General features: G+C 47.5%; 3 protein-coding genes across 5 annotated transcripts; all 3 read left to right on the top strand.

Moving 5' to 3' along the window:
* The first annotated feature begins 54,421 nt into the window (after window positions 1-54,421).
* LOC100279784 (uncharacterized) lies at window positions 54,422-58,488 on the top strand. Of its 2 annotated transcripts, none has more exons than XM_008645259.4 (4): window positions 54,422-54,605; window positions 54,881-55,315; window positions 56,184-57,501; window positions 57,594-58,488. In XM_008645259.4, the coding sequence occupies exons 2-4, from the start codon at window positions 54,912-54,914 to the stop codon at window positions 57,888-57,890; spliced, it is 2,019 nt and encodes a 672-aa protein (XP_008643481.1). In that variant the 5' UTR covers window positions 54,422-54,605; window positions 54,881-54,911; the 3' UTR covers window positions 57,891-58,488. The 2 variants fall into 2 exon arrangements, with proteins under 2 accessions (XP_008643481.1, NP_001146214.1); NM_001152742.1 differs by lacking the exon at window positions 54,422-54,605 and adding an exon at window positions 54,637-54,795 and having other exon boundaries at window positions 57,594-58,237.
* Window positions 58,489-61,483: 2,995 nt separating this feature from the next.
* LOC100283188 (protein kinase APK1A) lies at window positions 61,484-63,068 on the top strand. Its single transcript, NM_001156090.2, has 2 exons — window positions 61,484-61,992; window positions 62,147-63,068. The coding sequence occupies exons 1-2, from the start codon at window positions 61,626-61,628 to the stop codon at window positions 62,851-62,853; spliced, it is 1,074 nt and encodes a 357-aa protein (NP_001149562.1). The 5' UTR covers window positions 61,484-61,625; the 3' UTR covers window positions 62,854-63,068.
* A 3,806-nt stretch (window positions 63,069-66,874) lies between these two features.
* On the top strand, window positions 66,875-71,052 carry LOC100280692 (uncharacterized). 2 transcript variants are annotated; one of them, XM_008645350.2, is made up of 10 exons: window positions 66,875-67,230; window positions 67,308-67,376; window positions 67,502-67,598; window positions 68,559-68,765; window positions 69,495-69,619; window positions 69,699-69,803; window positions 69,879-70,039; window positions 70,138-70,228; window positions 70,315-70,464; window positions 70,542-71,052. In XM_008645350.2, exons 1-10 carry the CDS (start codon window positions 67,015-67,017, stop codon window positions 71,028-71,030), a joined length of 1,710 nt encoding a protein of 569 aa, XP_008643572.1. In that variant the 5' UTR covers window positions 66,875-67,014; the 3' UTR covers window positions 71,031-71,052.
* The last annotated feature ends 512 nt before the right edge of the window (window positions 71,053-71,564 follow it).

Genomic DNA, 71,564 nt, shown 5'->3' with positions numbered 1-71,564 from the left:
AAAGGTCTTCTCATCTAGAGGCTTGGTAAAAATATCGGCTAGCTGGTTCTCGGTGCTAACATGAAACACTTCGATATCTCCCTTTTGCTGGTGGTCTCTCAAAAAGTGATGCCGGATGTCTATGTGCTTTGTGCGGCTGTGTTCAACAGGATTTTCCGCCATGCGGATAGCACTCTCATTATCACATAGGAGTGGGACTTTGCTCAAATTGTAGCCAAAGTCCTTGAGGGTTTGCCTCATCCAAAGTAGTTGCGCGCAACACTGTCCTGCGGCAACATACTCGGCCTCAGCGGTGGATAGGGCAACGGAGGTTTGTTTCTTAGAATTCCATGACACCAGGGACCTTCCTAAGAATTGGCACGTCCCCGATGTACTCTTCCTATCGACCTTACATCCAGCATAGTCGGAATCTGAATATCCGATTAAGTCAAAGGTAGACCCTTTTGGATACCAGATCCCGAAACAGGGTGTAGCAACTAAATATCTAAGGATTCGCTTCACCGCCACTAAGTGACACTCCTTAGGATCGGATTGAAATCTAGCACACATGCATACGCTAAGCATAATATCCGGTCTACTAGCACATAAGTAAAGTAACGATCCTATCATTGACCGGTATGCTTTTTGATCAACGGACTTACCTCCTTTGTTGAGGTCGGTGTGTCCGTCGGTTCCCATCGGAGTCTTTGCGGGTTTGGCGTCCTTCATCCCAAACCGCTTTAGCAAGTCTTGCGTGTACTTCGTTTGAGAGATGAAGGTGCCATCCTTGAGTTGCTTCACTTGGAACCCAAGGAAGTAGTTCAACTCGCCCATCATTGACATCTCGAATTTCTGCGTCATCACCCTGCTAAACTCTTCACAAGACTTTTTATTAGTAGAGCCAAATATTATGTCATCGACATAAATTTGGCACACAAACAAATCTCCATCACAAGTCTTAGTAAAAAGAGTTGGATCGGCTTTCCCAACCTTGAAAGCATTAGCAATTAAGAAGTCTCTAAGGCATTCATACAATGCTCTTGGGGCTTGCTTAAGTCCATAGAGCGCCTTAGAGAGCTTACACACATGGTCGGGGTACCGTTCATCCTCGAAGCCAGGGGGTTGCTCCACGTACACCTCCTCCTTGATTGGCCCGTTGAGGAAAGCGCTCTTCACATCCATTTGGTACAACCTGAAAGAATGGTGAGCGGCATATGCTAGCAAGATACGAATTGATTCTAGCCTAGCCACAGGAGCAAAAGTCTCCTCAAAGTCCAAACCTGCAACTTGGGCATAACCTTTTGCCACAAGTCGAGCCTTGTTCCTCGTCACCACTCCGTGCTCGTCTTGTTTGTTGCGGAACACCCACTTGGTTCCCACAACATTTTGCTTAGGACGAGGCACCAGCGTCCAAACTTCATTTCGCTTGAAGTTGTTGAGTTCCTCCTGCATGGCCAATACCCAATCCGGATCTAGCAAGGCCTCCTCTACCCTGAAAGGCTCAATAGAAGAGACAAAGGAGTAATGCTCACAAAAATTAACTAATCGAGATCGAGTAGTTACTCCCTTGCTAATGTCACCCAAAATTTGGTCGACGGGATGATCCCTTTGAATCACCGCTCGAACTTGGATTGGAGGTGCCGGTTGCGCTTCTTCCTCCATCACGTGATCATCTTGTGCTCCCCCTTGATCACATGCCTCCTTTTGATGAACCTGTTCATCGTCTTGAGTTGGGGGATGCACCGTTGTTGAGGAAGAAGGTTGATCTCGTTCATCTTGTTCCTGTGGCCGCACTTCTCCAATCGCCATGGTTCGTATAGCGGCCGTCGGAACATCTTCTTCATCTACATCATCACAATCAACAACTTGCTCTCTTGGAGAGCCATTAGTCTCATCAAATACAACGTCGCTAGAGACTTCAACCAAACCCGATGATTTGTTGAAGACTCTATACGCCTTTGTATTTGAGTCATAACCTAACAAAAACCCTTCTACAGCTTTGGGAGCAAATTTAGAATTTCTACCCTTCTTCACTAGAATGTAGCACCTGCTCCCAAATACACGAAAGTAAGATACATTGGGTTTGTTACCGGTTAGTAGCTCATACGAAGTCTTATTGAGGAGGCGATGAAGGTAGACCCTGTTGATGGTGTGGCAAGCCGTGTTTACGGCTTCCGACCAAAAACGCTCGGGGGTCTTGAATTCTCCAAGCATCGTCCTTGCCATATCGATTAGCGTCCTGTTCTTCCTCTCTACCACACCATTTTGCTGTGGTGTGTAGGGAGCGGAGAACTCGTGCTTGATCCCTTCCTCCTCAAGGAACTCCTCCACTTGAAGGTTCTTGAACTCGGACCCGTTGTCGCTCCTTATCTTCTTCACCTTGAGCTCAAACTCATTTTGAGCTCTCCTGAGGAAGCGCTTGAGGGTCCCTTGGGTTTCAGACTTATCCTGCAAAAAGAACACCCAAGTGAAGCGGGAAAAGTCATCAACAATAACTAAACCATACTTACTTCCTCCTATGCTTAGATAGGCGATGGGTCCGAAGAGGTCCATATGCAGCAGCTCCAGAGGTCTTGAGGTGGTCATCACATTCTTGCTGTGATGTGCTCCTCCCACTTGTTTACCTGCTTGACAAGCTGCACAAGGTCTATCTTTTTCGAATTGCACGTTAGTCAAACCTATCACGTGTTCTCCCTTTAGAAGCTTGTGAAGGTTCTTCATCCCCACATGTGCTAAGCGGCGATGCCACAACCAGCCCATGCTAGTCTTAGCTATTAAGCATGCATCTAGACCGGCCTCTTCTTTTGCAAAATCAACTAAATAAAGTTTGTCGTCTAATACACCCTTAAAAGCTAGTGAACCATCACTTCTTCTAAAGACAGACACATCTACATTTGTAAATAGACAGTTATATCCCATATTGCATAATTGACTAACCGATAGCAAATTATATCCAAGAGACTCTACTAAAAACACGTTAGAGATAGAGTGCTCATTAGAAATTGCAATTTTACCTAACCCTTTTACCTTGCCTTGATTCCCATCACCGAATATAATTGAATCTTGGGAATCCTTATTCTTGACGTAGGAGGTGAACATCTTCTTCTCCCCCGTCATATGGTTTGTGCATCCGCTGTCGATAATCTAGCTTGAACCCCCGGATGCATAAACCTGCAAGGCAAATTTAGGCTTGGGACTTAGGTACCCAACTCTTGTTGGGTCCTACAAGGTTAGTCACAATTGTCATAGGGACCCAAATGCAAGTTTTATCTCCCTTGCATTTTGCCCCTAATTTCCTAGCAATCACCTTTCTATCCTTTCTACAAATTGCAAAGGAAGCATTTAAAGCATGATAAATTGTAGAGGATTCATTCATTACTTTCCTAGGAACATTAACAACATTTATCCTAGGCATATTATGAACAACATTTCTCCTACCAATATTTCTATCATGCACATAGACAGAACTAGAAGCAAACATGTCATGAGAATCAAAATCATCATAAGCATTGTAACTCCTATAAGGATTTCTAGTTTGTCTCTTATCAAGGTACATAAAAGCATGGTTCTTTTTAGCACTACTTGCCATAGGGGCCTTCCCTTTCTCCTTGGCGGAGATGGGAGCCTTATGGCTTGTTAAGTTCTTGGCTTCCCTCTTGAAGCCAAGTCCATCCTTAATTGAGGGGTGTCTACCAATCGTGTAGGCATCCCTTGCAAACTTTAGCTTATCGAAATCATTCTTGCTAGTCTTAAGTTGAGCATTAAGACTAGCCAATTCATCATTAAGTTTGGAAATTGAAACTAGATGTTCACTACAAGCATCAATGTCAAAATCTTTACACCTAGCACAAATTATAACATGTTCTACACAAGAATTAGATTTATTTGCTAATTCTAATTTAGCATTTAAATCATTGTTAACACCTTGTAAAGTAGAGATGGTTTCATGACAAGTAGATAATTTACCAGAGAGCATTTCATTCCTTTTAATTTCTAGAGCAAGAGAATTTTGTGCACTAACAAATTTATCATGCTCCTCATATAAAAGATCTTCTTGTTTTTCTAGTAATCTATTCTTGTCATTCAAAGCATCAATCAATTCATTAATCTTATTAATTTTAGATCTATCTAATCCCTTGAATAAGCATGAGTAATCTATCTCATCATCATCACTAGACTCATCCTCACTTGAAGAAGCATAAGTGTTAGTATCATGAGTGCTTACTTTCTTCTCCCTTGCCATGAGGCAAGTGTGACGCTCGTTGGGGAAGAGGGATGACTTGTTGAAGGCGGTGGCGGCGAGTCCTTCATTGTCGGAGTCGGAGGAGGAGCAATCCGAATCCCACTCCTTTCCGATATGTGCCTCGCCCTTGGCCTTCTTGTAATGCTTCTTCTTCTCCCTTTTGTTCCCCTTTTCCTGGTCACATTCATTATCGGGACAGTTAGCAATGAAATGACCAATCTTACCACATTTGAAGCACGAGCGCTTCTCCTTTGTCTTGGTCTTGCTTGGCTGTCCCTTGCGACCTTTAAGCGCCGTCTTGAAGCGCTTAATGATGAGGGCCATCTCCTCATTATTTAGTCCGGCAGCCTCAACTTGCGCCACCTTGCTTGGTAGCGCCTCCTTGCTCCTCGTTGCCTTGAGAGCAATGGGTTGAGGCTCGTGGATTGGACCGTTCAATGCGTCGTCGACGTATCTTGCCTCCTTGATCATCATCCGCCCGCTTACGAATTTTCCGAGTACCTCCTCGGGCGTCATCGTTGTGTACCTGGGATTCTCACGAATATTGTTTACGAGATGAGGATCAAGAACGGTAAAGGACCTTAGCATTAGGCGGACGACGTCGTGGTCCGTCCATCGCGTGCTTCCATAGCTCCTTATCCTGTTGACAAGGGTCTTGAGTCGGTTGTATGTTTGGGTTGGCTCCTCCCCCCTTATCATAGCAAATCTTCCAAGTTCGCCCTCCACCAATTCCATCTTGGTGAGCATGGTGACGTCGTTGCCCTCGTGAGAGATCTTGAGGGTGTCCCATATCTGCTTGGCATTGTCCAAGCCACTCACCTTATTGTACTCTTCCCTGCACAAAGATGCTAAGAGAACAGTAGTAGCTTGTGCATTTCTATGGATTTGTTCATTTATAAGCATAGGGCTATTCGAGCTATCAAATTTCATTCCACTCTCTACAATCTCCCATATGCTTGGATGGAGAGAGAATAAGTGACTACGCATTTTGTGACTCCAAAATCCGTAGTCCTCCCCATCGAAGTGTGGAGGTTTGCCAAGAGGAATGGAAAGCAAATGCGAATTCGAACTATGTGAAATACGAGAATAATCAAATGAAAAGTTCGAATTGACCGTCTTCCTGTAGTCGTTGTCTTCGTCCTTTTGGGAAGAAGTAGACTCATCGCTGTCGTCGTAGTAGACGATCTCCTTGATGCGCCTTGTCTTCTTCTTCTTCCCTTCCTTTCGTTTGTGACCTGAGCCGGAGTCGGTAGGCTTGTCATCTTTGGGCTCGTTGACGAAGGACTCCTTCTCCTTATCGTTGATCACTATCCCCTTGCCCTTAGGATCCATCTCTTCGGGCGGTTAGTCCCTCTTCTTGAAGAGAACGACTCTGATACCAATTGCGAGCACCTAGAGGGGGGGGGTGAATAGGTGATCCTGTGAAACTTAAACTTATAGCCACAAAAACTTGTTAAGTGTTAGCACAATAGTCGCCAAGTGGCTAGAGAGGAGTCTCAACAAAACACAATACCACACGAGATCAAACACAGAGAGGACACAGTGGTTTATCCCGTGGTTCGGCCAAGACCAACGCTTGCCTACTCCACGTTGTGGCGTCCCAACGGACGAGGGTTGCAATCAACCCCTCTCAAGTGGTCCAAAGACCAACTTGAATACCACGGTGTTTTGCTTTGTCTTTCAATATCCCGTTTGCGAGGAATCTCCACAACTTGGAGCCTCTCGCCCTTACACTTGAGATTCACAAAGAAATACGAAGTAAGGGAGGGAAGCAACACACACAAATCCACAGCAAAATGTGCACACACACGGCCAAGAAACGAGCTCAAAAGACTATCTCAAAGTTCTCACTAGAGCGGAGCTCGAATCACTGAGAATGACAAACGAATGCGCAAAGACTGAGTGTGGATGATCAAGAATGCTCTAAGGTTGCTTGGTTTTCTTCTCCATGCGCCTAGGGGACCCTTTTATAGCCCCAAGGCAGCTAGGAGCCGTTGAGAGCAAATCTGGGAGGCCAATCTTGCCTTCTGTCGTCGGGTGCACCGGACAGTCCGGTACACACCGGACACTGTCCGGTGCCCGATTTCCTTCCTTAAACGGCGCAGCCGACCGTTGCAGATCTAGGAGCTGTTGGCGCACCGGACATGTCCGGTGCACACCGGACAGTCCGGTGCCCCCTTCCGACCGTTGGCTCGGCCACGTGTCCCGCGCAGATCGCGCGGCCGACCGTTGGCCCGGCCGACCGTTGGCTCACCGGACAGTCCGGTGCACACCGGACAGTCCGGTGAATTATAGCCGTACACCATCGGCGAATTCCCGAGAGCGGCCTCTACACACCGAGTCAGCCTGGCGCACCGGACACTGTCCGGTGCACCACCAGACAGTCCGGTGTGCCAGACTGAGCTGAGTCTTGGCTGTACGCAGCCAAGTCTTTTGCACCTCTTTTCTTTTCTTCTTCTTTCTGTTTCTAACACTTAGACAAGTATATTAGTACACAAAACCAATGTACTAAGGCTTAGAAACGTACCTTTACTCGTGATTTGCACTTTGTTCATCCATGGGCATAAATTCACATTTAAGCACTTGTGTTTGCACTCAATCACCAAAATACTTAGAAATGGCCCAAGGGCACATTTCCCTTTCAAAACTGTGCCAAATGGTGAATGAAGTGCAAATCAACACAAAGGTATGATTCTAGACTTAGTACATTGTTTTTTTGTGTACTAACATATTTGTCTGAGTGCTAGAATCAGAGAAAAGACAAAAGGAAAAAGGACTTGGCTGTGCAGCCAAGATTCTGCGCAGTCTGGGTGCACCGGACAGTGTCCGGTGCGCCAGGCTGGCTTTGGTCAAATTGGCCGCTCTCGGGATTTCGTCGGCGGCGTACGGCTAAAAATCACCGGACTGTCCGGTGGTGCACCGGACTGTCCGGAGAGCCAACGGTCGGCCGAGCCAATGGTCGGCCGCGCAATCCGTGCGTGACGCGTGGCCGAGCCAACGGTCTGATGGGGGCACCGGACTGTCCAGTGTGCACCGGACAGTGTCCGGTGCGCCAATGGCTCCAAATCTTCAACGGTCGGCTGCGCCAAATTAGGAAAGCAATCGGCACCAGATAGTGAATAGTGCATGTCCGGTGGCACACCGGACTGTCCGGTGCGCCACCCGACAGAAGGCAAGAATTGCCTTCCTGGATTGCTCTCAACGGCTCCTAGCTGCCTTGGGGCTATAAAAGGGACCCCTAGGCGCATGGAGAAGAACATGAAGCATACTTTGAGCATTCTTAATCATTCACACTCCGTCTTTGCGCACTCGATTGACATTCTTAGTGATTTCAGCTCCGTTCTAGTGGTGAACTGTGTGCTATTCATTTGAGCTCAAGTCTTGGCTGTATGTGTGTGTATTGCTGTGGATTTGTGTGCGTTGCTTTTCTCTCCCTTATATCTGTGCTTCTTTGAGATCATCATTTGTAAGGGCGAGAGGCTCCAAGTTGTAGAGATTCCTCGCAAACGGGATATAGTGAAAGAAAGAAACACCGTGGTATTCAAGTGGATCCTTGGATCACTTGAAAGGGGTTGAGTGCAACCCTCGTCCATTGGGACGCCACAACGTGGAGTAGGCAAGTGTTGTACTTGGCCGAACCACAGGATAAATCATTGTGTCTCTTGTGCTTGTTCTCACTGTGACTATTGTGTTTCGCAAGAGCTCAGTCCTTAGCCACTTGATTTCATTGTACTAACTACTAACACTTAACCAAGTTTTGTGGTTATAAGTTTTAAGTTTTTACAGGATCACCTATTCACCCCCCTCTAGGTGCTCTCAATTGGTATCAGAGCCGTTCTCTTCACGAAAGGGACTAATCGCCCGAAGAGATGGATCCTAAGGGAAAGGGGATGGTTGTCAACGATAATGAGAAGGAGTCCATCTTGAACGAGCCGAGGGACGACAAAGCCAATGACTCCGGCTCGAGTCAAAAGAAGAAGGATGGAAAGAAGAAGAGGCGCATCAAGAAGATTGTCTACTACGACAGCGACGAATCTTCCTCTTCTCAAAAGGACAATGAATACGAGGAGAAAAAGAAAACAATTAACTCGAACTTTTCTTTCGATTATTCTCGTATTCCACAAAATTCCAATGCTCATTTGCTTTCCATTCCTCTTGGTAAACCTCCACACTTTGATGGAGAGGACTACAGATTTTGGAGTCACAAAATGTGTAGCCATTTGTTCTCTCTTCATCCAAGTATATGGGAGATAGTAGAAAATGGAATGCAATTTGATAGTTTGGATAATTCTATGTTTATCAATGAACAAATCCATAAAAATGCACAAGCTACTACTGTTCTCTTAGCATCCTTGTGCAGGGAAGAATAAAATAAGGTAAGCGGCTTGGATAATGCCAAGCAAATTTGGGACACCCTCAAGATCTCGCATGAGGGGAACGATGCCACCATGCTCACCAAGATGGAGTTGGTGGAAGACGAACTAGGAAGGTTCACGATGATCAGGGGAGAGGGGCCAACTCAAACGTACAATAGGCTCAAGACCCTGGTCAACAAGATAAGAAGCTATGTGAGCACGAGATGGATGGACCACGACGTCGTCCGACTTATGCTAAGGTCCTTCACTGTCCTTGATCCTCATCTTGTAAACTCTATTCGTGAGAATCCTAGGTACATCAAGATGACGCCCGAGGAAATACTCGGAAAGTTTGTAAGCGGGCGAATGATGATCAAGGAGGCAAGATATGTTGATGAGGCGTTGAATGAACCAATGCCGATCTACGAGCCTCAAACCGTTGCTCTCAAAGCAACAAGTAACAGGGAGGCGCTACCTAGCAAGGTGGCGCAAGTTGAGGCGGCTGGGCTAAATGAGGACGAAATGGCCCTCATCATCAAGCGCTTCAAGACGGCGCTCAAAGGTCGCAAGGAGCATACCAACAAGAGCAAGACGAAGAGAAAGCGCTCCTGCTTCAAGTGTGGTAAGATTGGTCACTTTATTGCTAACTGTCCCGATAATGATAGTGACCAGGAACAAGGAAAGAATGGGAAGAGAGAGAATAAGAAGGTTTACAAGAAGGCTAAGGGCGAGGCACACATTGGAAAAGAATGGGACTCGGATTGTTCTTCGTCCGACTCCAACGACGAAGGACTCGCCACCACGGCCTTCAACAAGTCGTCTCTCTTCCCCAACGAGCATCACACCTGCCTCATGGCAAAGGAGAAGAAGGTAAGTACTCGAAGTACTATTACGTATGCTTCTTCAAGTGATGATGAGTCTAGTGATGATGAAGTAGACTACGCTAGCTTATTCAAAGGCTTAGATAGAACCAAAATTGATAAAATCAATGAATTAATTGGTGCTTTGAATGAGGATCTTTTATATGAAGAGCATGATAAATTTGTCAGTGCACAAAATTCTCTTGCTTTAGAAGTTAAAAGAAATGAAATGCTCTCATGTGAATTATCTACATGCCATGAATCTATTTCTAGCTTGAAGAGTATTAATAATGATTTAAATACTAAGTTAGAAATAGCTAATAAATCAAGCTCTTGTGTAGAACATGTTGTGATATGCAATAGGTGTAAGGATTTTAATGTTGATGCTTGTAGTGAACACTTAATTTCCATTTCCAAATTAAATGATGAAGTGACTAGTCTTAATGCCCAACTTAAGACTAGCAAGAATGACTTTGATAAACTAAAATTTGAAAGGGATGCCTACACTATTGGTAGACACCCGTCAATTAAGGATGGGCTTGGCTTTCAAAGGGAAGCCAAGAACTTAACAAGCCAAAGAGCTCCTATTTTCAACAAGGAAAAGGGGAAAGCTCCTATGGCTAATAGTTGTCAAAAGAATCATGCATTTATTTATGATAGAAAATTCTCTAGAAATGCTTATCATAATAGGAGTTGTGATGCTTATGATTCACATGCCATGATTGCTTCAAGCTCTTCATTTATGCATGGTAGATATATGCCTAGGAAAAATGTTATTCACCATATGCCTAAGAGAAATGTTGTTCATATACCTAGGAAAATGCATAATGAAAATGCTACAGTTATACATGCCTGCAACACTGATTTTGTACTCACATGTAAAAATAAGAAAGTGGTTGCTAGGAAATTAGGGGCAAAATGCAAGGGAGACAAAACTTGCATTTGGGTCCCTAAAGCTATTGTTACTAACCTTGTAGGACCCAACAAGAGTTGGGTACCTAAAACCCAAGCCTAATTTGCCTTGCAGGTTTATGCATCCGGGGGCTCAAGCTGGATTATCGACAGCAGATGCACAAACCACATGACGGGGGAGAAGAAGATGTTCACCTCCTACGTCAAGAACAAAGATTCCCAAGATTCAACCATATTCGGTGACGGGAATCAAGGCAAGGTTAAAGGACTAGGAAAGATTGCTATTTCATCCGAGCACTCCATATCTAATGTGTTTTTAGTTGAGTCGCTCGGGTATAACTTGTTGTCTGTTAATCAACTTTGTAATATGGGTTATAATTGCTTATTCACAAATGTAGATGTGTCTGTCTTTAGAAGGAGTGATGGTTCATTAGCTTTTAAGGGTATACTAGACGACAAACTCTATTTAGTTGATTTTGCAAAAGAGGAGGCCGGTCCAGATGCATGCTTAATTGCTAAGACTAGCATGGGCTGGTTGTGGCATCGTCGTCTAGCACATGTGGGGATGAAGAACCTCCACAAACTTCTAAAGGGAGAACATGTGTTAGGTCTAACAAATGTAACTTTCGAAAAAGATAGACCTTGTGCAGCTTGTCAAGTAGGTAAACAAGTGGGAAATGCTCATCACAGCAAGAACGTGATGACCACATCAAGACCCCTAGAGCTGCTGCATATGGACCTCTTCAGACCCGTCGCCTACCTAAGCATCAGGGGAAGTAAGTATGGTCTTGTTATAGTTGTTGATTTTTCCCGCTTCACTTGGGTATTCTTCTTGCAGGATAAAACAGAAACCCAAGGGACCCTCAAACGCTTTCTAAGGAGAGCTCAAAATGAATTTGAGCTCAAGGTGAAGAAGATAAGGTGCGACAACGGGTCCGAGTTCAAGAACCTTCAAGTGGAGGAGTACCTTGAGGAGGAAGGAATCAAGCATGAGTTCTCCGCTCCCTACACACCACAGCAAAACGGTGTGGTAGAGAGGAAGAACAGGATGCTCATAGACATGGCGAGGACGATGCTTGGAGAGTTCAAGACTCTCGAGCGGTTTTGGTTAGAAGCCGTGAACACGGCTTGCCACGCCATAAACCGGGTCTACCTTCATCGCCTCCTCAAGAAGATTTTGTATGAGCTTCTAACCGATAACAAACCCAACGTTTCATACTTTCGTGTATTTGGGAGTAAATGTTATATTCTAGTGAAGAAAGGTAGGAATTCCAAATTTGCTCCCAAAGCTGTAGAAGGGTTTTTGTTAGGTTATGACTCAAATACAAAGGCGTACAGAGTCTTCAACAAATCATCGGGTTTGGTTGAAGTCTCTAGCGACGTTGTATTTGATGATACTAATGGCTCTCCAAGAGAGCAAGTTGATCTTAATGATGTAGATGAATATGATGTTCCAACGGACGCAAATTCGCACCATGGCAATTGGAGATGTGCGACCAAAGGAACACCAAGAGAAAGAACAACCTTCTTCCTCAACAATGGTGCATCCCCCAACTCAAGATGATGAACAGGTTCATCAAGAAGAGGCGTGTGATCAAGGGGGAGCACAAGATGATCATGTTATGGAGGAAGAAGGACCACCAGCCCCTCCAACTCAAGTCCGAGCGACGATTCAAAGGAATCATCCCGTCGACCAGATATTGGGTGATATAAGCAAGGGAGTAACTACTTGCTCTAGATTAGCTAATTTTTCTGAGCATTACTCTTTTGTCTCTTCTATTGAGCCTTTTAGGGTAGAAGAGGCCTTGCTAGATCCGGACTGGGTGTTGGCCATGCAGGAAGAGCTCAATAACTTCAAGCGAAATGAAGTTTGGACCCTGGTGCCACGTGCAAAGCAAAACGTTGTGGGAACCAAGTGGGTGTTCCGCAACAAACAAGATGAGCACAGAGTGGTGACAAGGAACAAGGCTAGACTTGTGGCAAAAGGTTATGCCCAAGTCGCAGGTTTGGACTTTGAGGAGACTTTTGCTCCTGTGGCTAGACTAGAGTCTATTCTTATTTTGTTAGCCTATGCCGCTCACCATTCTTTCAGGTTGTTCCAAATGGATGTGAAGAGCGCTTTCCTCAACGGGCCAATTAAGGAGGAGGTGTACGTAGAGCAACCCCTTGGCTTTGAGGATGAACGGTACCCCGACCACGTGTGTAAGCTCTCTAAGGCGCTCTATGGACTTAAGCAAGCCCCAAGAGCATGGTATGAATGCCTTAGAGACTTTCTAATTGCTAATGCTTTCAAGGTTGGGAAGGCCGATCCAACTTTATTCACTAAGACTTGTGATGGTGACTTATTTGTGTGCCAAATTTATGTTGATGACATAATATTTGGTTCTACTAACCAAAAGTCTTGTGAAGAGTTTAGCAGGGTAATGACTCAAAAGTTTGAGATGTCGATGATGGGCGAGTTGAACTACTTCCTTGGGTTCCAAGTGAAGCAACTCAAGGATGGCACTTTCATCTCCCAAATGAAGTACACGCAAGATTTGATCAAGCGGTTTGGGATGAAGGATGCCAAGCCCGCAAAGACTCCAATGGGAACCGACGGACATGTCGACCTCAACAAAGGAGTCTCAAAAGTGGATTGAAAGGGAAAGGTGGACTTGGACCATGAAAGACTTCCACTGCACTCTGATGAGAGGGTAACTTACTCCAAGTTCATCTCCATGCTCCTATTGCCTTTTTACTCCTAAATTGAAGATTTTGGTGAGGCAATGGGGTTTAAGGGCCAAAAATGATCCCGTTTTGATGCTTGATGCCAAAGGGGGAGAAATTAAGGCTAAAGCAAATGGATCAGCTACCACTTGAGAATTTAATAGTAGAGTTAGAGCTTTTGTTTTGTCAAAATACTCTTATTGTCTCTTATTGTCAAAAATTGGTCTCTTGTGGGGAGAATGTTTGATTATGGGAAAAGGGGGGAGTTTTTGAATCTTTGATCAATTTCTCTTGGAATGCCTCTCTTTATGCCTCAACAAGTGTGTTTGACTTAAAGATAAGAAATTGAAGTTGATTTGCAAAAACAAAACCAAGTGGTGGCAAAGGATGATCCAAATATGCCAAATTTGAATCAAAAACAATTCTTGTTCTCATTTGCATTGATATTGCACTTCTATGTGTTGCTTTTTGTTGTGTTGGCATAAATCACCAAAAAGGGGGAGATTGAAAGGGAAATGTGCCCTTGGGCCATTTCTAAGTATTTTGGTGATTAAGTGCCAACACAAATGGTCTAAGTGATAAACTGTGCCAAATGGTGAATGAAGTGCAAATCAACACAAAGGTATGATTCTAGACTTAGTACATTGTTTTTTTGTGTACTAACATATTTGTCTGAGTGCTAGAATCAGAGAAAAGACAAAAGGAAAAAGGACTTGGCTGTGCAGCCAAGACTTTGCGCAGTCTGGGTGCACCGGACTGTGTCCGGTGCGCCAGGCTGGCTTTGGTCAAACTGGCCGTTCTCGGGATTTCGTCGGTGGCGTACGGCTAAAAATCACCGGACTGTCCGGTGGCGCACCGGACTGTCCGGTGAGCCAACAGTCGACCGAGCCAACGGTCAGCCGTGTAATCCGCGCGTGACTCGTGGCCGAGCCAACGGTCTGATGGGGGCACCGGACTGCCCGGTGTGCACCGAACTGTGTCCGGTGCGCCAACGGCTCCAAATCTTCAACGGTCGGTTGCGCCAAATTAGGAAAGCAATCGGCACCGGATAGTGAACAGTGCCTGTCCGGTGGCACACCGGACTGTCCGGTGTGCCACCCGACAGAAGGCAAGAATTGCCTTCCTGGATTGCTCTCAACGGTTCCTAGCTGCCTTGGGGCTATAAAAGGGACCCCTAGGCGCATGGAGAAGAACATGAAGCATACTTTGAGCATTCTTAATCATTCACACTCCGTCTTTGCGCACTCGATTGACATTCTTAGTGATTTGAGCTCCGTTCTAGTGGTGAACTGTGTGCTATTCATTTGAGCTCAAGTCTTGGCTGTGTGTGTGCGTATTGTTGTGGATTTGTGTGCGTTGCTTTTCCCTCCCTTACATCCATGCTTCTTTGAGATCATCATTTGTAAGGGCGAGAGGCTCCAAGTTGTGGAGATTCCTCGCAAACGGGATATAGTGAAAGAAAGAAACACCATGGTATTCAAGTGGATCCTTGGATCACTTGAAAGGGGTTGAGTGCAACCCTCGTCCATTGGGACGCCACAACGTGGAGTAGGCAATTGTTGTACTTGGTCGAACCACGAGATAAATCATCGTGTCTCTTGTGCTTGTTCTCACTGTGACTATTGTGTTTCACAAGAGCTCGGTCCTTAGCCACTTGATTTCATTGTACTAACACTTAACCAAGTTTTGTGGTTATAAGTTTTAAGTTTTTATAGGATCACCTATTCACCCCCCCTCTAGGTGCTCTCAGTAGGCTCATGATATATTGATATAGAACTAGGCTAAGCGGCTACCCAGCTCTAGGCCACCCCCGAGAACGTGGAGCTTTCCCCAGGACCCAGTCCCTAGCAGTCCAAACCCTATTCAACATCAAGTGGGTCCCAAACTGAGCGACAAGCTAGTTACATAGCTCAGATTTTATGATAACAACAAAAGTGAAAACTCGAGTGGGGGTAGAGGGAACGACATGCCTAAATTAAAAATAGGAAAAGGTACCGATACATAAGGATTGAACTATAACAAATCCTTCATTTATTACCAGATACATAATATATGTGCGATAGATGGCAAAGACCGGGTTTATGAGGGCGGACGTCATCGGGCTGGTCCACAAATAAATGCTATTCTATTACAAAGGAAGAGTTTATTCTCATGCTACCTTACAGGTAGAAGGTATGCAATCGACCTAACCGTCCGGGCGACGTGGAGCGTCAGACTCTAAGGTTAAGCAGCAGCCTGCGCTGCCTCCATGAGCAACACAGGTTTTGGCGCTCCCCGTGGTGGGTAACGCAAGTCTTGGTGCTGCCCATGAAAGCCCATCGATACGCGTGTTAGGCCCACATGGGGCCCCATAGCCGGTAAGCCACCTCTTACATGGTCAGGTTGACGAAGGCTTAGCCCTCATTGGATTCCTTCTTGAAATCCATTGTGAGGTAGAGGAGACCATAATGTTGACTTGGCCTGTTACTTGGCGCACCAAATTTCAAGAGTAAACTCTAGCCGGGTGGCGGAAGGCACCCGCCTAATATAATTTTAAGAACAGGGGCAGCCTAGGGTTTGCCTGATGAGATGGATGAACACAAGAACACACAAGGGTTTAGAGTGGTACGGGCCGTCGGAGCATAATATCCTACTCCATTGTGAGTTGTATTGCTGAGAGCTTGAGAAAGTTGGGACTGGATGGAGATGTCTTCATAGGAGTTCAAGTGAGTCTGTCCAACCTCGAGTCTCTAGATGGGCTCGAGAGCAGTCTCCTCTTGTAGCGTATGTGTCCTCCCTTTCATAGTCCAAGGGGGCACGTTATAAGAGAGTTGTTCCCCGACAGGTGGGCCCAATGATATAATAACATGTATCGTGGAGCGATGAACGAAGCTTAGCGTACCAAGGTCTTCTCTTGCGGTGGGTAGATATCTTCTCTTGGTCACAGTGTTGATTCTCTGGCCAGATTCACCTTCGCCCTGTCTTGTTAGCGTGTGGGCGAAGGCTCTGGTGTAGGCTACAGTGTAGACTGGTATGTCAGCTGTGACACCCTGTCCACTCTCGAATCAGCGGTACTTACTCCTGGCAGCTCTCTAGTATCATATATCATCCCCACAAACCAATACGAGTCTTTTGTGCACACTTTGTCCTGACTCATGCACAGCCGAGAAGACTTCCCAGTCGGTCACCCATCCCAAGATTGCTCTAGGCCAAGCAAGCTTAACACAGAGGTTCTTTCGAGATAGACTTTCGAAAAAGAAGATGCACCTTGTTGGTATGAGTACTCTATTATTTCTATTAAGCCCTAGGCCAAGATATCACCATCCAGTAGGGTCAGGATATCACAATCCACCCCATAGAAGACTGACGTCCTCGTCGATCACCCCTAAGAAAGGAAACTCCCCTCTTGACCAAATATGTGTGTCCAATGTCGTCATATGCCATGCCATATGACCACTTCGGGCCCACATGTGCCATATGCCCAAACCCCCAGCCCACACACGCCAGGGTCGGCTCTGATACCATTTGTAACACCTCGTCCACTCCTGGATCGACGATACTTACTCCTGACAACCCTCTAGGACTATATATCATCTCCACAGACCAAGTATTTTGTGTGCACTTTATCCTCACTCATGCACACCCGAGAAGACTTCCCGATCGGTCACCCATCCCAATATTGCTCTAGGCCAAGCACGCTTCCGAAAGAGAAGACGAACCTTGTTGGTATGAGTACTCTATTATTTCTATTAAGCCTTAGGCCAGGATATCACCATCCACTAGGACCAGGATATCACATCGGTATGTGTAGAGGGGTACATGGACAGTGTCCTCCTATTCTTCTTGTAGCAGGAATAGCAGAAGTCATGATGAGGGCCACCCATGCATGACACAACAATTCAATGGTCTTGTATCAGTAAGGCGCGGGTTACTAGCGCGACCCATGCCTTGCGGACTGCGCTGTCGTGCTGCCACTAGAGTGGAGAGGCGTGCATCCTGCACGCATTCAATGTGGCTACCCCCACACGAGGGACACATGGCAGACCACGCCTGATGGCTTTCGCCATGCGCCATAGGCCACGTACCAGCACCAGATCTCTACCTGAGCAGAGAGCAGGGGCTGAGAACGCATGCAGATGTGGCACCCCCGGACCTTCCCTGGCCGGGGGTCTGACGAGCACTTATGGAAACTCGAGCCTCACCTGTAATGGCCTAGACACATGGCAGCACCAGACCCCCCCAGACCGGAGGTTTAGATGGTACACGTAGAGGTCCGAGACCGTTCCTCGGGAGTCTAACCCAAGCTATAGTTGTCGAGCAATTCTGCCGACAGGACCCAGTGGGCTCATCGGGATAGATTGTCCGTCATCCCATGGCTACGAATAGCCACGCGGGTGCCACCTTGACTCATCAGGAGTGGGTACCCCTGTTTTGGGGTACCGAAAATATTAGTCTCTTGTAAAATAAATCAACTTCTAGGGTCGTCACAAGCCTAATAATGTTAAGTTTTTGAGAATTTATAAAAAGAGAGAGCCTATAATATTTAAGGAGAAATCTATTTTTCACTGTTCAATTGTTGACCAAGTTACTTTGTATTGGGTAATGCAACTTTAAAACTAGTAATCTTTGACCAATGAACTATTGGTACGAGACAACCTTTGCATTTAGTAGCTTTCAGGGCTAGTTTGGTAACACTATTTTTCCAATGAATTTTAATTTTTTTCTAAGGTAAACTAGTTCATTTTCCTTTAGAAAAATGAAAATCTCTTGGAAAATAGGGTTGCCAAATTTGCCCTCAATGTTGGTTTTGTATTATTTTAAATAATAACTGGAGTGTTTATTTTTCTAAGAAATTGTTCATGTTTCAATTTTGAAATTATTAAATATTAGACTAAAACAAAAATATTTCTAAAAATTAATGTGCATGTTGGTGGTATATTTGTAGCCACTTGGATCTTATATGTACATTTTTATAGTTTTTCTCATGCCTATCGTTTATTTAAATTATCATTTTCTGCCCCATTAAACCTGGACATCGATTAGGACCGTCATCTATCCAAATAAATCATCAAATATGTTGGACTCAAATTAACCAAATTTTGTTTAGAGGGTTAGTAATTTAATACTAGTTGCAATGACTAAATATGATACTACCACGATAAAAAAAAGGAATAATTGTGATAGCGCTCGTTTTATGGTGTAACTATAGATGAGCTCTTGTTTTTAGACTTTATATGTTTGCCCATGTTTTTTTCAAAATAAAAGGTATGCCCTGTGGGGGACAGATATCCCCGGGTCCACTGGAAGGATAAAAGACCTCACGAAAGGCCCAAGGGCTCAATAATTCGTAAGGTCATTCCTTCGTGGGCCTGGGGAAGAATGACCAGTGAAGCAGATCGACATAAGGCCGGATCGGTGCAAGCCTAGACGACCCAATAACGACGAGCAAGTAACCACAGCAGAGACCCGACTTTCCCGCGCTGGAGCCCCGTACAACGGAACCAAGCGAGGATGAGTCGGCAGAATTATAGGAAGATAGACTCAATCAGTTCACTATCTCTTAGGTGCGCATTATTATCACATCTGCATGTATTGCCTCACGGTCGAATATATAAGGTCTAGGGGGCACCCCTTCAGAACGATCGATCTCACTACTCAGCCATCCACCCCAACTCTCTACGTTCTAGCGTTAGAGAGCTCTCTTGTAATCCACCACATAGATCACTCTCACCAGGATGTAGGGTGTTACGCATCTCAAAGCGGCCCGAACCTGTAAACACTGTCCATTGTTCCTCGTGCATCCGACACGAACCATTTAGCTACAGTCGGCGACACCGTCCTACTCCTAAAAACACCTTGAGGGGCAACCCCGGGTGTGCGGTCGGACCCAAAACACAGACAGCTGGCGCGCCAGGTGTGGGGTGTGTCGCCGATCTAAGCTAGCTCAATGGTCGTCACCTTCCACCGCAAGATCACCCTCCGCCCCGGATCTGTGTTCTGCTTTGGAACTATCTCATCCATAGCAGATGAAGAAGTAACTCTACATCGCATCGCAGATCCGCCAAGGAAGAAGTCTCCTCCAACAAACTCCGAGAATATCGGAGTAAGGAAGGAAAAAGCGCAACCTCCAGTGCTCCGAAAAAAGATCGCCTTCAGCAAGCCAGGGGCCGAGGGCCCGTTGACCCGGAGAACTCCACTGTCTACCTCTCCGACGAAAGAATGGACACAAATCGCAAGGAAGAAGGAAACAAATAAAACCGGGAGGAAGCAAGTTGTTCTTTCCGTGCCTCCACCCTCAAAGAAGAACGGAAAGAAGATCGCCACGACCGCCGCACCATTCTACCCCGACGTCCTCTTCATCGGCAGAGTGGAGTCGCCCCCCGTCTCCGACGACGAGCTGACCGCGCCCGGAGAAGAACCACCTCAGTGGGAATCCCGCCGACGGAGGAAGCGACGCCGAAATATCCGGCGACATCACGAGGCCGGAGAGCGGGACCCGGAGCAGCCTGTCTCATGAGACGAGGTCTCAGAGATAGGAGAAACTCCGGAGGAACGCATCTTCAGAGAACGAAGGAACTCCCGACGGCGTGATCGCCGACGAGCTCAGGAACAAGCCGAGCAGGAGGCAAGGCAATGTCGGGAGAATCCACTCTTCGGGCGCAACCTGAACCCCGACTTTGCCCGAGCCATGAACACGCCGAGTGAAGTCGGAGGGGTACTAGCTTGGATAGCTGATGGACTCCCTCGGACTCCCGACGTCGAGGGCTATCGACGACTGTTCACCCAAGCAGCCAACCATCTTCTACCTCTCGCTCACCCGCCGAACGACCTACGACACGCCATCAACAGCCGTCGGGACGCGCGGAGCTCCATCAATGCTTCGCGTGAACGACGACATGAGAACGAGATCCGCCGCCGGGAGGAGTACGACAGGGATCATGGCATCCCAGCTCGGAGTCAGGCCACCAGAACTGAGTCGGCAACGACCTCGACTGGCGGTACTACCCGGGGACGGTCGAGGAACCACAACAACTACTCCCCTCCCCGTGACAGACATCATCCCCGATGACAAGAAGACAAGTGTGGAGTGTCTGCCCTTACTCCACGCCTTAGGGCCATTCAATGGCCCCCTAACTTCAAGGTATCCAATGTCGACAAATATGAACCTAAGCAGGATCCAGGAGGCTGGCTGGCCGTCTACACCACCGCTGCTCGAGCTGCCGGGGCATCCGAGGACGCGATGACCGCATACTTACCCATTGTCCTCGGGCAAGATGCGCTACAATGGCTGCGACATCTACCCCGACACTGCATCGACGACTGGAGCGACTTCAGACGACGCTTCACCGCCAACTTTCAGTCCCTCTCCGACAAACCAGCGCAACCATGGGACCTCAAATCCATCAAGCGCCGAGGGGACGAAACTCTCCGGTCGTACCTCAAAAGGTTCCAGACCATGAGAAATCGTATCCCCGAGGTCACGGAGGCGGCCGTGATCGAGGACTTCTACAGAGGATCCAACGACTCGGCCTTCGTCCGAGCCATATTGCAGAAGGCGCCGACTACCTCCGAGCAACTATTCCGGGAAGCCGACCTCTACATCACCGCCGACGAGCGAGCTCAGGACCTCATCGGGGGAGCGAAGCCCGCACCGGCAGCAACACGACGCGACACGAACCAGCAACCCGACAAACGCTGGGAGAAGAGGCCTCGCGAAGAAGTGCACGCCGCCGGACCACCTGCCTCTCGCGCCCGGGGAGGACCTGAAAGGGAAATGTGCCCTTGGGCCATTTCTATGTATTTTGGTGATTGAGTGCCAACACATGTGCTTAATTGGGAATTTATGTACATGGATGAACAAGGTGAAAATCATGAAGTAAAGGTATGTTTCTAAGCCTTAGTACATTGGTTTTAAGTACTAATATATTTGTCTAAGTGTTAGAAACAGAAAGAAGAAGAATAGAGAAAAGGAGAAGGGACTTGGCTGTGTGCTGCCAAGATCCAGCTCGGTCTGGAGCACCGGACTGTCCGGTGTGCACCGGACAGTGTCCGGTGCGCCAGGCTGGCGCGACTCGAACTGGCCGCTCTCGGGAAATTGGCCGGCGGCGTACGGCTAAAATTCACCGGACTGTCCGGTGTGCACCGGACTGTCCGGTGAGCCAACGGTCGGCCAGGGCCAACGGTCGGCCGCGCAATCCGCGCGGGACACGTGGCCGAGCCAACGGTCGGAAGACGGCACCGGACTGTCCGGTGTGCACCGGACATGTCCGGTGCGCCAACAGCGCCAGATCTGCCAACGGTCTGCAACGGTCGTCTTCGCCGTTTAAGGAAACAAATCGGGCACCGGACAGTGTCCGGTGTGCACCGGACTGTCCGGTGCCCCCGACGACAGAAGGCAAGGATGGCCTTCCGGATTTGCTCTCAACGGCTCCTAGCTGCCTTGGGGCTATAAAAGGAGCCCCTAGGCGCATGGAGGACATACACAAGCAACCTTTGAGCATTCTTGATCATCCACACTAAGTCTCTGCGCATTCGTTTGTGTTTCTAAGTGATTCGAGCTCTGTTCTAAGTGAGAACTCTGAGATAGTCTTGTGAGCTCGATTCTTGGCCGTGTGTGTGCGCTTTTGCTGTGGATTTGTGTGTGTTGCTTCCCTCCCTTACTCTGTGTTTCATTTGTGATCATATACTTGTAAGGGCAAGAGACTCCAATTTGTGGAGATTCCTTGCAAACGGGATAGTGAAAGGAAAACAAAACACCGTGGTATTCAAGTGGGTCTTTGGACCGCTTGAGAGGGGTTGATTGCAACCCTCGTCCGTTGGGACGCCACAACGTGGAGTAGGCAAGCGTTGGTCTTGGCCGAACCACGGGATAAAACCACTGTGTCACTCTGTGCTTGATTCTCTTGTGGTACTGTGTTTTGATTGTTGAGACTTCACCTTAGCCACTTGGAAATAATCGTGCTAACACTTAACAAGTTTTTGTGGCTTAAGTTTGAAGTTTTTACAGGATCACCTATTCACCCCCCCCCCCCCTCTAGGTGCTCTCAATTGGTATCAGAGCCGTTCTCTTCACAAAGGGACTAACCGCCCGAAGAGATGGATCCTAAGGGGAAGGGTATAGTGATCAACGACAAAGAGAAGGAATCCTTCGTCAACGAGCCGAAGGACGATAAGCCTACCCACTCCGGCTCGGGCCAAAGACGGAAGGAAGGAAAGAAGAAGAAGACAAGACGCATCAAGGAGATCGTCTACTACGACAGCGATGAGTCCTCTTCTTCCCAAAAGGACGACGACTACGACAAACAAAGAAAACCGGTTAATTCGAACTTTTCTTTTGATTACTCTCGTATTCCGCAAAGTTCACATTCTCATTTGCTCTCCATTCCACTCGGCAAGCCCCCACACTTTGATGGAGAGGACTACGGATTTTGGAGCCACAAAATGCGTAGTCACCTATTCTCTCTCCATCCTAGTATATGGGAGATTGTAGAGAGTGGAATGCATTTTGATAGTTCGGATAGTCCCATGTTCATTAATGAACAAATTCATAAGAATGCACAAGCTACTACTGTTCTTCTAGCTTCCTTGTGCAGGAATGAATACCATAAGGTGAGCGGCTTGGATAACGCCAAGCAAATCTGGGACACCCTCAAGATTTCTCATGAGGGGAACGACGTCACCTTACTCACCAAGATGGAGTTGGTGGAGGGCGAGCTTGGACGGTTCGCAATGATAAGGGGCGAGGAGCCAACGCAAACATACAATCGGCTCAAGACCCTTATCAACAAGATAAGAAGCTACGGGAGCACGCGATGGACGGACCACGACGTCGTCCGCCTAATGCTAAGGTCATTTACCGTTCTTGATCCTCACTTGGTGAACAATATACGTGAAAATCCCAGGTACACCAAGATGTCGCCCGAAGAAGTTCTTGGGAAATTTGTTAGCGGGCGAATGATGATCAAGGAGGCGAGATATGTGGACGACGCCTTGAATGGTCCGATCAACGAGCCGCAACCTCTCGCTCTCAAGGCAACACGAAGCAAGGAGACGCTACCTAGCAAGGTGGCACAAATTGAGGCGGCCGGACTCAACGATGAAGAGATGGCTCTCATCATCAAGAGATTCAAGACGGCGCTAAATGGTCGCAAGGGGCAGCCAAGCAAGACCAAGACCAAAGGGAAGCGCTCATGCTTCAAATGCGGTAAGCTTGGTCATTTTATCGCTAACTGTCCCGATAATGAAAGTGACCAGGAAAAGGGGAACAAAAGAGAAAAGAAGAAGCAATACAAGAAGGCAAAGGGCGAGGCGCATCTAGGAAAAGAGTGGGACTCGGATTGCTCCTCCTCCGACTCCGACAACGAAGGACTCGCCGCCACTGCCTTCAACAAATCGGCTCTCTTCCCCAACGAGCGTCTCACATGTCTTATGGCAAGGGAGAAGAAGGTGAGTACTCAAGACTCCACTTATGCTTCTTCTAGTGATAGTGAGTCTAGTGATGATGACATAGATTATTCATGCTTGTTCAAGGGCTTAGATAGATCTAAGATAGATAAAATCAATGAATTGATTGATGCATTGAATGAAAAGGATAGGCTTTTAGAAAAGCAGGAGGATTTATTGTATGATGAACATGATAAATTTGTAGAGGCACAAAAATCATATGCTTTAGAAGTAAAAAGAAATGAAATGCTTTCTTATGAACTATCTACTTGTCATGAAACCATTTCTACTTTACAAGGTGTTAACAATGATTTAAATGCTAAGTTAGAAGTAGCAAATAAATCTAATTCTTGTGTAGAACATGTTAAGATTTGCACTAGGTGTAAGGATTTCGATGTTGATGCCTGTAGTGAACATCTAGTTTTAATTTCCAAATTAAATAAGGAAGTGGCTAGTCTTAATGCCCAACTTAAGACTAGCAAGAATGAAGTTGATAAAATAAAATTTGCAAGGGATGCCTATACGGTTGGTAGACACCCCTCAATTAAGGATGGACTTGGCTTCAAGAGAGAGGCCAAGAACTTAACAAGCCATAAGGCTCCCATCTTCGTCAAGGAGAAAGGGAAGGCCCCTATGGCTAGTAATGCTAAAAAGAACCATGCTTTTATGTATTATGATAGGAGAAATGCTAGAAATGCTTATAATGATTTTGATTCACATGTTTATGATTCTCATGCCATGTTTGCCTCTAGTTCTTCTTATAAGCATGATAGGGATATGCCTAGGAGAAATATTGCTCATGTGCCTAGAAAGAATGTTATTCATGCTCCTAGGAAAGTAGTGAATGAACCTTCTATAATTTATTGTGCTTTAAACACTTCCTTTGCTATTTGTAGAAAGGATAGGAAAATAGTTGCTAGGAAGTTAGGGGCAAAATGCAAGGGAGACAAAACTTGCATTTGGGTCCCTAAGGATATTTGCACTAACCTTGCAGGACCCAACATGAGTTGGGTACCTAAGACCCAAGCCTAAATTTGCCTTGCAGGTTTATGCATCCGGGGGTTCAAGCTGGATTATTGATAGCGGATGCACAAACCATATGACGGGGGAGAAGAAGATGTTCACCTCCTACGTCAAGAATAAGGATTCCCAAGATTCAATCATATTCGGTGATGGGAATCAAGGCAAGGTAAAAGGGCTAGGTAAAATTGCAATTTCTAATGAGCATTCTATATCAAATGTATTCTTAGTGGAGAGTCTTGGATATAATTTGCTATCTGTCAGTCAATTATGTCAAATGGGATATAATTGTTTATTTACAAATGTAGATGTGTCTGTCTTTAGAAGAAGTGATGGTTCACTAGCTTTTAAGGGTGTATTAGACGGCAAACTTTATTTAGTTGATTTTGCAAAAGAAGAGGCCGGTCTAGATGCATGCTTAATGGCTAAGACTTGCATGGGCTGGCTGTGGCATCGCCGCTTAGCACATGTGGGGATGAAGAACCTCCACAAGCTTCTAAAGGGAGAACATGTGATAGGTCTAACCAATGTTCATTTCGAAAAAGATAGACCTTGTGCAGCTTGTCAAGCAGGGAAACAGGTGGGAGGAGCGCATCACAGCAAGAATGTGATGACCACTTCAAGACCCCTGGAGCTGCTGCATATGGATCTCTTCGGACCCGTCGCCTATCTAAGCATAGGGGGAAGTAAGTATGGTCTAGTTATTGTTGATGACTTTTCCCGCTTCACTTGGGTGTTCTTTTTGCAGGATAAGTCTGAAACCCAAGGGACCCTCAAGCGCTTCCTCAGGAGGGCTCAAAATGAGTTTGAGCTCAAAGTGAAAAAGATAAGGAGCGACAACGGGTCCGAGTTCAAGAACCTTCAAGTGGAGGAGTTCCTTGAAGAAGAAGGGATCAAGCACGAGTTCTCCGCTCCCTACACACCACAGCAAAATGGTGTGGTAGAGAGGAAGAACAGGACGCTCATCGACATGGCGAGGACGATGCTAGGAGAGTTCAAGACCCCCGAGTGCTTTTGGACGGAAGCCGTGAACACGGCTTGCCACGCCATCAACAGGGTCTACCTTCATCGCCTCCTCAAGAAGACGTCATATGAGCTACTAACCGGTAACAAACCCAATGTATCGTACTTTCGTGTATTTGGGAGTAAATGCTACATTCTAGTAAAGAAGGGTAGAAATTCTAAGTTTGCTCCCAAAGCTGTAGAAGGGTTTTTGTTAGGTTATGACTCAAATACAAAGGCGTATAGAGTCTTCAACAAATCATCGGGTTTGGTTGAAGTCTCTAGCGACGTTGTATTTGATGAGACTAATGGCTCTCCAAGAGAGCAAGTTGTTGATCTTGATGATGTAGATGAAGAAGATGTTCCGACGGCCGCTATACGAACCATGGCGATTGGTGATGTGCGACCACAGGAACAAGAAGAGCAAGATCAACCTTATTCCTCAACTATGGTGAATCCCCCAACTCAAGACGATGAACATGTTCATCAACAGGAGGCGTGTGATCAAGGGGGAGCACAAGATGATCATGTGATGGAGGAAGAAGCGCAACCGGCACCTCCAACCCAAGTTCGAGCGATGATTCAAAGGGATCATCCCGTCGACCAAATTCTGGGTGACATTAGCAAGGGAGTAACTACTCGATCTCGATTAGTTAATTTTTGTGAGCATTACTCCTTTGTCTCTTCTATTGAGCCTTTCAGGGTAGAAGAGGCCTTGCTAGATCCGGACTGGGTGTTGGCCATGCAAGAGGAGCTAAACAACTTCAAGCGCAATGAAGTTTGGACACTGGTGCCTCGTCCGAAGCAAAACGTCGTGGGAACCAAGTGGGTGTTCCGCAACAAACAGGACGAGCACGGGGTGGTGACAAGGAACAAAGCTCGACTTGTGGCAAAAGGTTATGCCCAAGTCGCAGGTTTGGACTTTGAGGAGACTTTTGCTCCTGTGGCTAGGCTAGAATCAATTCGTATCTTGCTAGCATATGCTGCTCACCATTCTTTCAGGTTGTTCCAAATGGATGTGAAGAGCGCTTTCCTCAACGGGCCAATCAAGGAGGAGGTGTACGTAGAGCAACCCCCTGGCTTCGAGGATGAACGGTACCCCGACCATGTATGTAAGCTCTCTAAGGCGCTCTATGGACTTAAGCAAGCCCCAAGAGCATGGTATGAATGCCTTAGAGACTTTTTAATTGCTAATGCTTTCAAGGTTGGGAAAGCCGATCCAACTCTTTTTACAAAGACATGTGATGGTGATTTGTTTGTGTGCCAAATTTATGTCGATGACATAATATTTGGTTCTACTAACCAAAAGTCTTGTGAAGAGTTTAGCAGGGTGATGACGCAGAAATTCGAGATGTCGATGATGGGCGAGTTGAACTACTTCCTTGGGTTCCAAGTGAAGCAACTCAAGGACGGCACCTTCATCTCCCAAACGAAGTACACGCAAGATCTGCTAAAGCGGTTTGGGATGAAGGACGCCAAGCCCGCAAAGACTCCGATGGGGACCGACGGACACACCGACCTCAACAAAGGAGGTAAGTCCGTTGATCAAAAAGCATACCGGTCAATGATAGGTTCTTTGCTTTACTTATGTGCTAGTAGACCGGATATTATGCTTAGCGTATGCATGTGTGCTAGATTTCAATCCGATCCTAAGGAGTGTCACTTAGTGGCGGTGAAGCGAATTCTTAGATATTTGGTTGCTACGCCTTGCTTCGGGCTCTGGTATCCAAAGGGGTCTACCTTTGACTTAGTTGGATACTCAGACTCCGACTATGCTGGATGTAAGGTCGATAGGAAGAGTACATCGGGGACGTGCCAATTCTTAGGAAGGTCCCTGGTGTCATGGAACTCTAAGAAACAAACTTCCGTTGCCCTATCCACCGCTGAGGCCGAGTATGTTGCCGCAGGACAGTGTTGCGCGCAACTACTTTGGATGAGGCAAACCCTCAGGGACTTTGGCTACAATCTGAGCAAAGTCCCACTCCTATGTGATAATGAGAGTGCTATCCGCATGGCGGAAAATCCTGTTGAACACAGCCGCACAAAGCACATAGACATCCGGCATCACTTTTTGAGAGACCACCAGCAAAAGGGAGATATCGAAGTGTTTCATGTTAGCACCGAGAACCAGCTAGCCGATATCTTCACTAAGCCTCTAGATGAGAAGACCTTTTGCAGGTTGCGTAGTGAGCTAAATGTCTTAGATTCGCGGAACTTGGATTGAATTGTAGCATACATGTGTTTATGCATTTGATCAGGTCCATTCTGCATTTTGTTGCTTATTGTGGTGCTCAAGTTGTACCAACACTCCCTGGACCTCACAAGTCCGTTGCAAAGTGATGCACATGTTTAGGGGGAGATGTGTTACAACTTGACCCTTTGAGACTAACCTTGTGCTTGAGTTTGATAATTTAGTCTCGAAGGAGGATTGAAAGGGAAAAGGTGAACTTGGACCATGAAAGACTTCCACTGCACTCCGATGAGAGGGTAACTAATTCCAAGTTCATCTCATGAAATCTTATTGCCATTTGCTCTTAATTGAAGACTTTGGTGAGGCAATGGGGTTAACGGGCCACGATTGATCCCGTTTTGGTGCTTGATGCCAAAGGGGGAGAAAATAAAGGCCAAAGTGATAAATGGATCAGCTACCACTTGAGAGATTTTGAAAATAGTAGAATAGAGTTTTTGTTTTGTCAAAAGCTTTTATTGTCTCTTATTGTCTCTATTTTCAAAAGTTGGCTTCTTGTGGGGAGAAGTGTTGATTATGGGAAAAAGGGGGAGTTTTTGAAATCTTTGATCAATCTCTTTTTGAATGACTCTCTTTATACTTCAACATGTGTGTTTGACTTAGAGATAGAGATTTGAGTTTGATTTGCAAAAACAAACCAAGTGGTGGCAAAGGATGATCCATATATGCCAAAATTGAATCAAAACCAATTTGAGTTTTTATTTGAAGTGATTTTGCTCTTGTTCTAGTTGCTTTATGTTGTGTTGGCATAAATCACCAAAAAGGGGGAGATTGAAAGGGAAATGTGCCCTTGGGCCATTTCTATGTATTTTGGTGATTGAGTGCCAACACATGTGCTTAATTGGGAATTTATGTACATGGATGAACAAGGTGAAAATCATGAAGTAAAGGTATGTTTCTAAGCCTTAGTACATTGGTTTTAAGTACTAATATATTTGTCTAAGTGTTAGAAACAGAAAGAAGAAGAATAGAGAAAAGGAGAAGGGACTTGGCTGTGTGCTGCCAAGATCCAGCTCGGTCTGGAGCACCGGACTGTCCGGTGTGCACCGGACAGTGTCCGGTGCGCCAGGCTGGCGCGACTCGAACTGGCCGCTCTCGGGAAATTGGCCGGCGGCGTACGGCTAAAATTCACCGGACTGTCCGGTGTGCACCGGACTGTCCGGTGAGCCAACGGTCGGCCAGGGCCAACGGTCGGCCGCGCAATCCGCGCGGGACACGTGGCCGAGCCAACGGTCGGAAGACGGCACCGGACTGTCCGGTGTGCACCGGACATGTCCGGTGCGCCAACAGCGCCAGATCTGCCAACGGTCTGCAACGGTCGTCTTCGCCGTTTAAGGAAACAAATCGGGCACCGGACAGTGTCCGGTGTGCACCGGACTGTCCGGTGCCCCCGACGACAGAAGGCAAGGATGGCCTTCCGGATTTGCTCTCAACGGCTCCTAGCTGCCTTGGGGCTATAAAAGGAGCCCCTAGGCGCATGGAGGACATACACAAGCAACCTTTGAGCATTCTTGATCATCCACACTAAGTCTCTGCGCATTCGTTTGTGTTTCTAAGTGATTCGAGCTCTGTTCTAAGTGAGAACTCTGAGATAGTCTTGTGAGCTCGATTCTTGGCCGTGTGTGTGCGCTTTTGCTGTGGATTTGTGTGTGTTGCTTCCCTCCCTTACTCTGTGTTTCATTTGTGATCATATACTTGTAAGGGCAAGAGACTCCAATTTGTGGAGATTCCTTGCAAACGGGATAGTGAAAGGAAAACAAAACACCGTGGTATTCAAGTGGGTCTTTGGACCGCTTGAGAGGGGTTGATTGCAACCCTCGTCCGTTGGGACGCCACAACGTGGAGTAGGCAAGCGTTGGTCTTGGCCGAACCACGGGATAAAACCACTGTGTCACTCTGTGCTTGATTCTCTTGTGGTACTGTGTTTTGATTGTTGAGACTTCACCTTAGCCACTTGGAAATAATCGTGCTAACACTTAACAAGTTTTTGTGGCTTAAGTTTGAAGTTTTTACAGGATCACCTATTCACCCCCCCCCCCCCTCTAGGTGCTCTCAGGACCTCGTGGAGGCGAACGCACACTGAACGACATCCTCGACGCCCAGTGCCCATACCACAAGGACATGCGCCACACCTTTCGGAACTGCAGAGACTTCAAGCACTCCGTCGGACACGGCTGGCCCTTCCAACCTCTACCTCCTCCTCCGCCGCGGGGAGGACCAGGAGAACCGCGACAACCCCAGCAGCAGGAGGAGGGAGGAGGTGGAGCCTTCCCGCGCGTTGACAGAGAAGTCAACGTCATCTTCGGCGGACACGGATCGCAGGAGAACAGAAGACAACAAAAGCTCAATGATCGCCAGATATTGGTGGCAACCACCGGTCCTCCCGCTCCGTACCGATGGTCGAAGCACCCGATCACCTTCACTCGGGCAGATTAATGGCTCAACTTCGACCACCCAGGCAAATACCCGCTCCTCGTCGATCCGGTGATCCGAGAGAGCAGGGTGAAGAAGGTATTAGTGGACGGGGGGAGCAGCATCAACGTCACCTTCCCCCGGACACTCCAAGGCTTGGGAGTTCACCTCAAAGAGCTCCACGAGTCAGACACTCCTTTCTTCGGCATCGTGCCGACTGAAGGAGAATACCCGTTGGGCCACATCTACATGCCCGTCACCTTCGGAACTCCGGAGAACTACAGAACCGAGTTCCTGAGGTTCGAAGTGGCGAACTTCGACTGCGGGTACAACGCCATCATCGGGAGGCCGGGATTGGCAAAATTCATGGCCATTCCGCATTACACATACATGATATTGAAGATGCCAGGGCCGCAAGGAATCATAACTGTGCGTGCTGACTTCCAAGGCGCCGCAGAATGTTTCCGAGTGGCCATCCAGGCAGCCCTCACCACCAAACCGTCGGCAACTTCTTCAACGCAGGCAAACTCTAACCTTGAGGAAGACCTTGCAGCACCTGCAAATGAAGCTCAAGCCGCGACCTCTATGCGGCCGACTGAAGAAACCAAAAGGATCAACCTTGGGTTCGCTGATGAACGCAAGACTGCCATCATCAGCTCCAGCCTGGATGACAAATAGGAAGGTGCGCTCGTCCAGTTTCTGCAAGATAACCGCGACGTATTCGCATGGCAACCTGCGGATATGCCGGGAGTCCCGAGAGAACTCGCCGAGCAAAAACTGAAGGTCTATCCCCAGGCGAGGCCGATTCGGCAAAAACTACGTCGCTTCACGCCCGACAAGAGAGAGGCCATTCGCGCTGAGCTGGCCCGCTTGGTCGCGGCTGGGTTTATTAGAGAGGTGTTACATCCCGAGTGGTTAGCCAACCCTGTTCTTGTACTCAAAAAGAATAAAGTGGATTGGCGCATGTGCGTCGACTATACGGATCTCAACAAACACTGTCTAAAGGATCCCTTCGGGCTTCCTAGGATAGATCAGGTGGTAGATTGCACCGCTGGATGTTCTGTGCTGTCTTTCCTGGATTGCTACTCTGGATATCATCAGATTAGCTTGGCAAAAGAAGACGAGGAAAAAACAGCGTTCATCACTCCGTTCGGTGCTTTCTGCTATACCTCCATGTCGTTCGGCCTCAAAAACGCTAGAGCGACTTATCAGAGAGCCATTCAAACATGCTTAGCCGATCACTGGGGCAAGCATGTGGAAGCCTATGTAGATGATGTGGTAATCAAAACGGAGAACTCGGAAAATTTCATCGAAGACTTACAGCTGGTTTTCAACAGTCTACGACGATATCGATGGAAGCTTAATCCCGAAAAATGTGTCTTTGGGGTACCAGCAGGAAAGCTACTTGGGTTTACTGTCAGCCACCGGGGAATTGAAGCTAATCCGGATAAGATTGAGGCTATCATGAAAATGGAGGCACCACGATCACAAAAGAAAGTTCAGAGACTTACCGGATGTATGGCAGCCCTGAGCAGATTCATATCCAGGCTGGGAGAAAAAGGCTTACCATTTTATAAGCTACTCAAGAAGGTGGATAAGTTTCAGTGGACTTTAGAAGCACAGGAAGCCCTAGATGCACTGAAAAAATTCTTGACGACACCACCAGTGCTGAAGCCGCCACGACGAGCCCCGTCAACTCAACCAGCTGAAGATTTGCTGCTGTATATCTCTTGCACAACTCACGTGGTAAGCACCGCGTTGGTAGTCGAGCGAGCAGAAGAGGGACATGCCTACCCAGTGCAACATCCTGTTTATTTCATCAGTGAAGTTCTGGGTCCCTCGAAGAAAAAGTATCCTCAAGTTCAGAAGTTATTATATGCAGTACTTCTAACTGCCCGCAAGCTGCGTCACTACTTTGACGACCACAAAGTCATAGTAGTCACTGGTTTTCCGATAGGGGATATTCTTCACAACAAGGAAGCCATTGGCCGAATAGCCAAGTGGGCCTGCGAACTGGGATCTCATGACATCGAATTTCGACCTCGCACTGCCATCAAAACTCAAGCATTGGTTGACTTCGTATCAGAATGGACTGAACAACAAGTACCAGATAATCCAGAAACCGCAGAAGTATGGCGAATGTATTTTGATGGCTCGTTAAGACTGCAGGGAGCAGGCGCGGGGATTCTCTTTACCGCACCTGGAGGCGAGCACCTCAAATATGCCCTCCAGTTGTTATTCCCAGCCTCCAACAACGCAGCCGAATATGAAGCTCTGATTCATGGACTGAACATTGCTATATCACTAGGCATCAAGAGACTGATGGTATACGAAGATTCTTTGGTAGTCATAAGCCAGATAAACAAAGAATGGGACTGTTCGAGCGATTCAATGGGAAAGTACTGCACCGCCGTCCGGAAACTAGAAGATAAATTCGAAGGTCTGGAATTTCACCATGTAGAAAGAGATCGAAACACGACAGCTGATATATTGTCCAAGCTAGGATCCAGTCGAACTCAGGTCCCACCTGGAGTCTTTGTATAAGAAATACCACATCCAAGCATCTCAATGGACCAGGAAGAAGAATGTAATATCGTGAACCAACCAGAATCAGATTCTGATGACTGGAGAAGGCCGATCATCAGATATATAAATAATGAAGAGGAACCAGATGACAAAAATGCAGCCGAGCGCATCGCTAGACAGTCAGCTCACTACACACTCATTGGGGAGACACTATACAGAAGGGGCGCATCGGGCGTCCTCATGAAATGCATTCTTTCATCTACGGGGAAGCAACTTCTAGATGAGGTCCATGCTGGGCAATGTGGAATACACGCAGCATCCAAGCCACTAGTTGGGAAGGTCTTCAGGTCGAGATTCTATTGGCCAACAGCGAAAAGTGATGCAGCCGAGTTAGTTCAGAGGTGCGAAGCTTGCCAGTACTTGTCAAAGCAACAACATCTACCAGCACAGCAACTGCAGACCATACCAATAACTTGGCCGTTCGCATGATGGGGACTAGATATGATTGGACCTTTCAAGAAAGCTCAAGGAGGATACACTCATGTACTGGTAGCAATCGACAAATTCACTAAATGGATAGAGTTCAAACCCATTGCTTCTTTAACCTCAGCTAAGGCCGTGGGATTCATACAAGACATAATATTCAGATTCGGAATACCGAACAGTATCATAACTGACATAGGATCCAACTTCACAAGTTCAGAGTTCTTCGATTTCTGCGAGCAAAAGAGCATTCAGATCAAGTATGCTTCGGTGGCACACCCAAGAGCCAACGGGCAGGTTGAACGAGCTAACGGGATGATATTGGAGGCACTCAGGAAGAAAGTCTTCGATAAAAACGAAAAGTTTGCAGGAAAGTGGATAAGGGAGTTGCCCTACGTCGTTTGGAGCCTAAGAACTCAACCCAGTCGAGCTTTGCACGGAAATACTCCTTTCTTCATGGTCTACGGGTCAGAGGCAGTACTACATGCGGACCTCAAGTTTGGGGCGCCAAGGTTGATCTTTGAAAGCATAAAAGAAGCCGAGGCTAGTAGGCTAGAGGATGTTGATGTACTCGAAGAAGAACGGCTGAACACGGTATTTCAATCAGCACGGTACCAGCAAACTCTGAGGTGTTACCATGATAAGGCCATACGACGTCGATCCTTTGCAGTGGGAGATCTCGTCCTCCGCCGAATTCTAACGGGGGAGGGACGACACAAGTTGTCACCCCTATGGGAAGGACCATTCATAGTAGCAGAAGTCACTCGGCCGGGATCATATCGTCTCACCCAGATGGATGGCACAGAAATCGGGAACTCATGGAATATAGAACACCTCAGGAAGTTTTATCCCTAGCTATATTTCAAAAGCTATCGGGACGACAATGTACTCTGTAAAATGGGAAATATGTCATCAATAAAAAAAAGAAGGCTTCAAGAATACTTAGTTTGTTCATGATCGACCTACATTCTTACTTAACTCGGGGTGACCACTATGCCCTGCTAACGGAGCAATCGGCTTAAGTCGGCAACGACTTAAGACGGTGCAACATGCTCGCGCTTACTTAACTCGGGGTGACCACTATGCCCTGCTAACGGAGCAATCGGCTTAAGTCGGCAACGACTTAAGACGGTGCAACATGCTCGCGCTTACTTAACTCGGGGTGACCACTATGCCCTGCTAACGGAGTAATCGGCTTAAGTCGGCAGCGACTTAAGACGGTGCAACATGCTCGCGCTTACTTAACTCGGGATTACTACTATGCCCTATTAACAAAAGTAATCGGTTTAAGTCAGCAACGACTTAAGACGATTCCACATGCTTACGATTACTCATATAGGGGCGACCTCTGTGTCCGTGAAGAAGTTTCAAAATCATCATACAACATTTTACTTCTGCAAATTTAGATATTGCTGAATTCTAAAACGATAGGAGAATAACAGTAGCATTCAAATGTCAAGCTGGTGTCCTCTAACCAAATATTCGAGCACGATAACCGCGCGCTCAAGGCACACAATGTTTTTCTATTTTGCAACATTCTTCTCAGGAACAACCGACGAAGAGGGGCGACTTGAGGAATCAGGAGTAGCGTTCACATCATCCCTTATGTCGTCAGGAACAATCACACCGGGTCTCCTCATCAGGATCCGCCCCGCGCGAATGGCTTTATCCATGGCTCTGTCGCGCTGGGCCCTCAGAGTAACGGAAGTTTCTTCAGCAACTTTGACAACCAACTGAGCGGTCTCTAGCTCCTGGGCGATGGACTTCTTGGAAGCACGCAGTTCCTTGATAGCAGCATCCTTAGCCGATATCAACTGCCTGAGACGGATCACGTCATCCGTGGATTCCTGCAGCTTACAGCGATGATTGTCTAACTCCTCCATGGTGAAGCGATGACTCCTCTCCAGGATGGTCAACGAGTTGCTAGAGTCATGATATAGCCTGTCAAGATTGTCACGAGAAGCAACAAGGGCACGTTTTTCTTCCTGCAAACAAGAATCAGCTTCTTCAAACATCAAGCAAGCAATAAAAACACGACAACACAAGGCACAGATTCATAAGTCACCTTTTCAGAATCAAGCTGAGCGCGAAGAGTAGAGTTCAACATGTTAGCGTCATTCAGAGCAGCAGAGACCTGGGCCAGCTCAGTCTGGCTTTGGGAATACTTTTCCTCAAAATCAGAGCACCGCCGGACCAGTTCAGCCTAACTTTGAGAATGTTTCTCTTCAAGAACAGAAATTTGTCGAGCCATATCTAGCGAGAAACAATCAAGCAAAAGGGTCAAATTGAGAAGCAATTTAATAAGGTAGACGAAGGGAAGCAGAAAAGCACTAACCAGCATTCGTCGCCTCTAAGTCAGAGACACGCTGTTGAAGCAGCACCGGATTCCAACGTGCCAGAGACGAAGCTCTTTCTGGAACAGAAGCACCTTGCAACTTCAGCTGACTAGCCATCCCGTCCACCAATGCCTGATATTGAGAGCTGAAAGGGAATTAGGCTTACACCAATTTCCTAAATGATTTTGGTGGTTGAATTGCCCAACACAAATAATTGGACTAACTAGTTTGCTCTAGTGTATAAGTTATACAGGTACAAAAGGTTCACACTTAGCCAATAAAAGACCAAGTATTGGGTTCAACAAAAGAGCAAAGGGACAACCGAAGGCACCTCTGGTCTGGCGCACCGGACTGTCCGGTGTGCCACCGGACAGTGTCCGATGCACCACCGGACAGTGTCCGGTGCACCAGAGGACTCCAAGTCGAACTCGTCACCTTCGGGAAAATCCAGAGGCGCTCCGCTATAATTCACCGGACTGTCTGGTGTACACCGGACAGTGTCCGGTGCCCCAAGGGAGAGCGGCTCTGGAACTCGCCAGCCTCGGGAATGCGCTCCGCTATAATTCACCGGACTGTCCGGTGAACCAGCAGAGCAACGGCTACTTCGGCGCCAACGGCTACCTGCAGCGCATTAAATGCGCGCAAGCGCGCGCAGATGTCAGGCACGCCCATGCTGGCGCACCGGACACTCTACAGTGCATGTCCGGTGCGCCACCGGACATCTAGGCGGGCCCAGAAGACAGAGCTCCAACGGTCGGAACCCAATGGCTTTGGTGACGTGGTTGGCGCACCGGACATGTCTGGTGTGCACCGGACTGTCCGGTGCACCATGCGACAGACAGCCCCACCAAACGGCTAGTTTGGTGGTTGGGGCTATAAATACCCCCAACCACCCACCATTCATTGAATCCAAGTTTTCACACTTCCAACCACTTACAAGAGCTAGGCATTCAATTCTAGACACACTCAAGAAAACAAATCCTCTCCCAAATTCCACACAACGCCCTAGTGCTTAGAGAGAGAGATTTGCTTGTGTTCTTTCGAGCTCTTGCGCTTGGATTGCTTTCTTCTTTCTTTGATTCTTCATTGCGATCAAACTCACTTGTAATTGAGGCAAGAGACACCAATCTTGTGGTGGTCCTTGTGGGAACTTTGTGTTCCAAGTGATTGAGAAGAGAAAAGCTCACTCGGTCCGAGGGACCGTTTGAGAGAGGGAAAGGGTTGAAAGAGACCCGGTCTTTGTGACCACCTCAACGGGGAGTAGGTTTGCGAAAACCGAACCTCAGTAAAACAAATCCGCGTGTCACACTCATTTATTCGCTTGCGATTTGTTTTGCACCCTCTCTCGCGGACTTTATTATATTTCTAATGCTAACCTGGTTTGTAGTTGTGATTATTTTTGAGAATTTCAGTTTCACCCTATTCACCCCCCTTCTAGGCGACTTTCAATTGGTATCAAAGCCCGGTGCTTCATTAGAGCCTAACCGCTCGAAGTGATGTCGGGAGATCACGCCAAGAAGGAGATGGAGACCGGCGAAAAGCCCACTACAAGCAACGAGAAAGCTCTATCGGGAGAGTCCCGCAACAAGGAGAAGAGGAAGGAGAAGAAGAAGGAAAAGAAGACTTCTTCCCACAAGTCGCATCGGAGTGGCGACAAAATTAAGAAGATGAGGAAGGTGGTCTACTACGAGACCGACACTTCATCACCTTCTACCTCCGGCTCCGACGCGCCCTCCATAACTTCTAAGCGCCATGAGCGCAAGAAGTTTAGTAAGATTCCCTTACATTATCCTCGTACCTCTAGACATACTCCATTACTTTCCGTTCCATTGGGCAAACCACCAGTTTTTGACGGTGAAGATTATAATATGTGGAGTGACAAAATGAGGCATCATCTAACCTCACTCCACACAAGCATATGGAATGTTGTTGAGTTTGGTGTACAGGTACCATCCGAAGGGGATGAAGACTACGACTCGGACGAGGTGGCCCAAATTCACCACTTTAACTCCCAAGCCACCACTATACTCCTCGCCTCTCTAAGTCGAGAGGAGTATAATAAGGTGCAAGGGTTAAAAAGTGCAAAGGAAATTTGGGACGTACTCAAGACCGCGCACGAGGGAGACGAGGTGACAAAGATCACCAAGCGGGAAACGATCGAGGGGGAGCTCGGTCGCTTCATGCTTCACCAAGGGGAGGATCCACAAGCTATGTACAACCGCTTGAAGACCTTAGGGAACCAAGTGCGCAACCTCGGGAGCGAAAAATGGGATGACCATGAGATGGTCAAGGTTATTCTTAGATCCCTCGTATTTCTTAACCCTACACAAGTTCAATTAATTCGAGGTGATCCTAGATATAAGCTAATGTCTCCCGAGGAAGTTATAGGAAAGTTTGTGAGCTTTGAGCTAATGATTAAAGGCTCAAAGAAAATCATCGAGCAAGGCACCTCTTCCACACCCGAAGCACAACCGGTCGCATTCAAAGCAACGGAGGAGAAGAAGGAGGAGTCTACATCAAGTAGACAACCAATCGACACCTCCAAGCTCGACAATGAGGAAATGGCGCTCGTCATCAAAAGCTTCCGCCAAATCCTCAAACAAAGGAGGGGGAAGGACTACAAACCCCGCTCCAAGAAAGTGTGTTACAAATGTGGTAAGCCCGGTCATTTTATTGCAAAATGTCCTATATCTAGTGACAGTGACAGGGGCGACGACAAGAAGGGGAGAAGAAAGGAGAAAAAGAAATACTACAAGAAGAGGGGCGGCGATGCCCATGTTTGTCGGGAGTGAGACTCCGACGAAAGCTCTAGCGACTCCTCCGACGACGAGGACGCCGCCAACATCGTCGTCACCAAGGGACTTCTCTTCCCCAACGTCGGCCACAAGTGTCTCATGGCAAAGGACGGCAAAAGAAGAAGGTTAAATCTAAATCCTCCACTAGATATGAGTCTTCTAGTGATGAAAATGCTAGTGATGAGGAAGATAACTTACGCACTCTTTTTGCCAACCTCAACATGCAACAAAAAGAAAAACTTAATGAATTGATCAGTGCTATTCATGAGAAGGATGATCTCTTGGACACCCAAGAGGACTTCCTTATTAAAGAAAATAAGAAGCATGTTAAGGTCAAAAATGCATACGCTCTAGAAGTAGAAAAATGTGAAAAACTTTCTAGTGAGCTAAATTCTTGCCATGAAACAATTAACAACCTTAGAAATGAAAATGCTAATTTGTTAGCTAAGGTTGATTCTCATGTTTGTAATGTTTCAATTACCAATTCTAGAAATAATGATGATGATTTACTTGCTAGAATTGAAGAATTGAACATTTCTCTTGCTAGCCTTAGAAATGAAAATGAACAATTGCTTGCTAAGGCTAAAGATTTTGATATTTGCAATGCTACTATTTCCGACCTTAGAACTAAGAATGATATATTGCATGCTAAGGTTGTAGAATTAAAATCTTGCAAACCCTCTACATCTACCGTTGAGCACACTACCATTTGTACTAGATGTAGAGATGTTAACATTGATGCTATACATGATCACATGGCTTTAATTAAACAACAAAATGATCATATAGCAAAATTAGATGCTAAAATTGCCGAGCATAACTTAGAAAATGGAAAATTTAAATTTGCTAGAAGTATGCTCTATAGTGGGAGACGCCCCGGCATCAAGGATGGCATTGGCTTCCAAAGGGGAGACAATGTCAAACTTAATGCCCCTCCTAAAAGATTGTCTAATTTTGTAAAGGGCAAGTCTCCCATGCCTCAGGATAACGAGGGTTACATTTTGTACCCTGCCGGTTATCCCGAGAACAAAATTAGGAGGATTCACTCTAGGAAGTCTCACTCTGGCCCTAACCATGCTTTTATGTATAAGGGTGAGACATCTAGTTCTAGGCAACCAACCCGTGCTAAGTTGCCTAATGCATCAAATGATCATGACATTTCATTCAAAACTTTTGATGCATCATATGTTTTAACTAACAAATCCGGCAAGGTAGTTGCCAAGTTTGTTGGGGCAAGCACAAGGGGTCAAAGACTTGTGTTTGGGTACCCAAAGTTCTTGTTTCTAATGCCAAAGGACCCAAAACCATTTGGGTACCTAAAGTCAAGAACTAAACTTGTTTTGTAGGTTTATGCATCCGGGGGCTCAAGTTGGATTATCGACAGCGGGTGCACAAACCACATGACAGGGGAGAAGAAGATGTTCTCCTCCTATGAGAAAAACCAAGATCCCCAACGAGCTATTACATTCGGGGATGGAAATCAAGGTTTGGTCAAGGGTCTTGGTAAAATTGCTATATCACCTGACCATTCCATTTCCAATGTTTTTCTTGTAGATTCATTAGATTACAATTTGCTTTCTGTATCTCAATTATGCAAAATGGGCTACAACTGTCTTTTTACTAATGTAGGTGTCACTGTCTTTAGAAGAAGTGATGATTCAATAGCATTTAAGGGAGTGTTAGAGGGTCAGCTATACTTGGTAGATTTTGATAGAGCTGAACTCGACACTTGCTTAATTGCTAAGACTAACATGGGCTGGCTCTGGCATCGCCGACTAGCACATGTTGAGATGAAGAATCTTCATAAGCTTCTAAAAGGAGAACACGTTTTAGGATTAACAAATGTTCATTTTGAGAAAGACAGGATTTGTAGCGCATGCCAAGCAGGAAAGCAAGTTGGTGCCCACCATCCACATAAGAACATCATGACGACTGACAGGCCACTAGAGCTCCTACACATGGATCTATTCGGCCCGATTGCTTACATAAGCATCGGCGGGAGTAAGTACTGTCTAGTTATTGTGGATGATTATTCTCGCTTCACTTGGGTATTATTTTTGCAGGAAAAATCTCATACCCAAGAAACATTAAAAAGGATTCTTGAGACGGGCTCAAAACGAGTTCGGCTTAAGGATCAAGAAAATTAGAAGCGACAATGGGACGGAGTTCAAGAACTCTCAAATTGAAGGCTTCCTTGAGGAGGAGGGCATCAAGCATGAGTTCTCTTCTCCCTACACGCCACAACAAAATGGTGTAGTGGAAAGGAAGAATATAACTCTATTGGACATGGCAAGAACCATGCTTGATGAGTACAAGACTTCGGATCGGTTTTGGGCAGAGGCGGTCAACACCGCTTGCTACGCCATCAACCGGTTATATCTTCACCGAATCCTCAAGAAGACATCTTATGAACTCCTAACTGGTAAAAAGCCCAACATTTCATATTTTAGAGTTTTTGGTAGCAAATGCTTTATACTTGTTAAAAGAGGTAGAAAATCTAAATTTGCTCCTAAGACTGTAGAAGGCTTTTTACTAGGATATGATTCAAACACAAGGGCATATAGAGTCTTTAACAAGTCCTCCGGACAAGTTGAAGTTTCTTGTGACGTTGTGTTTGATGAGACTAACGGCTCTCAAGTAGAGCAAGTTGATCTTGATGAGATAGGTGATGAAGAGGCTCCGTGCATCGCGCTAAGGGACATGTCCATTGGGGATGTGTGTCCTAAGGAATCCGAAGAGCCTCCAAATGCACAAGATCAACCATCCTCCTCCACGCAAGCATCTCCACCAACTCAAAATAAGGATGAGGCTCAAGTTGATGAAGGAGAAGATCAAGCAAATGAGCCACCTCAAGATGACGGCAATAATCAAGGGGGAGATGCAAATGATCAAGACAAGGAGGATGAAGAACAAAGGCCGCCACACCCAAGAGTCCACCAAGCAATCCAACGAGATCACCCCGTCGACACCATCCTCGACGACATTCATAAGGGAGTAACCACTAGATCTCGTGTTGCACATTTTTGTGAGCATTACTCTTTTGTTTCCTCTATTGAGCCACACAGGGTAGAGGAAGCACTTCAAGATTCAGATTGGGTGGTGGCAATGCAAGAGGAGCTCAACAACTTCACTAGGAATGAGGTATGGCATTTAGTTCCACGTCCTAATCAAAATGTTGTAGGAACCAAATGGGTCTTCCGCAACAAGCAAGACGAGCATGGTGTGGTGACAAGGAACAAAGCCCGACTTGTGGCCAAGGGATACTCCCAAGTCGAAGGTTTGGATTTCGGTGAAACCTATGCACCCGTAGCTAGGCTTGAGTCAATTCGCATATTATTGGCCTATGCTACTTACCATGGCTTTAAGTTTTACCAAATGGACGTAAAAAGTGCCTTCCTCAATGGACCAATCAAGGAAGAGGTCTATGTTGAGCAACCTCCCGGCTTTGAAGATAGTGAGTACCCTAACCATGTCTATAAACTCTCTAAGGCGCTCTATGGGCTCAAGCAAGCCCCAAGAGCATGGTATGAATGCCTTAGGGATTTCCTTATCACTAATGGATTCAAAGTCGAAAAAGCCGATCCTACTCTATTCACTAAAACTCTTGAAAATGACTTGTTTGTATGCCAAATTTATGTTGATGATATTATATTTGGGTCTACTAACGAGTCTACTTGTGAAGAATTTAGTAGGATCATGACACAAAAGTTCGAGATGTCTATGATGGGGGAGTTGAAGTACTTCTTAGGATTTCAAGTAAAGCAACTCCAATAGGGCACCTTCCTAAGCCAAACGAAGTATACTCAAGATATTCTAAGCAAATTTGGGATAAAGGATGCCAAACCCATCAAGACACCCATGGGAACCAATGGGCACCTCGACCTCGACGAGGGAGGTAAATCCGTTGATCAAAAGGTATATCGGTCGATGATAGGTTCTTTGCTATATTTATGTGCATCTCGACCGGACATTATGCTTTCCGTATGCATGTGTGCAAGATTCCAAGCCGACCCTAAGGAAGCTCACCTTACGGCCGTAAAACGAATCTTGAGATATTTAGTTTATACTCCTAAGTTTGGGCTTTGGTATCCTAGGGGATCCACATTTGATTTGATTGGTTATTCGGATGCCGATTGGGCGGGGTGTAAAATCAATAGAAAGAGCACATTGGGGACTTGCCAGTTCTTGGGAAGATCCTTGGTGTCTTGGGCTTCAAAGAAGCAAAATTCCGTAGCTCTTTCTACCGCTGAAGCCGAGTATATTGCCGCAGGACATTGTTGCGCGCAACTACTTTGGATGAGGCAAACCCTTAGGGACTATGGTTACAAATTAACCAGAGTTCCTTTGCTATGTGATAATGAAAGTGCAATCCGCATGGCGGATAATCCCGTTGAGCATAGCCGCACTAAGCACATAGCCATTCGGTATCACTTTTTAAGGGATCACCAACAAAAGGGAGATATCGAGATTTCTTACATTAATACTAAAGATCAATTAGCCGATATCTTTACCAAGCCTCTTGATGAACAAACTTTTAACAAACTTAGGCATGAGCTAAATATTCTTGATTCTAGGAACTTCTTTTGTTGACTTGCACATATAGCTCATTTATATACCTTTGATCATGTCTCTTTCATATGCTATGACTAATGTGTTTTCAAGTCTATTTCAAACCAAGTCATAGGTGTCTTGAAAGGGAATTGGAGTCTTCGGCGAAGACAAAGGCTTCCACTCCATAACTCATTCTTCGCCATCACTCCGAGCAACTCTCCATCTTTTGGGGGAGAGTTCAAAGCAAAAGGATTTCGTCTTTGGTACAATCCTCACTCATTTATTTATGACCAAAGGGGAAGAAAGTAATTCTAAGGGCTCTAATGACTCCGTTTTTGGCGATTCATGCCAAAGGGGGAGAAAGTATTAGCCCAAAGCAAAAGGACCGCACCACCACCTAATTTTAAAAAGAGTTTTTCAATTGGTATGATTCTCAATTGATAAATTTTAAATTGGTATCTTATTGTATTCAAAAGGGGGAGAAAGTAGTATTTCAAAATTAATATATCAAAACCCTCTTGAACACTAAGAGGAGAATTTCATTTAGGGGGAGTTTTGTGTAGTCAAAGGAAAGGCATTTGAAATAGGGGGAGAAAATTTCAAATCTTGAAAATGCTTCACAAAATCTTATTCATTTACCTTTGACTATTTGCAAAAGAACTTTGAAAAGGATTTACAAAAGAATTTGCAAAAACAAAACATGTGGTGCAAGCGTGGTCCAAAATGTTAAAAATGAAGAAACAATCCATGCATATCTTATAAATATTCATATTGGCTAAATTCCAAGCAACCTTTGCACTTACATTATGCAAGCTAGTTCAATTATGTATTTCTATACTTGCTTTGGTTTGTGTTGGCATCAATCACCAAAAAGGGGGAGATTGAAAGAGAATTAGGCTTACACCTATTTCCTAAATGATTTTGGTGGTTGAATTGCCCAACACAAATAATTGGACTAACTAGTTTGCTCTAGTGTATAAGTTATACAGGTACAAAAGGTTTACACTTAGCCAATAAAAAGACCAAGTATTGGGTTCAACAAAAGAGCAAAGGGACAACCGAAGGCACCTCTGGTCTGGTGCACCAGACTGTCTGGTGCACCAGAGGACTCCAAGTCGAACTCGTCACCTTCGGGAAAATCTAGAGGCGCTCCGCTATAATTCACCGGACTGTCCGGTGTACACCGGACAGTGTCCGGTGCCCCAAGGGAGAGCGGCTCTGGAACACGCCAGCCTCGGGAATGCGCTCCGCTATAATTCACCGGACTGTCCGGTGTACACCGGACTGTCCGGTGAACCAGCAGAGCAACGGCTACTTCGGCGCCAACGGCTACCTGCAGCGCATTAAATGCGCGCCAGCGCGCGCAGAAGTCAGGCACGCCTATGCTGGCGCACCGGACACTCTACAGTGCATGTCCGGTGCGCCACCGGACATCTAGGCGGGCCCAGAAGACAGAGCTCCAATGGTCGGAACCCAACGGCTTTGGTGACGTGGCTGGCGCACCGGACTGTCCGGTGCACCATGCGACAGACATCCCCACCAAACGGCTAGTTTGGTGGTTGGGGCTATAAATACCCCCAACCACCCACCATTCATTGAATCCAAGTTTTCACACTTCCAACCACTTACAAGAGCTAGGCATTCAATTCTAGACACACTCAAGAGATCAAATCCTCTCCCAAATTCCACACAACGCCCTAGTGCTTAGAGAGAGAGATTTGCTTGTGTTCTTTCGAGCTCTTGCGCTTGGATTGCTTTCTTCTTTCTTTGATTCTTCATTGCGATCAAACTCACTTGTAATTGAGGCAAGAGACACCAATCTTGTGGTGGTCCTTGTGGGAACTTTGTGTTCCAAGTGATTGAGAAGAGAAAAGCTCACTCGGTCCGAGGGACCGTTTGAGAGAGGGAAAGGGTTGAAAGAGACCCGGTTTTTGTGACCACCTCAACGGGGAGTAGGTTTGCGAAAACCGAACCTCGGTAAAACAAATCCGTGTGTCACACTCATTTATTCGCTTGCGATTTGTTTTGCACCCTCTCTCGCGGACTTGATTATATTTCTAACGCTAACCCGGCTTGTAGTTGTGATTATTTTTGAGAATTTCAGTTTCGCCCTATTCACCCCCCCCCTCTAGGCGACTTTCAAGAGCAGATGAGTGTAATGACAGCGGTTCGTCCGGTGTAAAAGTCAGACTAGAATAGATCATAGTACCTGGAGGTTGGAGAAGAATGAGGGGACTCCCAAATCGTGAGAGATCAATTGATGGCTTGGCGTAGGGTCACCATCCGGAGCAGCTTGCAATGAACCAGCAGGAACCAATTCAGTGTCATCAGCAGAGCCCAAAACTTGGTCGTCAGGAACGCTAGCCTCTAAAGCGACTCCCTGACCAAAAGCTTGGGCTACCACCATGCAACCAGAGTGTGGAGGAGATCCTGCGTGAACATCCATGGAAGTACAAGAGGGAGACCCCGCTCGGACACCCTCGGGGGTTGGGTCATAGTTTGCGCTACCCACTTGAGCCGGATCGTCTCCGGCAATACCCTCAGGGGCTGGGCCACGGCTTACGCTTCCCACCCGAGCCGAATCATCCCCGGCAACACCCTCGGGGGCTGGGTAAGTGTCAATACCATCCTTGAGGACCAAGTTCTCTGTGGTAGCCGCCTCTAAGGTTGAAGGTCCCTCAGTTACTTCCATGGGAGCAAGACGATCCAAGTCAGTTTCCTGACCCTCAAGACCGCGCTCCAAGGTCGATGAGGCGCGGGACGCTGCCCGGGATGACCCCAACCCGGCGTCAAACACACCAGCACAAACATCCATCGCATCACCATTCGCTGGCTCTGATAACAGATCCTCTGGAACCATATCTTCAAGAGTCTGATCAAAGTTCGCCAGGGACAATTCTTGTAGACCAATGAGGGCAGACAGAGCAGGAGAAGGAACTCCACTACTTTCCCCACTGGCTACATATTGTTGACTATTGTTCCGAGTCAAAGGGACCTCATCTTCTTCATCCCCCTCATTTTCATCAGCAACACAGACAGCACACCCATTGGGATCAGCGACAGGTGGATCACACCCATTGGGATCAGCGACAGATGGATCACACCCATTGGGATCAGCGACAGATGAATCACACCCATTGGGGTCAGCGTCGGTAAATTCAGGCACATGCACTTCCTCAGCAACAGGAACCGAAGGACCAACATCCCGATCCAAGCTAGATACTCGCCGAAGACGTCTCTTTTTCTTTTTCTGCTCATCAGCAGGATAATCAAGTTGATTGGCTCGGCAAGGACGTTTCGGGCGAACACTGACAGGCCTCTGAATATCCAAGGTTGTACCAGCTTCTGGGAGAGGCGCCACCACCAATGTCCCAGCAGGAGCAGCATCAGAAGAGTACTCAACCAGCATATCAAGCATAGCACTTATCTCTGCATCACTAGGATCCAAAGGCACCTCAAAGTGGACCTGCCGTTCATCATCAGGAATTTCTCCAATCGAAGCAACCAAAGCACTAACTTCTTCGGCAGAGGGTCGTACTCTAAGGCCCAAACCGCCATCAGCAGCAGGAGGATTCGACACAAAATGAGCAAAGGCCTTGGAAGGAGGCAGGTTCCAGACCGAGTATGCGATAGGGGCACCAACATTTGATACCTTGCCTCTAAGTATCATTTCAAGCCGGTTCACCAAGTCTACAGCGGGAATTCTTCTGTTGGTGACCCGGGTTGAGTCAGCTAGACCTCGGTACAGATAGGTCGGGTATGCTCTGTCCTTCAAAGGCTGAATGTTCTTGAAGACAAAATCAGCAACCACAGCTTCTGCAGTCAGACCCCTCTCCTTCAGCAGTCCAACTTCAGCCAGCAAAGCCCCTGCCTCAGCCACCTCCTGGTCCGTGGGGGACTTGGTCCAACTCGGAGTACGAACATCCGGTTGTCTCCCTGACCGTGGGGGAGAGATTTTCCGTGGTTCTCAACAATAAACCACTCCAAGCGCCATCCTTTGATACTATCCTTGAGTGGGATTTCAAGGTAGTTAGTATTCCTCCCACGGCGCATCTCCAAACTCGCACCCCCCACTAGCTGATGTTGCCCCCCGGCCATCCCAGGGCGACAGTGATACAAGTACTTCCACAGTCCAAAATGTGGCAGGACGCCAAGAAAAGCCTTGCATAAATGAACGTAAATGGAAATTTGCAGAATGGAATTGGGATTCAGATGGGTCAAATTAAGGCGATAGAAATCAAGGAGACCGCGGAAAAAGGGAGAAATAGGAAGAGCGAGACCACGGAGAAGAAAAGGAACATAAATCACGGATTCGTGGGTATCCTCTGTTGGAACAGTGACCCCGTGGCAAATCCGCCAAGAATAGAGCTCCTTCGGAGGAAGGACCCCGATGGACACGAGATGGAGAAGGTCAGGCTCAGAAACGACAGACATATGGTTACCTGCGAAAGGCAACTGGCTGTTAGGGTCGATAGGGGGAATCACCGCAGCAGACGAACTCGAGGCCTTTCGCTTGGGCGCCATCTCAACTCCACCAGCGAACAGAGCGGGAGCCGAATTGCAAAAGGGCAGAGAGGATCTGGAGGCAGGAAAGCAAGAACTAGGGCACGGAAAGCAGAGGCGACTGAAAGCGCAGTACATATGGGATTTTCCCGGGTCGGATGCCGTTTCCAAAAAGCGCCCAGTCATCACCCGGTGGTTACTTCTAAAACACCGGCGTGCCATGTCATCACCCGGCGGTTACTTCTAAAACACCAGTGTGCCACATCATCACTCGGCTATTACCTTCAAAGTGGCCGACGCAGCCCGTTCTAACTCGGCTGTTATTTCTAAAACGCCGATGTTACCATCATTCACTCGGCAGTTATCTCTAAAACGCCGACGTCGTCTTCAGTCACTTGGCAATTATCTCTAAAACGCCGACGTCGTCATAAGTCACTCGGCTATTACCTCTAAAAGCACCAACGTGGTCATCAGTCATTCCAACGCTGATGTGGCTTCGTCATCATTTGGACGCTACTTCAGAAGCGTAAATATTGACAATAATAACTCGGCCATCACCCCTAAAAGCGACGATATGATGCCCGAGTTACTTAGCTACTATTCTAGAGGAATTGACTTCACAGATAAGGCAAACGGAGGAATGATTCGAAAATTCCAAGTTACGACACAAGCATAACAGACAGAGAGCATTACGGACAATAAATATCACGACAATCATCAACTGACCATGAGGCAAAATAATCAACATAGGAGGAGACGAAATCATTCTTCATTAAGGGAAGTTACAGAACTTATAAATCAACTCGTCATGAGTTGATACTTCCCTACTACTACTACTACTACTACAACACTACACTCTACTACTCTACACTACTAACTACTACTACATTATTTCATTATACTACTTCTAATCTATACTAACATCTAAAAACCAGTGGCATCTAGCCATTGGCCTTGTTGCTGCCCTTGCTGCTGCCGCCGCCGTTGCTGCCCCTGCTGCTGCCGCCCTTGCTGCCGCCATTATCGCCCTTGCTGCCGCCGTCACTGCCACCGCCACCGCCGCTGTCGCCGCCATCGCCTCCGTCGTCGTCGTCGTCTCCGCCATCACCGTCGTCGCCCTCCTCGGACGAGTCCGAAGAGTCTTCCTCGTCCGAGGAGTACTCCGACTCATCCGAGCCCTCGAGCCCGGAGCGCTCGACGGTCCAGATATAAGTCCAGACCTCCGCGGCAATCCCCTGGGAGTCGTCTGAATCATCAGACGACGCCGGGGGAGAGACGGGAGCCGGAGACCCCTCGGACTCGGAGGAGAACTCCTCCTCCGAGTATTCCAAATCGCCGAAGTCCTCCGATGGAGGAGTCGGCTCGCGCTTGCGTTTGTTACTCTTGCCCATGGTGGAAATGAAGGGAGAAGAAGAAAGCAAGCAGCAGAGAGCAGCAAGAGATGTGAAAAAACCGGAGAGGCAAAGGCACTATTTATAGAAGAAGAAGGCAACCGCTCACCTCCTACCACGGTCACTGAACAGTCGCAAAATATTCAATATACGCTTCAAACCGTCTGGAGATACGTCAGGCGGCTGACGCCGTTTCACGCAACGCCACACCCATTGGGACTCCAGTCAACTGCGCGGGCGATATGATTACACCCGCGGTCACATCACATTACTACTCAGAAGCAGCCGACTAAAACACTCAGCGTACCAAGCCGTCCCTTGCCCACACCCATTGGGGGGGACGCCCAGGAATTATCAGTATATTTTTCAAAACTGTCACATCCGTGCAGGGCATGCAATGAATACCTCAAGATAAAAATGAGATATCAGTAAGGATCAAAGGAAAGCCAAATATAGCTGGTGAAGTACAAAGTGTGACCGACAGAAGCGACATGAAGACTAGCCAGGGGACGTCCATCGAACGTCCAATCAGTCGCAGATCAAATAAATTGTACCACCTAGCAAGATATGGACAGATCTTGAACTCGGCCTCAAAGACAAAATACATGCTGACCTCTAAAGCATAATATCAATGACATAATGCTGACCTCTAAGGCATTCAAAAAAAGAGGATGATTCTCAGCAAAAGGGCACGAAATAAAGACCTTCGAGCGGATTATTTTCAAAAATCCACTCGAAGCTCGGAGGCTACACCCATTGGGTGCACCTCCGGTGCACCCAATGAATCGTCATTACAAGTCAAGATAATGCTAACTTCTAAAGCATATGGCAAGATCAAAGGCAAGGCTGACTTCCAACAAAGTGCAAGCGGAAAATAAAATGATTTCTGATGAAGACATTCGAGTGGATTATTTTCAAAAATCCGCTCGAAGCTCGGGGGCTACACCCAATGAAGTTCAGGGTCCTACAGTATGAAATGCTGACCTCCAAAGCACGAGTTTGAGATAGAACACCGATTTTCGAGTGAACAACGCAGAAGGAGGCAATAAGAAATCGTTTTTACCAAACTACCCGGAAAGCATTTCTTGTCATAAACGAAGACCGCAAGCTGGACCTAGGATTTTTGGGCCGATTATCTCAAAATCAACCCAAAGATCGGGGGCTTGTGGGGGACAGATATCCCCCGGGTCCACTGGAAGGATAAAAGACCTCACGAAAGGTCCAAGGGCCCAATAATTCGTAAGGTCATTCCTTCGTGGGCCTGGGGAAGAATGACCAGTGAAGCAGATCGACATAAGGCCGGATCGGTGCAAGCCTAGACGGCCCAATAACGACGAGCAAGTAACCACAGCAGAGACCCGACTTTCCCGCGCTGGAGCCCCGTACAACGGAACCAAGCGAGGATGAGTCGGCAGAACTATAGGAAGATAGACTCAATCAGTTCACTATCTCTTAGGTGCGCATTGTTATCACATCCGTATGTATTGCCTCACGGTCGAATATATAAGGCCTAGGGGCACCCCTTCAGAACGATCGATCTCACTACTCAGCCATCCACCCCAACTCTCTACGTTCTAGAGTTAGAGAGCTCCCTTGTAATCCACCACATAGAGCACTCTCACCAGGATATAGGGTGTTACGCATCTCAAAGCGGCCCGAACCTGTAAACATTGTCCATTGTTCCTCGTGCATCCGGCACGAACCATTTAGCTACAGTCGGCGACACCGTCCTACTCCTAAAAACACCTTGAGGGGCAACCCCGGGTGTGCGGTCGGACCCAAAACACCGACATGCCCCTACACCATAAGTTGTACTTAATTGTGTAAAGTCTTGATAAAAAGACAATGGACAATTACGCTAGTACCCTAGTTTTGGAGTTTAACTGTAATTTTGCCCCTATTTTTTTAGAGTTTACGTGTTTTAATGGTAATTCAAATTATTTGCAATAATCTAAATTATTTTCAAAATAAAAAATATTTTTTATAAATTATTTTTGTAACCTTAGGCGTGTTGGACTCCTACTCCACCAGGATGAGCACCTTGGGCGACATGCCTTCACAAGTTGATATGATACCGACGGTTCATCGTGCCCACGATCTCGTCGTGGATGTGGTGCAACTCTAGGTTAAACTTGATTGTGATGGCTTCACATGGGATGATGTCTAGATGCCCCTCCTCCACTTCATTGTGGGAGGCCCAGAGATAGCAAATACGTGAAAGAGGGCCTTGTAGAGGCAAACAATGTGTGATGGCCTCTTGTCAACCAACTTTAGACCACTGTCTTGGACGTAAGCTGATACTAAATCATTAATGCCAGTGAATTATTGTCAGGAGGCAAAATAATTTGATTTACTGTCAAATAATTTGAATGAATTGTCACAATATTTTTAATTTTGAAAATAATTCAAATTATAGTAAAATCGTTTGAATTTTGTGGAAATAATTTGAATTGTTGTAGAAATAATTTGAATTGTCATAAAAACATGCAAGAGTCTAAAAAAGCAGGAGCAAATCTACAGTTACACACTAAAACATGTGCACTAGCGAAATTGTCCCTTGTTTTTTTTATAAAGACTTAACACCATTATGTACGACTGCTAGAGTCGAGGCATACAATAGTATGGTTTTAAAGGGGGGGCAAAGAGTAAATCTATAGTTATACCTTAAAACATGGGCACTAGTGCAATGGTCTCGTCAAAAAAAGATTAAACTCTATGTTTGGCCAAAGTCAAAGTACTTAAGTTTGACTAAGTTTATAAAAATAATATCAAGATTTAAGACTACGAATAAGTATATCATCTAAATTACTTATTTATTAAGATAATCATCATTTCTTACATAAAGTGAGTGAAACTTAATACAATTTGATTATGCATTATTTTAGAATGGTATCTTTTTCAGGCAGAGCGAGTATATACGGCAGAGCATGGCGCTTGCAATGTTGGTGTTATTTTTCTTATGCTTACTTGGAATCTACTATAAGTTTTCACGATCTATGTTGTACATACTATAGTGTGAAATAATGATTTAAATAAATGAAAAATATTTATTCAATCAATTAAAACCTAGAAAAGAAATTGAGAAATAAAAAATCAAGTAGAGTAGCACGAGATAAATAATATTTTTAATAAATTATGAATTAGGTTAATATTTTCTAATTTAAAAAAATCGTTTTGTGTTTTAGAAAATAAAGTAGTTTTAATTATTCTCAATAAATACAAAACCACGTTAACACTAGCAATATTGCCAAACTTGTTCAATATTTATAGTTCGATGGCCAAAGATTTCGTTTTTAGAATTGAGTGGATGCAAACAAACTCAGGCAATAATGGATAGGCAAAAAATAAAGTATCTCTAATATTAACGTACCAAATTAGTATTATTAGATATAATATTTAATATATATTTAGTGTCAATGATGTTGGTATTTTTTTGGCAAAGTACAATCAAATCTAAGTTTACTTTACTCATGATAACTCTAATAATCAATTTATTTTGGCAATGAAGATAGTACCATTAGTCTCTTTTAAACTTGTTCCATAGCTATGGTGTTCTGTTTTAACTTTCTAGAGATTTTTATTTTTTTAGTTGCATCCATTCATATGTATAATACACAACTATTAGAATCAACTATTCAAGTAATCAAAGTTGTCATATGTGTGTTGTGTCCTCAATGCAATGAATGAACCTAAACTTGATTGTGAGCTCAAAACTTATATAACTCAACCATTGGCTCACTAGTTCGTGCATCAGGAAAGGTGCATATATAAGCAAAGCTATTTTGATCATTAATATCTCCTAATATATTGATTTGCTTCATTGAATGATATACAAAAGCATTAATGGAAATAATCCAAGTTGTAAACCATTTGCATATATTCTACGCTATGATTGTTGATTGCAAACATATTTTCATTGAGCCATAAGTAAAAGTTCATCAGTACATGTCATTCTTGAAATGGGTCTTATTGAAACACATAGATTTGCTCTTTTTGTCGTGAATTTGTCTTGTGAAGATTGAATAATTAGATGAAGCAATATCCAAGGGCTAAATCATAATGAACATTCTTTACCATAAAAGTTGTAGTTATGTAATAGAGATGTTTTTTGTGGGTATGCAAGATAGATATCTATACCCATATAGAGCACATTATCTATTTGTAACACATTTGAAACGAACCAGAGGGATTAAAAAAATCTAAGGGGCATGTTCTCGTGGAATTTGGATATCTTCCATTGGAAGTGGCTCTACTTACTATTGGGATTGAATGGCCTATTTCTATCCACAACATTTATGCAATAAATCGTGGACTAAAATGAGAATATCTTATAAGTCGCATATGTTGTGTGGAGGTACATATAATTTATTTTACGGAAACTTACGTGTTAGTATATATCTCTAACATTTACGAAAGGAATCCATTAGACAGAAGTTAAAAATATCTTTGTTTTACAATTTAAATATATATCTCGATACGCAGACATTTACTCGTGGAGAAGACATTAATCTCTTTCAAACTTGTTCCATAGCTACGATGTTATGTTCTAACTTTCTAGAGATTTTTATTTTTTAGTTGCATCCATTCATATGTATAATTCACAACTATTAGAATCAAATATTTAAGTACTCAAAGTTGTCATATGTGTGTTGTGTCCTCAACGCAAAGAATGAACCTAAATTTCATTGTGAGCTCAAAACTTATATAACTCAACCATTGGCACACTAGTTCGTGCATCACGAAAGTTGCATATATAAGCAAAGCTATTTTGGTCATTAATATCACCTAATATATTGACTTGCTTCATTGAATAGTATACAATAGCAATAATGGAAATAATCCAAGTTGTAAATCATTTGCATATATTCTACGCTTCGATTGTTGATTGCAAACATATTTTCATTGAGCCAAAGGTAAAAGTTCATCAATACATGTCATTCTTGAAATGGGTCCTATTGAAACACATAGATTTGCTCTTTTTGTCGTGAATTTGTCTTGTGAAGATTGAATAATTAGATGAAGCAATATCCAAGGGCTAAATCATAATGAACATTCTTTACCATAAAAGTTGTAGTTATGCAATAGAGATGTTTTTTGTGGGTATGCAAGATAGATATCTATACCCATATAGAGCACATTATCTATTTGTATCACATTTGAAACGAACCGGAGGGATTAAAAAAAATCTAGAGGGCATGTTCTCGTGGAATTTGGATATCTTCCATTGGAAGTGCCTCTGCATACTCTTGGGATTGAATGGACTATTTCTGTCCACAACATTTATGAAATAAATCGTGGACTAAAATGAGAATATCTTATAAGTCACATATGGTGTGTGGAGGTACATATAATTTATTTTACGGAAACGTACGCGTTAGTATCTATCTCTAGCATTTACGAAAGGAATCCATTAGACAGAAGTTAAAAATGTCTTTGTTTTACAATTTAAATATATATCTCGATACGCAGACATTTACTCGTGGAGAAGACATATATCTCTAATATTTTTCTCGTACATTATGTATCTATATATTTATTAATATATGCATAAAAGCTAAAATGTGTATATTTTTTCTCCTAAGATCATAAATCGTGTGAGAGAGATGTACTCACAATTAATCCTATAGCACTAGTATTTATCTAGTGGAGTTTACACATGTAGCATACCCCATCCCCAGCCTACCCGTTTGTAGAGGCTCTTCGCTTTCTCTGTCTGGCCTCAGCGCTCCACACTCTTTTGCCCCTTTCCAGTTGTGCATGACCCCATCCCATCCCTTTCACCACCGCCCCTCTTCCTCCTCCCCTAGCTGCACAGCCCCTCGCAGCCAGTTTCCCTCATAACCCGTCGTCCAGAGGGGGCCGTAAGTATCTAATCTTTCTTTTTCCTAGAGAGAGACGGGAGGGAGTCGGGGACTGAGAGAGATGGGTGTAGAAGCAAGAATTCTCCCCAATTCTGTGCCTGAATTGCTTTCTTAGACAAATGACAGCTGCTAGTACTAGTAGTACGTATCTGTAGACCGGAGACAGGAGAGGGACTGTGCGCTAGTCGCGGTACTGGTTAAGTGATGCTGCGATTTTCTATTCCCTCGGTCCTGTGATGTGGTAGATCAACGGAATTTCGTGTTTTTTTGGGCAGGGAATTAAGCAAAGGTGGTGGGGTGGTGGCCATGCTGCACCACCACGGTGGCGCCGGGTCCCCTTACATGGCCCCGACGACGGCTGACACGGGCATGGACCCGTTCTCGCCGACGCCGGCGACGCGGCCCGCTGTGTCTGTCACCGCCATACCACCCCCACCGACGATGCAGTTGCGGCCGGCGGGAGCGGGACCGAGTGCTGATTTCGAGGAATTGCCAGCGGGCGGCGCCGGCGCCGGTGCCGCGGCCAGCCTCCAGGACGACGACATGCAGATGCAGGCCGACTACGGCGCCAGCGCCGCGGGAGCGTCCGGCTCGGGCGGCAACCGGTGGCCGCGCGAGGAGACGCTGGCGCTCATCAGGATCCGGACGGAGATGGACGCCGACTTCCGGAACGCCCCCCTCAAAGCGCCGCTCTGGGAGGACGTCGCCAGGTGAGAAAAGGCACTAGCAAAGCCGTAATAATCCTTTTCCTCCCCCCTCTGCCCGCTGCTGCGGAATGCGGCTAACGCGTCGGTTCCACGGAATTCCACCTCTTCTCCGTCCGGCGTCGCCGGTGAAATGATAGCGAGCTATCCTGTCATCTATCTTTTTACCCGCTGCTTTTTGGCGTAATGCTCCCCGGTTTCTGTGGGATTGGAGCGTAGTGAAGTGGTAGGTGCAGCCAGCGCAGGCGCAGGCCGGACATCTCTCGGCGCCCGGGCAGGGCAGCCGTCTGCCGCGGCGTGATTGTGCGTGCAGGCGCAGGCCGCACAGGCATGGGCAGGGTCTGCAGCCTGCTGCAGTGCACTCTTTTTCTATTCCTCTCTTCCTTTTTAAAAACGCACTTGATTTGGATAATTGGATGGATGCACCAAGTTTTCGTGGGAGGAAGCTAGAGGAATGAAAAGCATCTCGCTGCGCCGGGCTGCCGCTGTCATCACCACTTCAATTACCTTATATATTTGTTTGTTCCTCGGACACGACGATGCCATCAACTTGACATCATCACCACATGTCTGTGCTGATTGATTCCTAACACTACTGATGGCTGATGCTTCCACCGTCGTCGCTTTACATGTCTGTCTCCGATCCGCTTCCAAATTCCAATTCCTTCCGCGTCCGTCCAGTCCCTTTCAAAGAAAGAGGAAGAAGAATGATGCCAAGCTTTGACCACTCACTTCCACGAAAGATACTCCTCCGCACACACACACAACGAAGTCATCACCTCTTGATGACTCGTGAGTCGTGATGGTTGAGACGTGAACGCGAGAAAGAGCTAACAGGTGCGGCCGTGTTGGGGCGCATTTTTTTTCCATGCAGGAAGCTTGCCGGGCTGGGCTACCACCGGAGCGCCAAGAAGTGCAAGGAGAAGTTCGAGAACGTGCACAAGTACTACAAGCGCACCAAGGACGCCCACGCCGGGCGCCAGGACGGCAAGAGCTACCGCTTCTTCTCGCAGCTGGAGGCCCTGCACGCCGCGGCGCCGCAGCCGCAGCCCCCCTCGGGCATGACCACGGTGCAAGCTGGCCCTCATCATCCGATGGCATTGGCATGGACGGCGGGCCCTACGGCGCTGGGCCCTGCCGCTGGCGCCGGCCTGCCGGACCTCAGCTTCTCGTCGATGTCAGGGTCGGAGTCCGAGTACGACTCGGACGACGACGACGACGATGATGCCGGGGAGGAGGGCCTCGGCAGGGGCGAGTACCACAGGGAGATGATGGCGATCTTCGAGGGGATGATGAAGCAGGTCACGGATAAGCAGGACGCCATGCAGCGCGTGTTCCTGGAGACGCTCGAGCGGTGGGAGGCGGAACGCACAGCGCGCGAGGAAGCGTGGCGGCGCCAGGAGGTCGCCCGCATGAACCGCGAGCGCGAGCGGCTCGCCAGGGAGCGCGCCGCCGCGGCCTCCCGCGACGCCGCGCTGATCGCGTTCCTCCAGTGCGTCGGCGGTGGTCAGGGGCAGCCCGTGCGGCTCCCTCCACACAGCGCCGGCGCCAGTGTCGTGCCCGCGCCGCCAAAGCCGGACTGCGCCCCTCCGTCGCCCCGGCTCGACGCGGCTGCCACCTCGCTTCAGCAGCTGGTGCCCGCGCAGCTCAAGGCGGTGGAGGCCTTGGCGTGGGCGGGAGGCGAGGGCGGCGGGTCCACGTCGTCGCGGTGGCCCAAGGAGGAAGTGGAGGCGCTGATCCAGGTGCGGAACGAGAAGGACGAGCAGTACCATGATGCGGGGGGCAAGGGGCCGCTTTGGGAGGACATCGCCGCCGGGATGCGCAGGATCGGGTACAACCGCAGCGCCAAGCGGTGCAAGGAGAAGTGGGAGAACATCAACAAGTACTACAAGAAGGTGAAGGAGAGCAACAAGAGGCGCCCCGAGGACTCCAAGACCTGCCCTTACTTCCACCAGCTCGACGCCATGTACCGCAAGAAACACCGTGGCGACAGAGGCAGAATAACCGCAGCTGGACCGAACATGCAGGACAGCCCGAGCCAGCGCGAGCTCGAGGGAAAGAGCAGCAACGATGTTGACATTGACAACCGGAAGAGTGATGAACAGGGAAACGTGCATACTTCTCCCGTCAGCGGCAACCGTGATACAGCACCAACGACCACCCGGCCGCCAGGTGACGGCGCCAAAAACAAGGTAAGGTCATACATTCACGGTAAAATTTTACATATTTGGAAAAACTAACTAATCACACAAGCTAACCAAAATTTATAATTGACGCTGTGCAGACGGCGGAGGACAACTTGAAACGAACGAATGTGCAGCTCAAGCAACAACAGCATGAGTTTGGAACGGACGAGACGGACAGCGACGACGACATGGCAAGAAACCACACAGCCTACACTGAAGAAGACGACGACGAAGCCAAAATAAAATACAAGATGGATTTCCAGAATCCTAATATGATAGGGAGCAGCAGCAATATGTCTGCACCACCACCACCCGCAGCAGCAGCAGCGACGACGGCTGCGGCACCGACGACTTCAGCTGCCCCAACGAGCAACACCTTCCTTGCCGTTCAGTAGAGGGCAATGCTGCAGGACCGGTGCCAGCTGATCAGCAGTTCAGCACCACCTTTTTCCGGCCCATAATCACCAAGTATACCTGCCCTGCCTTTGAACCATCCGAATACCATTTATTGATTTGTTCTGTGATAAGTACCAGATCATGAAAGGTTAAAAAAAAACTAGTAGTAGTAAGACTGAAGAACAGAAGAGGTACCAGAGGCGCCCAAACAGAAAGTTCTTTTCTTTTTTCTTACCATAGGTCATGTTATACTGTAGCCCATTGCTCACAATTGTACATTCTTGTGTCAGTCTGAACTTCCAGTAATCTTATCCGATAGAAATCGATCGTGGGATTTGGAGCGGTGAATCGACCGTTTGTTTCAGGCATAAATGACCTTTCATTTCAATCGCTCAGATAACATATTGCTGATTCATGGTGTCCAGGCTAGAACTTGTTTGTATAGGCTCTATCAGCACCTCTGAGTAGGACATATTCCCGGATACTGCTAAATATCCTGATCAAAATGCCTCACACACTTTACGTCGATCATTTATTTAGCTTGTTGTATGACATCTATGATATGCTAATTCGTGAAATCATAGTCCTCTTGTTTAATGTGTGTGTTATAAATGTATTTGGGGTACCGTATGGGTCCCATACGAGTATGGGCAAAACTTTGGACTCATGCATGAGTATGAGTTTCTTCTTAGATACAATTTATATTAGTGTGTTTGGGTATGGTTGAGTGGTACCCAATGGGTACACGGCCATTGCCATCTCTATCTGTAATCTGTTTCCCTGCATCGGATATGGTGCTAAGTCAATCCTAATTCCAATCTCTTTTTCAATGTGAAAACTTTAGGTCATGTCCTATTTAGCCGATCTTTCAGAGTTGATTCTCTGTTGAATCCATCAGAAGCTCTACCAAACGAAGCATTGATTCTGTGATTCTCTAGTAGAGTAAATAAGATACCGAGAGCTAAATAAAGAATAGCTTTTTCCTAATTTTATAAAGTAATTCACTATCATGCTTTTGAGAGTTTTACTTCAAGTAAAAAAAATACTTCTCTCATGCAATCTCCGCTTTTATTTTGAATTAGAATTAAATGAAACACTACGAAGAGGTTGTAGTCAGTAGTTTACTCATTCTATCTCTTAAGCTCATTCTCATCTTTTATTCTAAAATTTACTCTATAGATAGTACAATTTATTGTATAAAATAATATTTTGCACGACTCATTCGGCGGAGACAACCTTACTCTCATGCCTTTCACTTACCTGTCAACTGTCATTGGTACCCTCGATATCGACAACGCGCATGGGAGAACTTCGCCACTAGGTGTCACTCTTCAGTGGTACCACCACCACCAGTGGCATCCCGACTCACTACGGCGAGTCTGCAGCGTCACAGGCTCTCTGATGGCTCCAGCATCTCTCGAGTGAGTCTACAGCGTCACATGAGTGGAGTAGATTGAATGAGGTAGTTTGAGAGTCCAAAAACTGGAGTAGATTAAAGGGGCTAAAATCCCCTTATTCAAAAATGAATAAGGACGGAATTTCAGCCCCCCAATCACCTTCGGTTTAGTGACTCCCAAACTAGCCATGAAGGTGGGAAGGTGTTCAATCGCGGTCAAACCGTGAGCTAGTATTGCCGCTACAGGAAGCGCGGACGTCGTGGTCGTTTGTCTGGCTCTTCACACAAATACATGGTTACGCTAGGAAACCAAACAATTTTATGGGATCCTCTATGCCTAGAGATGGCAATGGAGATCCGATCCCCGATTCTCCGCGGGGAATTCCTCTTTTAGGGAATGAGAATGAGAAAGAAACTTCCCCCGCGGGATATAAACTAGAAAAATTTATCTCCCGATGGGTAAACGGGGATGGGGCCACATTCCCTGCGGGGGACCCGTTAAACGTGCACGCGACTATGTGTTTTGTACTAGTTAACGACAAAAATAAATAATTTCCTTGTCAAGAGACCACTAATTGTTCAAATGTGTTCATTTTGATGTATGCATAATAATTTCTTACATCTGACAATGTGTATAAATGACAATGTTTAACATTAATAAGAAAAAATATATGTCCTAACTATAATTTAAATGGAGATGGGAATCTCCGTTGGGATTTATCTCCACAGAAAACAGGGATGGGAAAGAAATGTTTCCCGTTAGCGTTCGTGGGGATCCATGGATGAATTTTTTTTGTCACAGAACAGAGATGAGGAGCTATTTCCGGCTGGGAATTCTCCATTGACATCCCTATCTATGCGATAGCTGGTTGGCCCCTTGATATCATCATCAATTAAAGTACTAGTAAACAGCACGAAATGAATGATGTAACCTAGCTGATGCAGTCATGCTACATGTCCCAATCAGAGTAGTTGCCACCGTTCCTCGGGCTCTCGTCCTGGCTCTCCTATTCACAGTTTCGGGCCGTCCGGCAAGCATAAACTCAGCTTGAAAATTTGTACTAGTATATACGCTGCAAGCCTGCAAAGGGCAGACGCGTTTAATTCGTCCAAAGCATGTTCAAGTACCGTGGGGCGCGGGCAGTCATTAGTCAAAAGTCTCAAGTACTCCTCCTGTATCTCCGTTCGGGCAGTCAACATCTGAAGCGCGTCTGCAATTCTGCATACGCTGGGCGCCCTGCTGTTTCTGAATCCTCCTCCATACTCTTCACCAGCAGCAGCAGGACGACAGGTTCTTCAGCTCGCCGTGGCGAATTCCGTGTGTGAATGTGACCTCCACTTCTATATCTACCCTGCAAAACATGTGATGTCGTACGCTTACGAATATGAAACCACTAATCCCCATGCTCCCCAGCTAGCGCTCCTCCAATACGAAGACGAGCTGCGTGATCTGGCTACAGGAATCTCAGTGGGGGCCATGTGGCCCAGCCACACGCGGGCGCAACCACCAGCGCTGTTTATTAATTTTTTTTCACCGCCTGCCTGTGCGTGCCGCGGTAAGCGAGCAGAGCACGCCGGCCCGTTGGAAAAAGTGGGACGCCTGTCACCTGGACACTTCCATTTGGGACGTTACTCGCCATAGGATTCGGATCCACTGGAAAAAAAGTTTATATCTAGCTGCTATGAACATGGCCCATGACCTTGCAGCCAGGAAAGGCCGCTCTGACAGCAGCTGAAAAGGAGCCCTCGAACTGGTGCCGGTGGCACGTCGCACTCCACGGTCGATCCGGTGGCGCCTCTGCCGCTGACGCGGAGGAAAATACTAGCCAAATCAACATTCCGGCACCAGACGGCTGCAGAGCGCATTATTGCTGATATATTTTTACCGGTGAAAAAGGAAAAGCGCATGCCGAGCCAAGGTGCAGGGCGGCAGCCGGCAGGCGCGCGCGACGCTCCGGCGGAATAGAATTGTGGGGGGCGTGCGTGACGACAGCACGCAGATGCATCACGCATCTCAACGGGAGGAGCTGCTCACCCCGTCGCCTTTTGCCCTTTTCTTTATGTGCTCCGCGCGCCACTGATTAGTTGAGGTCCACTAGGCACTAGCTGCGGCCTGCCGCCTGCGGGCGCTGGGCATCCAGTCCCGCCCCCCGCGTCGACGTCGTATATAACGACGGGCGCCAGAAGCCGTTCGGTGATCTGGCCACCCGAGCACGGCCAAAAAGGCGCTCGCCCAGCGCTTCACCAGATAGAGCAACACAGCTCAGCTCAGCTCAGCCTCGGACCAGCAGCCGGCGTGCGGAGCTGCGGTGCGGCGTCGTGCGTGCGCCAGAACAGGATGCTGCCCGCCGGGTGCGGCCTCCTCTCGTGCCTCCGCCTCGACAAGCAGGGCGACGCGGGCCGAACCGACCCCCGCGTCGCGGACGAGCCCGCCGCGTCGCTCGGCAAGGGCAGCGGGTCGTCGGCCAGGCGGTTCGCGTGGGCCGAGATCGAGTCCGTCACGGCGGGCTTCTCCTCCCGCGTCATCGGCCAGGGCGGCTTCAGCACCGTCTACCTGGCCTGCCTCTCCTCCTCCCGCCTCGGCGCCGTCAAGGTGCAGCGCAGCAGCGAGCGCCTCCACCGCGCCTTCCGCCAGGAGCTCCACGTGCTCCTCTCGCTCCGCCACCCGCACATCGTCCGCCTGCTCGGCTACTGCGACGAACGAGGTATATAACAAGACGCGAACCAACCACCGACTGATCAGCTCCACAGCTCCACTGAGCGGGAGCTTCCAAGTCACGTAGATAGATGAGCTAGGAGCTAACACGAGTTTCTTTTCTCTCTCTCTCTCTCCCTCTCTTTCTGCGTGCGTACGTGCAGAGGAAGGCGTGTTGGTCTTTGAGTACGCACCGAACGGCGACCTCCACGAGAGGCTCCACGGCAGCGGCAAGGCGCCGCTCCCGTGGGCGCGCCGCATGGCGGTGGCGTTCCAGGTGGCCATGGCGCTGGAGCACCTCCACGAGAGCCGCGACCCGGCGGTGATCCACGGCGACGTGAAGGCCTCCAACGTGCTGCTGGACGCCAGCCTCGACGCCAAGCTCTGCGACCTGGGCTTCGCGCACGTGGGCTTCTCGGCCGCGCTCCAGCCGCCGGAGGCCAGCGGGGCCAGGGCCAGGGCGTCGTCGGCGCCGCGCGCCGTCGTCATGGGCTCCCCGGGCTACGTGGACCCGCACTTCCTCCGCTCCGGCGTCGCCACCAAGAAGGGCGACGTGTACAGCTTCGGCGTGCTGCTGCTCGAGCTCCTCACGGGGAGGGAGGCCATATGCGCCGACACGGGGCGCCGGCTCGCCGCCGCGGTGGGTCCTACGCTCGGCGAAGGAAGAGTAGCGGAGGCAGTGGACCGGAGGCTCGGAGACGAGTACGACACGCACGAGGCGGCCACCGTGGCGGCGCTTGCGCTGCGGTGCATCGGCGACGGCCCCGGGACGCGGCCCTCCATGGTGGAGGTGGTTCGCGAGCTCCAGGAGAAGACGACCGCGCTGATCTCGGCCGCTGGATGCAAACCTGCCGGCAAGATGGGTTCCTGAGCTGTATTGTCGGCCGAAGAAGACCGTAAATACCATTAGCTTTGTTTAGAGAGAGTAGAAGGTGAAGGTAATGTTTTTTTATTTATTTTACTTATATAAGTTTCTTGATGTAGTGGATTAGTAGTAGTTGAATCGGATTACATAGAAAAATTTCCGTGATGTCAGAGTTCGTTGCAGAGAGTCTCGTTAATCAAATCGCCAAAATAAGCTCGTCCAATCCGTTGAAGATTGATGTGATCTACTCTACGACATGTGACGTCATCTCGCGCGTACTTTGAGATGGCTTTTTTGGTTGTTAGTCAAGTCGCTGATCCTGAACAATAAGGAATTGAATAGATCTTGATCGGTAGGGGTACGTAACATGCAAATGGCGATCAGTTTCAGAAGCTATTCCAAAAGATGAATTTTGAGCGTATATATAAAAACCATGTTTTGGACCTTTAATAGTTGATGCCACGTGGCGGTACTCCTTAGATCATGTTTAGATTCAACAGAGCTAATAATGAAACACTAAATTTAGTTAAAACATCCAAACGGTGCTGCTTATGATTCGGCTATTAGCTACTTTTAGCAAACTAGGACCGCATAGGTGGAGATGACAACCTCCGTCTCACTCTTTTTGGCGAAATAGGAGAAGGGCGAGAGGTTGCCTAGCAGCCCAGTGAGCATTCCCTGAAGCGTGCAATCAAATCCGTCAAAATGAGCGTCACAGATAGGCACAGAGGAGGTGAAATCTGAGACGCGAATTGGGGACCGTACGAACCACAACACGACGAAGAGCGCGGTCTCGTGGCCGACGAGGAGGTTGTGGGCGTTGAGGATGTCCGTGGGAGTTGGAGGAAGAGGAAGGGAATGTTGGCCACGCTGGTGAACTTTGTCGTCATGGAGTTCGACTGCTGGTACTTCTTCGAGTCCTGCGTGGCACCCCAACCCAAGCCAGGCAGTTCGAAGCAGTCGATCGATCCATCATGCGACATCCCACCACAAATGACAGGAGGGAAGGGATACGAAAGGGTACCTGGAGAACCGGCTTGGAGGCAGTGACTGCGACGACAAGGGGTGGGTCATGCTGGCGCAGTTGGTGGAGGGGCATGAGTTGGTGGTACGATACGCGGGGCTTGGACGCGAGGGGTTTTAGGAGGAGGGCATGGGGTGCGGCCGCGAGTGGGTTGCCTCCCACGAGAGCGTGGCGGTAGAAGGACGGGGACGCCAGGCGGAGCGGGAGACCGACGACGACGACATGAATGTTGGCTGAGTGATGATGGGTGTGCGGTCGCAGAGTCCAGGCATCTCGGGGGTGGCGCTGGAGCAGGGGGAGTAGGTGTCGGGGTCGCAGATTTTGGGTATTCTGGGGGTGCGCGTGGGGAGGGGTGGGCACAGGGGCGGCAGTCGCAGCTCCGAGGCCGGGGAAATGGGAGCGTCAGGCTAGGGAGGCAGCCATAGTGGAGGAGGGTGACGAGGTTTTAGCAGAGGGAGGTTTGGTTGGTTGACGAGCGGAGCGCACCGACAGGATGAGGATAGGGCGGGGGCATGGTTGTGTCATGGTCTACACTATTGTCTTAATATATAGTAGAGATAGAGATTAACTAATAGTTAGCTAGCTATTTATTAGCGAGCTAACTATTATGTTTAGTGTATTCAAACATCCCTTAGTTAACTTTGCATGTGCCCTTATAAACACGACGAACGCTTACAAAATGGAGTTTACTGAACGCTGCAGCATGTGCTTTCATATGCTCCACATGTGGTTTCTTGGACTTCTAAGTGGTGGATAAGAGGGACTGAAAGAGAGTAGTTTACATCCGGGATGCACAGATTTTTTTTTTCCCCTTCGGACCGGCTGCCGCTGGTGACACCCCAACTAACAGCATTTACATCTAGACGAGACGACCCGCAGAACCAATTAACAAATCGCTAATCCTCCAGAACGGGCAGCACATACGGCCAACGCGAAACGGATGTGCCGTGCAATTGTAACCGTTAATTAACAAATCTGCTGCTGGAGATGTTGGTTAGGCACGCAGCTGCTTGCAAGTTGCGTGTTTCAGCAAAAGGGCGCTTTTAATTTGCTCTACTGGTCGTAGATTGCAACTGCAAGGCATGGAATGCGTTGCGTCGCTCTGTTTGTTGTGTGGTGTGGTGTGGTGTGGTGGATTGGATGGAGTAAAACGCAGCGGTCCACCTACAACTTAATACTGCTGTCAGTGTCAGACTGTCAGGCATGTATATCTGCTGCTAGCTCGTGCTTAAGCTAGTATATATGTTTGGTGTAGTAGATCCGTAGATGCAAGCTCGTGCCGGAAGCAGTAGATGCAGGTTAGCAGGAACACTGCGGGCAGATTATAAAGGCTGGCAGTGGCAGGACGAGGACTACACACTACTGAATTGAATACAGATACTCCCTCCAGTGCAGTAAAGGTAGTCGTTTAGGACATGATTGTGCATACCAAGGAGTGATTAATTATCATAAAGTTTTCCATGTTTGCTCCTATTAAATAGGAATATAGGTGCATTAATGTCACCAAAACAATCAGGCTTGATTGGTTGCTGCAGCAGCTCCAAGGCATTCTAGACTGGAGGTCTCAAGTTTGATTCCTCTTAAGTGCATCTTTTTTTGTGCAATTACTAGGGGCAACAGCGTCCAAATCCCAGACCCACGCGCACTATAACTTCTTTTTGTGCACGCTCGGTCACGCGCAGGATGACTTTCTTTTTTTGTGCAATTACTAGGGGCAACAACGTCCAAATCTCAGACCCACGCGCACTATAACTTCTTTTTGTGCACGCTCGGTCACGCGCAGGATGACTTCTTTTACTGCACCGGAGGGAGTACAGGCCACGGCGGCGGAAGCTGGTGAGCGTTTAGCGCTTCGCTCCATCGCCAATCACATGCGAGTGAGATCAGATCTCATCGCGGGAGCAACTCTCGCCAATACTAGGTGCTGCTGTGTTCATGCTTTCTAGTCTGCTTGATTTGCCTGGTCACACTGACAGGCTGGTCTAGCGTGGAAGCCTCCGACTCTGTTAACGGCACATGGCCAATTTTGCCTAGTCTCACTCGTACCTGTTCAGTTTGGCGAGGCCGCGGATGGCGTGTGACATTATTTGCTCTATTTTATTTGTTTGTTTATTCCGGAGAAAGAATTATAGTACAGTTTCAGGGATGTCGAAATGGGCAATGGCAATGCTGCGTGACTCTCGTGATTTTATTTTAAATCAGTGTATGAACAGGAACAGTTGACGTTGATATGTTGTCACCATACCCCGGTTCTCCGTTTTTTTAAAAAAGAAATGTTTTTCCCCCTTCCGTTAACCTTCAAGTAGTAACCGACCTCCGAGCACTAGTTTCAGTAATTTGATAGCGTTCGCCGTTCAACTCTCTTTTCTTTATATTTATTTTATTTGTTTATTGTACCTATTTGTATTTACGTGGGCAAAAAATGACAAGCGACAGCAAAAAAAATGCGATTGGGCCGACAAAGACGCCCAAATGATGATGGGCCATAATGGAAGGGAAGCTGTAGCCCGCCGAGGACATAAAAATGTCCCATTTGCACAAACCCTATTTGGGTCTGGGCAGGCCTCGGGAACTGAAAAAAATTTTTATTATTTGTAGTTTGTTTGTCAAGATCATCTCAGGAAAAAAAAAATGTCTAGAGAGATTTCTGGTCTCCTAAACAAGTCGACATTTCTAGCCTTCTAAAGAAAAGAAAGCGGTTTCTAGAATTCTAGACCTGTCCAAATTTTGTAACGTTGTCGGCTCAAATATACGCCTACTATACTAACTTTTATATTAAAACTGCTAAACCTGTCCCATGCATTATATTAGTGCCGCTGGTTGTATCTGTCAGCAGTCAGCACCAGCGCCTCTCTACAAAACCCAACAGCACCAACTGTACCCATGTCGCCCCGGTGACGTAGAACCACTCGGCCGTGGGGGACCCCTGCAGGCTAACTGGATTCATTGATGAACGAGCCACGTACGGCTGCCAAGTCCCCAGCCACACACACTGGCACGCCGAGCACTATATAGCACGTGTTCGCGTGCACCGGCGGCAACCACAGCCCAGGCTCGAGACTACAACGTTACAGCACAACACACTGCTGCACGTACATACGCAGATAGAGACCAGCAGCAAGCTCGATCGAGACTCGAGAGGCATGGGGAGTGTACCGGAGGAGAAGGCCAAGCTGGGCTTCGGCGGCCTGGTGGGCGACCTGAGGGAGGTGTACGAGAGCGGCAGGACGCAGGGCCTGGAGTGGCGGCAGTCGCAGCTCAGGGGCCTCGTCAGGCTCCTGGAGGAGAAGGAGGAGGAGATCTTCGACGTGCTCCACGAGGACCTGGGGAAGCACCGCGGCGAGGCCTTCAGAGACGAGGTTGGTTGGTTGGTTTCTCTGCGTTAGTTGTGCGTTAAACGAGCCCTCTGGTGTTATGGTCATTCGCTCGTGTTTAGGTTGGGGTTCTGAAGAAGTCCGTCGTCGACAAGCTGCAAAACCTCAAGAACTGGGCGGCTCCGGAGAAGGCAAGCACTCTCTCTCTCTCTCTCTCGCTCGCTCGCTCTGGCTAGCTAAGACGCAGGAGCTTGTGCCTGCAAGTAGGGAGATGGACATGCATTTCGCCATGGCTTAACACTACTTGCGTCTACAGGCTCACACGCCGCTCGTTGCCTTCCCGGCGACCGCGCTGGTGGTGCCAGAGCCGCTCGGGGTCGTGCTCGTCTTCTCATGCTGGAACCTCCCAATAGGTGAGGCCCGACGACGATCTCTTTGCTTCTACTACTCTTTTCCAACATCGAACAGTGGCCAAGCTAGCCCGCTGCAAATTATTCCTGATGCACAGCACAGCTTAAGAAAACAAATAATTTAGAAATACATACGATGAGAATTTGAGTCTAGCTAGTAGCATTTCTCGATTTTATCCTACTGTGCACCGGCCGGCACCTGATAGCGAACCTATCTATACTCTCTCTGGAAACTGGGAGAGAGACGACGCTGATGGTCTGACTCAGAACAGTAAACCGCAATTAATCTAGCTAGCTAGAAGAAAAATACCTGCATAATATGTACTAGTATGTTTCTCCTATTTAAGTGTCATTTAGTATCGATGACTGAGACGTTTCAATGTCTGCTCAAAATGATATAGCAGTCAGAGATCATACGAATTTTAATTATGCACGTTCATAGGTATATGTTTTACGTGGTACGACTGATGGTTACTACTCCATTAACAATTTAGATGTGTGTTTTAAACATCTCTTTCCAAAATGCAAATGAAGAGACGTTTATATTGATTCTATTGCTGACAACCCATTAATTGCTACTAGTTGCCCTTGCACTGTTGCACAGCATGAATTGCCCGAGAACTTAACGAAAAGTCCAACTCAAGGTCCAAAGGCTAGCTAGTACGTGTAGTCACTCATTGGTACGGTGCAGAGCTAGCGTAAACAGCCGGTGATATCGTGACAACCAAGCTGGCTGATGGCGACGGTGCGTCCGTCGTCCCCTTTGTGAATCGTGCATGACAGGTAGATATCGTGCGTGTGTTCTTCTCTCCCGCTTGTCCTTAGGGCTCCGTGAAAGAAACTAACCGTTTCCTAGTCCAATCATCTTCACTCATGTTTCGATCTGTCACGCGCCGCCGTCCAGTGAGCAGTACTGAAACCCACCCACCATGTTTTGTCTTTGTTCCACGTGTCTGTGCACAGGCCTAGCTCTGGAACCGCTCTCGGGAGCCCTGGCGGCCGGCAACGCCGTGGTGGTGAAGCCGTCGGAGCTCGCGCCGGCCACCTCGGCGTTCCTCGCGGCCAACATACCCAAGTACCTGGACTCCAAGGCCGTGAAGGTGGTGGAGGGCGGGCCGGAGGTGGGGGAGAAGCTCATGGAGCACCGATGGGACAAGGTTCTCTTCACTGGTAATGAACTATACGTAATGCATGAGCGTGTATGTGACGAAGGCTCGCTATCTGCGTTACCACCTGTTATAGATGTCCAAACGGGCCACCCGGCATGGACCCGGCCCGAACCCGTTTCGGCCCGGTACGAATAGGGCCGGGCCAGGCACGGCCCGTTGATGCTTCGGGCCGGGTCGGGCTGGCCCACGTGCCTAGAGACATGCCCAAACCCGGCACGCACAGGGAAAAATCGTGCCGGGCCGGCCCGTTGGCCCGGTGGGCCTCAACGGACCGGGCCGGGCACTGGCCCGAACCAACAGTAGAACGGTATATAAATACATATATTTAACATAATTAATCATATATAATAACATATTATTTATATATATTAAGACAACAAAATATTTATGTATGCATTTTATATTTATGTATGCATTTTATATATGTTTGGCCGCGTATTTAGTATTTACATACTATGAGAGAATTAAATGTATTTACATATTTAGTATTTACATAAATATGCGGGCCGCCGTCGTGCCGACCCATTTATCGTGCCGGGCCGGGCCAAAGCACGCGGGCCGCCGTATGTGCCCATACCCGGCCCGCTAAACGGGCCGTGCCGGCCCGGGCCCGTAACCGACCGTGCCGGGCCGTGTTTGGACCGGGCTAAATTCGTGCCGTGCCACGGGCCAAACGGGCGGCCCGCACTGTTTGGACATCTATACCACCTGTTGTCTCTCTCACTCTCAGGCAGCAGCCGCGTTGGGCGCCTTATCATGGCCCAGGCCGCCAAGCACCTCACCCCGGTGGCGCTGGAGCTCGGCTCCAAGTGCCCCTGCATCGTCGACTGGCTTGACAGCGACAGGGACAGCCAGGTCCCTCATCACTGCCTTTAATTTGTTGGTTCCTTCTCCACAAGACCACAACCATAGAATCATCTCATCATGTGTACAGGTAGCTGTGAATCGCATCATCGGAGCGAAATGGTCCACCTGTTCCGGCCAAGCCTGCATCGCCATCGACTACCTGCTGGTGGAGGAGGAGTTTGCTCCGATTCTGGTCCGTCCCCGATCGATATCATCCTCCCAACCCCATCTGCAGTCTCGCTAGCTGTTGCCTGACAAACATCTTCAGATCGAGATGCTCAAGTCGACGCTGGAGAGGTTCTTCACCAAGCCAGAGTACATGGCGCGCATCCTGAACGAGAAGCAGTTCCAGAGGCTGAGCGGCTTCCTGGCCGACCGCAGGGTGGCGTCTTCCGTGGTCCACGGCGGCCACTTCAACCCCAAGACGCTGTAAGCTAGCAGGCACCCAAGCACGCTTCGATCGTCGCCTTTCGCTCCCATGCCAACGATGCTTGACGCCGTGCATGTTCCCCGTTGCGGTTGTGCAGGAGCATGGAGCCCACGCTTCTGCTCAACCCTCCGCTCGACTCCGACATCATGACGGAGGAGATATTCGGCCCGCTGCTCCCGATCATCACGGTGCTGCTCACTGACACTTCCCTTCCCTGGATGATTCGATCTGAGTGCTGAATCATGATGCACCGTGTCTGCTGTGTGTTTTCCAGGTGAAGAAGATCGAAGACAGCATCAAGTTCCTCAGGTCCAAGCCCAAGCCGCTGGCGATCTACGCCTTCACCAGGAACGAGAAGCTGAAGCAACGCATCATAGACGAGACGTCGTCGGGGAGCATCACGTTCAACGACGCCATCGTGCAGGTGCGCAGAGCACACTCACTTCTTGTACGGAAATTGACAAACATTTGGTGCGCAGAGCACACCGATCGATCACCCAGACATTTTGTTCCAGTATGGCCTGGACAGCATCCCGTTCGGTGGCGTGGGGCACAGCGGGTTCGGCCAGTACCACGGCAAGTACTCGTTTGACATGTTCAGCCACAAGAAGGCGGTGCTCAAGAGGAGCTTCCTCGTCGAGTTCATGTTCCGCTACCCGCCGTGGGACGAGACCAAGATCGGAATGCTCAGGCGCGTCTACCGCTTCGACTACGTCTCGCTCTTCCTCGCGCTCATCGGCCTCAGGAGATGAAGCAGACGGCGGAGAGTGCGTGAACAATCGAGCCAACAGAATTTGCACCCACACCCAACACACAGTTGCTAGTGGTCAATTGTCGTTCATACTGATCGATGAATATGTAATTGTCCCTTCTGTACACCAAAACGTCTGTAGTGTCGTTTACTCGTTTTATACGTGTCTGTCTATTTATCGCACCAAAAGATATTTAATAATAATGGATTATTATCTTTCTAGTTTGTGCTCTTCTTGAACAATCGCCACATTCCGACAACCATCATCCTTAAACACCCCCCCCCCCCCCCCCCACTCAGGCTATTCCATTCCTTAGTTATTGTCCTTTGAACAAGGCCTTCTGAAGGCACTAAGGAAACATGTAACATTTTTTTTCAAAAAAAAAGGCTACAATAAAACTAAAATTTTTTGTTCATTTTTCTAGATTATTATATAGAAATAACGGACACTGAAGTCATTTGGGGAGGCGTGTCACTGTATGAAACAACAAAGATTCTGAAAGTGGATAGTTAGGTTTTTTTATGACTTATGAGTTGCAATGAAACCCTAACCTATCTTATGGTTGGATGTTGTATTAATAGACTTGAGTTAACTAGGTTTGACCCATTACACGGGTGGGAGAGTAATTACACAGGGAGAACCCCAAACCCTAAACGGGATTCTAACACCACCCGTAGTCGTAACTCTATCCTATACAGATATTGAAATTGAATTGAAAGTCTAGTAATACACTCGACGGTAACCCCTTGGTGGAGATGTCAGTGAACTGCAG

Source organism: Zea mays, chromosome 5 (assembly GCF_902167145.1).
Source record: "Zea mays cultivar B73 chromosome 5, Zm-B73-REFERENCE-NAM-5.0, whole genome shotgun sequence".
Classification (NCBI taxonomy): domain Eukaryota; kingdom Viridiplantae; phylum Streptophyta; class Magnoliopsida; order Poales; family Poaceae; genus Zea; species Zea mays.
This window is presented reverse-complemented; position numbering and strand designations above follow the sequence as displayed.

Excerpts from the sequence above, each read along its gene's own strand:
- LOC100280692 (XM_008645350.2), top strand. The coding sequence starts at position 67,015 with ATGGGGAGTGTACCGGAGGAGAAGGCCAAGCTGGGCTTCGGCGGCCTG. Across the intron at positions 67,231-67,307 it reads GCGAGGCCTTCAGAGACGAG|GTTGGGGTTCTGAAGAAGTC; the intron begins GTTGGTTGGTTG and ends GCTCGTGTTTAG. Across the intron at positions 69,620-69,698 it reads ACAGCGACAGGGACAGCCAG|GTAGCTGTGAATCGCATCAT; the intron begins GTCCCTCATCAC and ends TCATGTGTACAG.
- LOC100283188 (NM_001156090.2), top strand. The coding sequence starts at position 61,626 with ATGCTGCCCGCCGGGTGCGGCCTCCTCTCGTGCCTCCGCCTCGACAAG. Across the intron at positions 61,993-62,146 it reads CGGCTACTGCGACGAACGAG|AGGAAGGCGTGTTGGTCTTT; the intron begins GTATATAACAAG and ends GCGTACGTGCAG.
- LOC100279784 (XM_008645259.4), top strand. The coding sequence starts at position 54,912 with ATGCTGCACCACCACGGTGGCGCCGGGTCCCCTTACATGGCCCCGACG. Across the intron at positions 55,316-56,183 it reads CTCTGGGAGGACGTCGCCAG|GAAGCTTGCCGGGCTGGGCT; the intron begins GTGAGAAAAGGC and ends TTTTCCATGCAG. Across the intron at positions 57,502-57,593 it reads GTGACGGCGCCAAAAACAAG|ACGGCGGAGGACAACTTGAA; the intron begins GTAAGGTCATAC and ends GACGCTGTGCAG.